Here is a 60,948-nt window from a genome sequence, read left to right as displayed (position 1 = left end):
GGAGGCACAGATTTATCATTATCCGATCAATGTGATTGTTTAAGTTGGATACAAATCTAGAACAAATGTCCAGAGCAACTGACCCAGACACGATGTCAACAAACACTTACCCAGTCGGCAGTATAAAAGTCCTCTAAAAACATCGACATTAATGTTGAGGTGAGCTGAATGTTGCGTGAACTTGATGACCGTGACCACTTTGCACACTGACGTCAGAGATGGCAGATGTTTTTTTCATCTATGAACAGAAATAATGATAAAAAAAAAAGTGTAATGCATTGTAAAGCGCATCACATTGTCTGTTTTGGACCGGAGCCGAACTGATATGCAATTCCTTGGCACTGCTTTAGGAAGTAAAAAACTAACCCTAACGGCACATCTTTTGCAATGATAGCTCTAAATGGGAACTAAATGGGAATTTAATCATTATATCACTCCAAGCATCTGTGTCTCCATTATGATAAATTAAAAATTGTTTTCATATTGGCAAATATCACAACATACACACTGGTACTGACATTTCTGAGTTGGCCAATAATGGCTGATAATATATCTATCTATCTATATATCTATTTTTCCCCACTTTCCTTGTTTTTTTCTTTTTTCGTTTTGAACATATATTTGCTGAAAATTGTTTTTTCCCCATTGTAAGCATTTTCACAGCTCTCTAGGTCCTCCATATGTTTTGACCAGTTTGACTTTGGAGCCCAGGTAATGTACTTGGAAACACATGGGAATGTTACCTAACGCATTTCCCCCCCCCCACCTCTTGTTTTGATCGCCTGGGAACATTACAAGCTGGTGTTACATGTCAGCAGTAGATGCTAGCTAGACAGAAACCTTTATTTCTGCTGGCCTAATATCGTTTGATCACTGTGCCAGAAACATGGCTTTGGCTGATACATCCTGGGGGCGCCAGACTGGACAGACGTTATGTAAGCTTTGGTATGACAAAAATGGATTCCTTTTAGTGTTTGAACATGGCAACTCAGTCAAAATATGAGTTGTGTAATAGTGATTCTACTCTTTGTTAGGCTGCTTGGAGTTGAAAATGTTACTTATATCCGTCTATAATCAATAGTTAGATTTTTGTAAATTAAAAGAAACTAAAAAAAGAATTTAAGACAGTCGGAAAAAAAAAATTTCATTTCACATTTTTATTGTTCATCATAATGAAACAGCATCACTGATACAAAAAACATCCCCTTTGTTTGGGTAAAATTACAAATCTGAATGTTCAGCCTGATCCACAGGAAGCAGAGTCATTGTGATCAGCAGAAACATTGAGCAAGTGCTTCTCCGCGGCTGAGGGTCATACAAAAATAAGGCAGGTGGTTTCTGCACAACTCCTTTTCTAAACACTGTCAAAATGAGCTGGGAACTGGTTTTTACACATCCACAGGACGACTTCTCATCTGGGCCAGCACGATATGCAAACAGCATTGCACAGCTCGGCTCAATCATGCAAAAGGTGAAGAGATGTGACGTTATCTAGAAGTGACAACAAGAATTCATCCAGACTGAATACCTGAGATACTACGTTGGGTCGAGGTGTTGGTGTTGAGCAGAATAAGCCACTGATGGCTGGAGGCTCACAGCCAAAAATAAAAAGTTACAGCCAAACATTCAACAAAAAATTTAGATAGCGTAGGCCAGATTTTCAACTTGAGAACAATCCATTATTGAACATTCATAACGAGCACTGAAGGGGCTGCGTGGACCCTTCGCTCACAAAGCTCACTGACTTTAATCAGGCCGTGGAAAGCTTCAGTTCAAGTAATGTCATGGAATTAAAACCTTGATGAAACTGGGTTTAAAAAAAAAAAAAAAAAAAAGTTTTTTCTATGACAGCAGTGATATAAATTATAAGCCACGGTGAGGTGTGAACTACAGCTGTGTACGATTGTCCTGGTAGAGCTTCAAAACTGGCAAGCATGGAAGGGTTCTTGTGCAGTTTTAAGACAGCAGCACATTAGCATAGGTGTAGAGCTACATGTTAGCACAGGGGTACAGTAACCCCTTAGCATAGGTAACTACAGCTTGGTATAGGTGCACAGCTACACGTTAGCATAAGTGGACAGCTACACGTTAGCACAGGGGTACAGTAACCCCTTAGCATAGGTAACTACAGCTTGGTATAGGTGTACAGCTACACGTTAGCATAAGTGGACAGCTACACGTTAGCACAGGGGTACAGTAACCTCTTAGCATAGGTAACTACAGCTTGGTATAGGTGTACAGCTACACGTTAGCATAAGTGGACAGCTACACGTTAGCACAGGGGTACAGTAACCCCTTAGCATAGGTAACTACAGCTTGGTATAGGTGTACAGCTACACGTTGGTTTAACTGTACAGTTATGCGTTAGCATAAGGGTTATGCCGTGCCATAAATAGCATTAGAGCCATGAGCTCTTTTAACAAATTATCAGGATCCTTCCTGTAGTGTGGTCATGAAATACTTAGGATGATCTCGTACTGCCTCTGTCAAGCGTTACAGCACTGTTTTTGAAAACACATTCGACATCAATACTGCTTACTTGTGGCTTTGATTTACGACCCAGCATCGGTCAGCATGAGCCAGTAAGCTACAGAAATGCGTTGCCTTGTTTCTGAGACTTTTGGGGAAAAAAAACAAAAAAAAAGTGTTTTGAAGTAGGCCGTTGATGAAAACATCCTGATATGACAGGTTAGACATAAAACCATGAAAATGGATATATAGAGACCAAAATTTCTACAAATATACAAGCTTCAAATAAAGGAAACAAACCTACTGTCATACAGCAAGAAAAAAAAAAAAAAGATCTAACACGTTATATATTTATATATTTACTAAAACGAACACTGGATTGCAGAGGACTTGTAAGCCAAGAACCCCCCCTAACAACCCAGTCACAGACAATGAGTGTCAGTGTACCATAAAATAAAGATTATTTACAGAGCATATACAATTGGCCAAAAAGACCACGTTTGTAATCCAAAAACACGAACATTATGCACTATTTCATTTGAAATATCTATTTGTTTCATGTACATAGATCCACAAAGGATCTATTAATGTTGTCAACTTTGGCTGGATATGTTCGTGACACGTAACAGCATCGGAGAAGAGGTGAGATGAGGTTAGGCTGGTGATGGCGTTTATTTTACCGAAGGCACCGGTATCAGAAGCCAGTTATAAAATGTGAATATACCAAAGGCACGATTTTAAAAGTAAAACCGTTGAAGTTCTTATCTGATAACTCATCGAGTGAAGACCGGACAGTTTCAATCCTGGTCTTGTCAACAAAACAGATTATGGGGCCAATGTTTTTAGCTCCAAAATCTACCTGAATTTGACTTGTCCATTTTCAACACAGACTTTTTTCAGGTTTTTAGTAGATTAAATAAAAAGCACAAATCATCACCTTGTTTGAAAAAACAAAAAAAAAGGGTCACGTCCTAGCTTAATTTGAAGCTAGCGCGGTTAGCTAAGCCTGTTGTTAAGACTGAGAGCGAGGGAAAACAGCATGCCTGGCTCGGTCTAAGTTAAAAGAGACCATCTAGCTCCTCTCAAGACTTGTAATTTAAACTTATTTCATTAATTGAATTTGAGAACAAAAAGGAAACACTGACTCTGTGAACAAACAACTGTGGTTTTCAGTGAATTAGCTAGCTCTTTTTCCTTGGCTTCCTGTCTTTTGGCCTGCTGGCTGTAACGTTAGCTTAATATGTCGCACCAAAACATAATGTATCGATCTTTTCATCAAACTCCCATGAAGACAGCACGTTTCGAAAAATATCAAACTATTTTTTTTTAAGCAAAATAGGGCCTGATAACATTCTGACTTTACATTTAAATCACATTTTGAGATACCGGGGGTTTCATGGCACGACTTTCACATTCCAGTACGGTCTTGGCACCTTGCCTACATATTTTATATCAGCTTCTTCACGTTTTATTCTATTGATTGCATTTAATTCACTTTTTTATTGACCAATTGTACTTTTCAGCGTTATTAAAAAAAAAACCCAAAACAAAACAAAACAACCTGTGGTTTTGTGTACCTTTCAGTCCAGCCCTTTTAATGCCTAATAAATTATTCCAGCAAGGTGTAGATACCGAGTGTTGGAAATGACCTTCAACCTCATGCAACTTGGAGAGCCGTATGAGGCCGAGTAAGATTATGTACATCATGCATTTTTTTTTGTTTTTTTCAGTAGACACACTAAATTATGTACATTGATGCCCGGCGTGTTCTGATCCCTCTGCGACAGTAATACTGAAAGCATCCCCTTGCTTCGTGCACACAGCCAGGGTAACAACAGCCGGCGAGGAAGCCCCAGCATGAACCGGACCCACTAAATCCGTATGTGCATGTAGACTTTGGCAACGCTTCTGATAGTTAATGTGTAGCAGAGCAGCAAAATAAAACAAACATAAGAATAAAAGTTCTACGTGATTGACGTTGTTTTAAGATGAAGCGACTGCTTGATTAATTTTGGGAATTTCCCGTAAACGGTTGCTTGAATGCACAGGCACAGGGGTTTATTTTGTCTACGTGTGTGTTGTGTGTGTATGTGTGTGTGTGTGCACTCTGAACACAAAGTGAAATGCCAGATGCTAGAAGGGCTCCTTGGTTCGAGGAGGAGGAAACGCTCAACCTCCAAATGTCTTCTTCAAGTGCAGAGGACCGAGGGACTCGTATCGTCTTTCCAGCCCTGCAAGTCACAGTCCACAGATCTGCTCCGGGTGTGTTTGTTCTGTCTCTCGGAGAGCTGGGAAGGACAACGACGATGACAATGATGGCGAGGATGACGATGGTGATCATTTCAGGCTGTCGTGGTGGCACGTCGAACAACGGTCTGCTTCCCCCTCTCCAGGTTTTCGATTGTGTCGTTCGTATTGTGTCACATCCGTAACTTTACAGCAACAAAAATAAGACAAAAAATGAAACAGAGCGAAAAACAAAAAAAAACCCCTCCCTCCAGATATTCTCTCTGGGAGGAAAGAATGAAGATTTCTTAACCTGGTGCAGCACCTGATGTCTATACGTTGCGGTTTTATGAGCAGTGTTTAAAATCTGATGAAGGGAAAGGGGACTGCTGACGAGTGTTGCTCCCCGTTTGTGGGACCAGACGATGAAAACCAGAAACAGAAGCGGTGCGGTGGTTTTGCCGCACCCTTCAAATGCAAAAAAAAACAACAACAAAGAAAAAACACAAGGCGAGAGGCGGGGGGGCTTAGTGACCCTCGCCGGAGCCTGAGGGGTTGTGGATCCAGTCGAGGACGATGAGTGACAAGCTGCCAATCATGAAGACGATTCCCACGACTAGGAAGATGGTCGCCTGAAGAGAGAGGGAGACAGAGGAGGGATTAAATGATGCTGAACGTGTGATGACACACAGCGGGGGGGGGGGGGTCTGAAGGTTCTCACCAGTCACGTTTCAGAGTGTTATTCCCCTCCCCTTCCCTCAATCCCCCTCACTGGGGGGACAGAGTGAGAAAAACGATACAGTGAGAACGAACACTTACCCCGATCTTCTGCGGGGAGCGGAACGGCACAGATTTGACCAGGCGGATGTAAAAGGCGGCAGGTAGGATGAAGATGAGCATGGTGGCTGCAGATGAACCTGTGATCGCAGCCAGGAAGACACAACGCTGAGTCACTTAATCGGACTTAATCACTTTCTTTGCACTTAGACGCTTCGGCGCGTGTTTATCAAGTGTTCCAGGATCAGTCGTGGAAATTGTGGCAGATTTAAGTAGTCGTAGATTTAAGACAGTTGCAGTTTTAAATATCTAAATGGTGCAATTTCCTACACTGACATTAAGCTGTACCATATTTGCATAGTATGTTAATATTGGTGGAGCTGCAACGATTAATTGATCACCTGATTAGCTGATCAAAAGGAAGTTAAGTCTATCTTTTCAAGCTAGAATATCAAACATTCAAAACCTACAAATCCATTGAACATCATAAAAATTACCCACAGATTAACTGAGATGGAAACCTTTTTTAAGCTGAGGCCCGTCAAAGCTGACACTTGAAAACTTGAGCTGAAACTTTGCTCAACTGTATGACATCACATTCAGTGGTTGTAACACCAATGCGGTGCAAACACTGTGCTGCATTTCGCAGCCTGCAGCATCTCAGATATCTAAGCCTGCTTTCAGCACCTATGAATAGATGCATTTTCACTCAGGATGCACAGTTTTTGCAGTGTTTTTCCTGTTGTGGTCGCAAAGGCCTTTCAAGCTCAAAATTCGTTCTGTCTTTTGCCAAAATAGTTTGTTTACATCTCATTTTTCACTAATGATCTTCTCCCCTCCCACAGATTGATTCACACATGCCTTTGCCGTTACGCCATCTCTGTCTCTCTCTTGGCAACTCCCAACAGTTAAAAAGTTCTCTGGAGATCTCCTAAATATTGGCCTGGATGAGAGTCATTTCCTGGATATGAGAAATCTGATGAAAGTAGGACGAAAACTGAATCACTCGGAAAAATGTTTTGGCCTCTTTAGGCGAATTTCCCACCCAAACTTGATAAACTGGGCGTCTATTTCACTTGCTGTCGGTAGGAAGCAGGACGCCATTACCCATTTCCCTTTTTGACCATCTAAGAGAGATGACTATTTTGACCTTTGAGATGTTGCTTGTGCAAGGCAGTGCAGCGGCTGAAAATCAGGCAGAGATGTCCCGCATGTGTGCACCTTCCAAGTATTCGTGTGAGTAAAAAACGTGAGCGTTTGGATCCGGCGGTCGCCAACCGCTCACGCGACCGCACAGCTGACCCGACACGTTAAGCTGCTGTACTTCCCAACGTCTTTACTTAATAAAATGACCCCTGAACTCAAGGTGTTAACCATTTTTCCGTGTGGTGGGCTCTTTATGTTCCACATCGAAACCCTTATGTAAGCCTTTCTGACATTTCAGTTTCATTTTCAATTAAAAATTGAACTGTTTCCTGCTTATCAAAGCGTTTTCGGGGGGGCCGGACTCACCGATGAAGCCGAAGATGTCTCTGATGGTGGGTACGAAGATGACCAGCATGTTGTTGAAGGCCAGGATGGCGGCGGCGATCAGCATGTGGCGGGTCCAGCTGAACTCTCGGCCGCTGAACAGCAGCGTGGTGATGGAGGAGCGGATCTGGGAGGGGGGGAAACGCAAGGCTTCATGTTTTTATTCATGTTATAACAACCTCTTACAACTTCACCGTCAGCCGACAGAGACCAGTTTTGTTTGAACGTAACAACGCATTACAGGCTGTAACAAATCAGGTGCCACTGGTGTTACTCCTCTGTGTACAATCTGTCTCCACAAAAGAGCCAAATCACTAACAACCACAGTCTGCACGTCTGCTGGCCTTTCCCCGAGGCTGATTACAATACTTGGCCACAGACTGAAGTGTGTCAAGGCCTACAAGGCTACTGTGTGTGTGTGTGTGTGTGTGTGTGTGTGAGAGAGAGAGGGAGAGGGAGAAACAGAAAAAAGAGCCAGTAGATCCCAGCTAAGACGCCCGGTGCTGCTGAGCCACAGGCAGCCTGGTTCAAGCCTCCAGTGGGTGAAAGGTCGCATGGATCAGGTGAAGCCCAAGGCACCGTCGGCTCGCAGGCCACACGGGGAAAGGTTGCAAGGGTGGTGGTGGGGGGGCGCTTAAGCGGCGCCCATTCAAAAAGGCAAGGGGGATTATCTCCCGCAGCGCAATGGAACCCTGGGATTGCATCAGCCAGTAGTGAGAGCAGGGCGGGCTCGCCTGCAGGGGGGGGAGGTGTGTTTAAACACAAAGCTATCACTTGCAGTTGACTTTTTTTTCTCCTCTCTGCCAGCTTCTCTTCCTTCCTCTCTAACTTGCTCGTCTGATATTCAAGCAAATGAGGCCACCCGTCGTCTTGACAACACATTTAATTACAGCTGCGGCTGACAGAGAATGTACGACGGACGAGCGGCTGCAGAGAAAGTCGCTTCTGAAAGTCGCTTTTTTTTTTCCCTCTCTCTCTCAAGAGCCACTGCTGGCACGACACCACAGGCCTCCTTCGGATCCTTTTATGTTTGACTTTAAGCACAAGATTTATATCCAGTTAGCATGGCACAGTGGAAAAAAGAAGAAGAAGAAGAGGAAGAAAAAAAAAAAATCACATTAACTGGATTTTCTGCGCTGTCAGACTGAACCAAGTGACCTCCATCAGGACGGTCAGCAGGCGGCGGGATGACGCCGGCGCTTCACTGCTCGCTGCCAAAAGAGTGTCACCGCTGGAGACAGAACTCATTTCTTATTCCAGATAATGACAAAAAAAATGTAACCGCATCTCTCGGTTAGGTTTTACAACCGATGTCCCCCCCCCCCCCCCGTCTCGCCCTCCTGCCAGCTGTTGCATAATTAGGCCGGCTTGGAAAACTAGAGCCCGGATGCGGCATTTCTCTCCAGGGCTCCAAAGTATTCAGCACCCGCCTGTTACCTGGGGTGAAGCCTTTGGAGTTCACCGTGTGATATTTGCACACTATTTACTCCCTAGTCTTTACCTGTCAGAGGCTTCACACACACACATGCACACAGAGGATATGTTGATTGGACTAGTTGTAGGCAGCCGGATTGGCCCGGTCACATCTGGGTTCAGCCGGTTAGCAACAAACCAGGAGCACAGCTACCTAAGTGACTTCAGCAAAAATGTTTTCCATCCTGGAAGCAGATGAACCGCGTACACTTCAGCCCATCGACTGCAAACAAGGCTTGTGTTTTCTCCGTTCAAGTCAGGTATTGTGCGCGAATGGTTCGGGACTGTGTTCACTGGAGAGAGGCCACAGCAGACACATCGGGCGAGAGCTGTTAAATGTGAGTGTTGCCCTGCCGAAACTGTCACTTCTACACAGGGCCACTGTTTTTGCTTTCACAGCCACGCGTTGCACAGATGCTGAACATGAACTGAAACTTCATGCGGCAAGGTAAAAGTCCCCTCTCAAGTAGAAATATCAACAGGAAAGCCATAACAGAGAGAGAGAGAGAGAGAGAGAGAGAGAGAGAGATACTCTCTGACCACAAACCGTAGAGCAAGGCACCATACGTTTCATGAAATGCGCTTCGCATACAAACTCTAGAGAAAGACTGTTTTTTAGAGGATTAGTATGAAACGTCTTTTGGGTTGCCAGGTTGTGAAAAATCTATCTCAGACCTTGAGGAAAAGAGCTGCAGTGCATCTGGACCAAAATGATTTAACAAAGTACTGATTTACATTTATGACTCGAGACTTAATGGATTGTTATGAACACATGTTACTGATGACTAACCAACAACTATTTCTGCAGACCTGTTAGGAAGTGACTCACGACCCTTAATTAATGGCTTTATAAAGACATGAAACTTCAGAAGTGATCATATATAAAATTAGACTCATGAATATGAATGAGGAGGAGAGACAACAAGCATAAACAGGATTGTACATAACCTGGCAACCCAAAGTTTTTTCTACCACTGGCTATAAGCTAGCTGTCATTTTGTTCTACTACAACGGACCTGTAACATGTGAGTAAAAGTTATATTAACCATTAATAGGAAGTGACAAGAAAAAATGTTTTATTGTCCAAATGTTATTCAAAGGGTTTAAGATAACTACGGACACTTTAGCTAACAAATACATATCACAAAAACACATAGCCTATTGCTGATAGCATGCAAGCTTATTGTTACATGCTAATTGCCAGCTAGCTTAAATGTTATTGTTTAAAATGGTGATGTAACTGGTGATGGTGATGCACTACTTTTCCTTTCTCACTTCAGTCACCTTCGTTCACATTTAGTCACTTTTCTCACTCTCTTCTTGGACAAAAAATAAGTAAATAAATAAAAAAAATAGTGTCCAAATGTCAGTCACAAGCTTGAATATACAGCACAAAAACAGTATACAGTGGGTTGAAAAATTGTCTCTTGCTAATTGCATGTGAGCTAATTGTTACAAGCTAAGAGCTAACTAGAGAAATACCATTGCATTACTGTGTTTTTGTTCTGTGTAAGCTAAAAAAAACAAAGACAGTCAACTACTTTTTTTTTCTAATTCAAAAGACAATGATGGAAAATGTTTCGAGGGATTAATTAACAGACCTACAAATATTCTTCACTTTGGTTGTTGAGGTGTAACAGAACCGGATTCAAAACTTGTTCAGTAAGGTGAAGCCATTTCTTGGCAAATGAGACTTCAGAGACAAAGCACTCAAGCCAGTTCCACATAAATAAAGGTGTGAATTAAAGACAGCGTGATGTTGAGACGTCAGGGTGGCGCCGGTGCCGTTCATGGGCTCGTTCGCGGACCTCTCCCATGGTTTGGACCTCCACCTGGAGCCTGGGAACTGGGGCATGTTTGACTCCACATAAACCCTTTCATTATATCCTGGATCCCGGCAAAGCCCTTTGTGATCTGGCCTCTGCTAACATCTATCACGTCTTCACGTGACTGCACACACTCATGCGCATACACACTTGCATGCCTAAACACATATCTCCGAATCCCACACACACCCACACACGCAGACACACATTCTCTCCTCCCTCGTTGTAGTGCTTCCCCGCCGGAGCCGAGGACAGTCGCAGACAAAGCTATTGTTAATCTCTCGCTGAAGGTCGGCCCTGTCCCCCCCCCCCCGCCCCCCACCCCCCGCAAAAATTAAGGTCAGGAGGATTCAAGGCGAGATCCTCAAATGTCAAACGGAAACTTGGCGCGGCTAAGTAGCTCTTTTAATCTGATGCCTTACATGCGTCCAAGTTCAAGTCAAACTGTCGGCCATGTTGGAGTACACGTTTGATTCACTGCGAGAACAGTGATCAGTTAATTGGACATTAACTGTGCTCAAATGCTCGTATCCCATCAGAAATTCATGCACACATCAGCTAAGTCGGCCTCTGACAGCAACTGGTGCTCGTCTGTGAAAAAAAACAAAAACAAAACGTCTTCACTGATTCACCGGCGTGTGAAGCAGGCGGTGACTCGCATCTTCGAGGAATCCGTGCAGGTACGCGCAGGATGAGACCGGTTTTCTGTACAACCTCATAAAAGGAATTCGCCTGACATTTCCTGCCACACGGGACCGCAGTGGAATCTGAACCCCTAACCCCGTCCGCGTTCCCGCCTTGCTCTTTTCACCGGGCCGCATTTCATCGCAGCTGCCCGCGGCGTCCCGTTTCAGTCCCGTGCTCCTCTGTGCCTATCAAATTTTGATCCCCTCTGTTGTCTCAGTTATCCTCGCTCTCGCTTTTCTCCGCGTGCGTCATGTGAATAACAAAGCGTTTGCCAGAAGAAAACCGAAACATGTGAAAGCAACACAACTGCATATTATTAGGACATGCTCTTTCTGTGAGAAGTGACAAACTGGTCAACTGTCAGAAAACTGATTGAATCACAAGCTTTTCCATCGATACAGTACACATGGTAGCACGTCCTGAGCAGCAGCTTGTTCGCAGTAAGGAGGATGATGGCGTAAGAGATGAGGAGATGTTCCACTGTAACAATATGTCTCTGACAGGCTGCCAGCTAGCAGTTATCTAACACACAAACAGTTCACTCTTCTTTGCTAGTGTGTGTTAGGAGTAATAACTGCTGCAAAGCAGGTGTTTTCACCTGCGTCTGCTTGTTTGTTGGTTTGTCAGCAGGATTACATAAAAACTACTGGGCCGATATCCACGGAGCTTGGATGGAAGATGGGTCTTGGCCCAGAATAGACCCCATTCATTTTAAAGATCCGGATAAAAGGGACAGATTTGTCTCAAGTTCTTTATCATTGTGATGCCCCCAATATGGCATTTTCTTAGAATTCGAAAAGGGAGGGGGTGAAAGAAAAAAAAGGCTATGACTTTGTCCGTTTGATTTACTGCAAAAGTATCGTCTGATAAAAAAAAAGTCCTGTATCTTGCCAATAAATCCTACACAATGGACCTTTAAAAGTGCACTATGTGGTTCTGGAAAAAAGAAATTTTAATCCATCTTTGTTTTTCCTCTGAGAAGAGCTTTATTATTCAGTCATCGAAAACAATCATTTCTGACTTTGCATCATTACCTCAAAACTACACAGTGCCTCTTTAAAGTGAAGTGAAGCCATGTTTACAGGGACATAAATCAGTGATTTCTTACTCTCTCTCACATTTTGCTAAAAATCCAATCTCCAGTTAATCCCAGATGGGATTCAGGTGTTTTCTCACGGCCACCATCATCCGGTCATGAGACAGCTTCTCACCGTCTCTGACGCAGATGCAGACTTCTGAGCATTTTCAATCGTTAAACCCGCTGTACGCAGGGATCACGTAATACTGCTGCAGCCGAGACTACGCCGGCTTCAAATGTTTCACTACGCCGGGCCGAACAATGCTGGCATAATGACGCCCCGCTGATACCACGATGGCACTCCAGAGCCGAGCCAGCCAGTGTAACAGTGTGTGTGTCCCACCTACTATCTCACTCTCTTTACACAGTCGATTCAGCTCTGTTTAAAGGCACAACAGTAACTCCTTGTCTGTACCTTTCATAAAGACCGGCCGAGTGGAGTAACGGCGCAACATTAGCGACTCGAACAGGCAGTGTGAGCCTTCCAACACAACACATTTCAAGGATCTGTGCACAACACAACCTGATAAAAGGTTTGTGTCTCTGTCTCCCTCCTCTGCCAGCCCACCCTACCCTACCCTACCCTGCCCTGCCCTACCCCCCCTTTAGTCTCGCTGGCTCCGCCTCTCTGTCTCCCCTGATGGCAGCGGTCAGGGTGAGGGTTTTTCCACTGTCCGCTCTGAGGCTGTAAACTTCCACTGCAGAGAGAGGGGGATCCTCTCTCACATTCCCCTCAGCAGAAAAAAAAAAAAAAAAACAGCAGTGGATGCCGAGAGGGAGGGGGGGCGGGTGCGTGTGTGTGTGTGTGTGTTTGGGTGTGGGTGTGTGTTAATCAGTGCAATATGGGGGAGAACATCCAGTTTGACAATGCAAGCGTCAGCTAAATGACTAAAATTATGACAGAATGTGATGTCACCTTTGACCCCTGATGGTGTGTGTATGTGTGAGACAGTGGATATATAAGAGCGCAGATAAGTGTGTACATTTATATTCTGTGACTATGCGTAAATGTGTGTGTGTGTGTGTGTGTGTGTGTGTGTGCTGTGTCAAGCTGCGTATTTCCTTGGCATGCAGTCACTGCTGCATCATTCTCTGTCAGCAACTTTCCCATGACCGGATAGCAACTGATCTGCTGCCCCCTTGTGGCCGCCGCCTGTACCCGCAGCCGCCTCAGAAATGATTCACAAATCAGCAGCTGCTGGTCTTTACATGACATAAACTTTGTGTAAGTTCATGTGTGCGCGTGTGTGTGTGTGTGTGCATGAACGCTAAAACGGGGCATGTAAGCTCCTCTGGCTGGCGGCCATTTTTGTTCCCCCTAGTGTCAGCCAAGGGCCAAGCTAAAATTAGCGCATGAACATATATGGACGGGGTGAGAAGGCAAGAGGAGTGTGCGTGTGTGTGAATGAATGTGACCGGGGCGACGCCACACGCGGGCCGACCTCTGACCCCATCTTGAGAGAAAAGGGAGAAACGGACATAAAAATAAGCCAAAGAGGGGCGTTCACTGCCAATAATCTAAAGTGCGTCTGAGTGCAACTGTGTGTGTTTGTTGCCATAATTAAAAGGTGTGGCCGTTTACGACCTCAGCCTGTGCGCGCTGGGATTTTTGCGATGACGACACGAGCGGGGTGCCAAAGCGAACAGTGTGTTCTTTTTTCGAACAAACTGCCAGGAAAAAAACAGCTGCGTCCAGAAAACGTCCCCCCCCCCTAAAAAAAAAAAGAAAAGGACTGACTCGGCAGCAAACACAAAACACGGTCTGTAAGCAGAATGACACAAAGTGGCAGTAATGTTGCACTGAGCGAAGTTTTACAAGGAGCTGGCTGCTGCTGCTGCTGCTGCTGCTGCTGCTGCTGGCCAGAGAGCACAGAGGCGGTGCGTGTTTGCCTGAAGAGCATGTTTGTGCGCTCTGACGTGAATCGAATTACGGCGGCGCTTAAATGAGGTTTAATTTAAAGGCGCTGGAAGAGATGACTCATGAAAAAAGACGGCGGTGCAGAAAGCCTCGGCATTAACCCCATCTGCTTGTCGTCAGGGAGGAACAACAAAACATGTTTGTTTTTTCGGTTTTATAAGAGACTTTGTACTTACAGGGAACAGCACGATGGGGACAGTCAGAGTGACGGCGGTGAGGACAGCCAAACGGACCAACAGCAGCATGGTGTCGAACTTGTAAACCTTGGTGAAGGTGTGGAGCAACTCTGCCTCCACGTTGTCTGTGTTGGAGGAGACACAAAGGAACATAATGTTAAAGATGTTTAACTCTGGAAAAGTGGCACAGCAGAGACGGGAAGGGTGGAATACTAGAGTCAGTACTGCAGTCAGTCTTATCTTCCAAGATCCTTCTTAAGACGATCCATGTTGGTAAGTGTTTTCCTGCGAGCTCAAAGCCCTGCCACTGTCCCCTCACAGCTAAAGTTGTCAAAACAGTCTAGATAAGGGGCCGACGCCAAAATCCTAGGCTGCTTAAGGTCTACGATGAGACGTGGCCACCGCCGCTTTAGCGCGACGCCGCTCTTACCGTAAAAGGTGAGGTAGCCGAACAGCGCCGACAGCATGTACATGATGAGCATGGTCAGGATGGACAGGTTGGAGACGTTCTGCATCTTTTTCCTGCTGCGACTGCAGAAACAACACACACAAGGGCACATTTCACTTAATCAGGGAGGGTTCCGCCACACATTCAGTACCTGCTCGGAACAATACAGACATGTTGAGATCCACCTCGGTGTTCTGAGATAGCTCTTTTTCTAGGACCAAGGTGTGTGAGTGGAAGCGTGAAAAACGAAACAATGAATTCAAGGTGTTTCTCGATTGGAATACATGCAAAAATATTTCAACGGAACAAGTGACTATTGTTTCAAGAGGGTCCCATGTATCCAACTAAAATGCTACTTTCTATGCAACTGTGTCTTGTATTGAATGGAAAAATCTGACAAAGTGACTTTACTTAAAATAATCGAGAAAGTAGACGACGTAGGTTCATACAACTGTCATTCAGTAGTCTACTAGACAGAATCGGTTTCCTGACTTTTTTAAAAGTCAACTGTGGAAATTTACGTCAGATTTAGGCTACCACACTTTGTAAGATTTGGAGTTTTCGCAGTAATTCCCGTTGCCACATTTTCACTGCATACCTGAGTGACGCATTTCTGTATTCTTTCCCCAGCTTTGTCACACCTTAAGAGCATTTTTTTGTCGCTATCAGGGAAACTGCGTCACGGGCCATTGTCACAGCACATTGGAAAACAAAAGAAAATACTTCTGCACGTCGTCAACAAAGAAATTGCCTTGTATTCATTGTTCAACGGCACTTCCTAATGCCACAAGAGACACACTGGATTGTCCCACACTCGTGCTACACTAGATATTGCCGAGATTGTAATATCATATGTTTCTAGTGTCCCTTTAAGTAATCCATATTTTGGGATGGCAGCACAAACTTGCAAAGATATCTCCAAACTTTAGCAGATAAAAGACCATCTGCGTGGGTTTCATGTTGGTGAGCCGAGGCGGTGATGGCGCTTCACTGCTTGACATAGGAGGAAGGAAGTGAACTTACTCTTTCAGCTCGCTGTAGATGGGCAGGACCTCAGGGTGGCAGACAAAGGCGAAGGCCAGGATGGGCACGGTGTATGCCGTCTGGGGAGGAAAGAACAGCAAAATTAAAGCCATAAGAATTTGGCTCTGTGTAGTACAAATCAACCATGGTGCCAGCATTCTTTGTAGTACTTTACTTGGCATCGCTATTATGTGATGGCACAAACTTTCTCAGCTTTAAATGGCCTTGTTACTTCAACTTGACAGACGCCCTAAACTTGTCAGGACATTGGCGCTGACATGTTTGTAGTTTTTGTTCTGAATCCAGCGCTGTCGTTTTTTTAGGTGGAACTGCTGGCAGGCGCTCTGACCGACCGACCTGCTCAGTCACAGACCGACGCTCATGTTGAACGTCCTGATCAGTCAGGACTTGAGGGCTGGCTCGGTGTCTCAGTGCCTTCAGGGATTCGGCAAACTTTCACTGCCAGCGTCACTCCCCAACTTCCTTACTCACTTGGACACTTTCCCTCGAGCCATAATCGCTTGAGTTGCAACTGACAAGTCCAAAATAAGTCAAAAAGAAGCAGGTAGACAGTGATCTAGTCGAAGCGGGCAAAATTACTGCTTCCGTCTTTCGACAACCTGGGTGAGTGGGTTGAAGTTAGCGCAAGCTAACCCTTTGTCGCAGTGTGGTTGTAGCGTTAAGTTCTTAGCTTGATTTATGAACACACTGGCCCAGGCCCAAATCCCTAAGCACACACACACACACACACCCAGGAATGCCAAAACACACCCTAAAAAAACCCACCTTTACCAAACATGTCTTAGCAAATACCTGACATTCAGTTTCTGTGGAATTTGTAGGTTGTACGCGGCATGTCTATGTGAAAACCAAACAGTCTTACATCGTATTTTTTGTGAATGTAGTCTGTTTACATCAATGAATACTGTGCCCCATCGTACCTGAGAGTTGAAGACGAAGTATTTCGGCGTGCACATCTCCTCGTCGTCGGGGTGAGGTGCGACGTGGATGCCGGTGGACTGATGGGCGTCGTGGCTGCCGAGGACCGCCGGGGAAACGTCGGCACGGGAGAAATCCATTTGCGCCGTCAGGTTTTGCGGGTGGTACAACCCCGACATGTCGGAGGCGTTCATGCTGAGGTTGGACGAGTGGTGGTAAAAGAAAGGGAGCGGGCAGGGCAGCTGGGTCTTCTTGTAGATCACCTGGAAAAGACATTATGGCGTCAAGAGCTGGTATTGTGACCGTTCTTCAGGTTTATTTAGGGATTTATTTTGCTAATCACGTGCTGATCCCACATTTCCTTCATAATGTACGGTTCTTTACAAGTAAACTACAGCTACAGGTTTCTAAACGGGGCACTCAGACAATGTGACACACCCTGTAACTGCCATGTGCTCAACTCTAAGGCCAAGCGAGGACGGGGCCAAATGTCATGCTAGCTCAGAAGTTCCCTTTCTACACATTAAGCCGACGTTCATTTGGAGACGCGTATCTGGCCACCAGCACGGTACGCTAAAGTCAGTGGAAAACATCTGGCTTTTTAGCCCCTTAATGCAATGAAGCTGATTTTTAGGGGCTGACTTACCACACCCAGGAAGAAGACCATGCAGGAAAGGGAGAAACCGCTGGTGTAGCCCAGGTAGCCTAAAGACAGAGAGTAAAAACATCAGTGATTTGAAAAAAAGAAACCCCAAACTTCGGCTGTGACAACAGTATCAGACACTGATTTAATGTTATGCTATATGCTATTCTTACTCTGCCCTTTTGCACCCCGTTCTGTTTTTTTTTTTTTTTTTAACATCGCCGTCAATTCGTTCTGGCGTCTATTCTCGGATGCATGTCACACTGTTGTGACCTATATCCCAAAATAGACGGACAAAAAATCTGATATGAGCGACCGCTGGGATGGGAAGCTGCCGTGCGAATAAAGCCTCTCGGGTCTGAGTGGGACGGCAACCACATCTCATGCCTGAGAACGCCACAATCATAGCTGAAGTTTTCACTCATCTAATGAAACTCGGAGCTACAGTATGGATCCTGTCTGCCTCTGTACGTCTAATTGTCTTAATTACATAATCAGGCGCAGTGGGCGGCCTTTTTTGGAGCCGAGCCAGTTGAGGGGGGCTCTGACTCTCGCATTCATAAATTACGCCTGAGCGGCGGAGCTGACTACAGGCTTAATAGCAGTGTCGCTTTACAGTAAGTCCTAATTGACAGAGCTGACTAAGAGGCTCGACGAGTGTTACATTACTTCGGGACAGCTGTGAGAGCACGGAAGCGAAAATGCCGAAACAAAACCGGCGCGGGTCACGCCTTCACCAGAAGTATTTGAATGACAGCTTTTAACATGCAGAGTCCTTACCCAGGTTTTTAAGGAGAGACAAAGGCAGGATGACTCCGATGGACACGAACACCACCAGGTAGTTCCCGTTCAGGTACCACTCGCTGCAGAGAGAGGTTAAGATGAGGTCAGAGACTGCGCTTCCACACGAAAACATTCATCTTCGAAAGCGCGAGCACTCACCCGGAGTTCTCTTCCAAAGCCAAGAAGGCTCGGATCACCTCGGGCAGCTCGTACTTCACGATGAAGAGGTAGCTGGACATGGCTGCAGGACGGGGAGGACATGCTTTAGATTCACTGAGGTTCCAAACATAGCTGCCACACGCGCACACACAGTTTTAGCAATTGTATTTAAGTGCAGAAAAAAAAGAAACATCAGAATTCTCTAATAAAGCTCTAAATGACTGCCTACCTCCAATGTTCTGCATTATTATCGATCCGAAAGCCGCCATTTTCCCCGGCCAGCCGAACGCCCTCTCTCCCAGCTTCTCATAGATGAGGGATCCTGCCACAACACGTCAAAGGAGAATGAGTCATGGACAACAAACCAGCCATCACAACATAAGCAGAGGCAACAACGACAGCAGCTGGGACACAATGTTAGACAAACAACTTTTCAAAGACTTCTGCGGCAGTCTGTGGCCGTGCAAATGTGACGCGGATAATCAATATTTTTTTTTTTGATGTTTTCCCGCCTTTCAACTAACATGAAATTAAACAGTGCACCTCGGCAGATGTCGACCAGTTAATGAAGTGCAGACCTTCCAGGCACACAATGTAGAATTTTTAATGTGCCGGCTGATACTGATATAATCTCTCTCGATCTGTATCTGCAGAGACTCTGCCCTGCCTGTAATTTTTGTTCTTGTCGGTAATGCGTTCAGGGTGGTTCTGGCCATTTGTGATTCCAGGGGAAGATAAATGTATTTGTTGAATCTTGTTCCCTGGTTGCCAAACACCAATAACTTGGATTGGCGAGCCAGCAGTTGGGATTAGTGAGTCATCATACCAAAGCGTCGGTTTCTGACAACCTGTTAATGACATTTAACCATCAGCTATCTTTCTCACTGCACATTTGAAAGGCGTGTTTACAAAAAGCAACTGACAAATCCTGCACAGTGCGCATCTAATTACACAGCCCCGAAGCCCTTTAGTAGTGCATCATGTAAGAATTGGCCAACTTAAATTCATACTTCCAACAAATGGAGACAGCATTTTACCAGAGTTCCTGCTTAATGCCGTCTTTTATACACAAATAATTGTCACTACTGTTAGCTTGTTAGCTTAATTAGCTATGCACCTAGCCAGACTACCAACTGAATGTTGTTTTACGCCACTGGAAAAACAATACACGTCGTCTTTACATCGTGTTAGTGAGTTTGATTTTTTTTTAAGTTAAATTCTTACATATTGCATCTTTAAGAAGAAGCATTATCTCCTTGTGACTTCTTGTCATAGCTAGTCGCCTCTACTTATTTCATATGAGTAACTTTTAGAGTCAAACTGTATGTATGTTTCTGTGTGATCAGCTCACGAACCCGACCTGATTCATCTTGCATTTAAGTGTCCATTTTTGTGCGCGGCGAACCTGAAGTTAACTTTAATACCAACCTCCTTCTTTGGCCGTCATGAGGAGCAGATGCACGGAGTATAAGGAGAGGATGGCCACGGCGACGAGGAGGATTCTGCGGGGAGAGAGAGAGAGAGAGAGAGAGGGTAAACAGAGGTTAGCCGGCACGCAAAATGAAAACATGTCACAGTTATTACCAGTGGGTGACAACAAGCTCTGCGCGAACAGTCGCGCTTTCCAAAGAATTTCACTTTGATGTGGCTACCTTGGCCAAGGATGTGGCAGGTGGGCGCTATTTCTGTTTCAAACATCAAGGTGGCTGTGACATACTGCAGCTGCTTAGACGTGTTGATTGTGTGTTCGAGGGGCTTGTCTCAGAGGAGGCCACATGACCTTTACACGGTTCTAACATGTGCAACATGTGCAACGTGTGCAACAGTGCAGCGTCACGTCAATGCATCCATCAGTTTTTCAATCAGGGCGACACTGGAAGGGGCTGAGACTTTGTACGGCTTCCAGCAATGTTTCCAACCAGCTCGGTCTGAGTTTTCAGGATAGAGGTGTTTTTTGTGCTGGTATGCTTTCGAGAAATCTACATGACACCTTTACGGACAGAAATTCCTTATCGTTCTCTCCCTGCAATCGTTTTCCAGTTGAGAATCCGATATTTCTGTGGTCCTTTTACAGTCTGACATCGTTGGGTCATGAGGTGGCCACGCAGCAGGGGCATGGAGGGGAGCCTGCATGGGTGGGATCGAGGGGTGTAGGGTGACGGCGGGGTGTCAGATGTTGATGTGAGTCACCCATGAATGCTGATAACGCACATGCACGGGACGAACAGAGCTTGGCGTGAGAACTGAGGACACGGGGTACAGGAGTTCAAACATTTCCATGTGGTAGAGCTGCTCTGTATTTCAGGTGGTAATGTGATCGTGATCAAGATCTTCACAGGGGCTCATTTAGTCTGAATGACCAGTCAACACTATGGTGATCCCCTGAACACACACTCCTCATCGCTACCACTGGTTGTCATTTGTGGTTTTGGGTGAAATGTCTCAAGAACTGCTGATTAAATTTGGTCCGCACACCAGGAAAACGCCTTCTTGCATCCATACGACCAAATTCTGGCAAAACGAGTGACATCAACATCAACAGCCACTGCTGTACTTTTTGTTTCAGGCTAACGATCTAACGTTAGCATGCGAATGCTCTCGATCCAAGATTGTGAACACGCTAAATGATGCCTTCTTAACAGCATCATATTAGCATAGTCATTTCCAGTGTTTTAGCATGCATTTAGCATTGAATCAACTGGGTCCACACCATCAGCGTGTTAGCATGCTGATGGAGCTGCTAGCACGGCTGCGGAATCTTTGAGCTGAAATTGCGATCATGGTGCCAATAAATCACCACAAACAGGCCGTCTTCTAAGGCTAATGGAAAATGAAACTGACAAATCATTTTGTGCATGCTTTCTATGTTTGCACATCACAACATTGTTCCTCACAGGTTCCTCCCAGTAACGTAAACCCAACCTACTTATTTGTCTGCAGGTGATGTTTACAGAACACCTCGTGCTTAACATCAAGACATTCCTGTTAGTCAAAACGGAGAGCGAGGGTGTAACTGAAACCAGTCTTTAGTCGGCTACAACTGAGCTACATCTCGATATACGAATACGAATTACGCGAACATCTCCTCTGTGGAATTGTGGAATTTGTGTAGTAACTCCCTGCCTGTCCTGTCAAGTCACTTTCTTGAAACACACCCATGCATGCACGCTGTCAGTTTCTGTGTTCTGCAGCAGGAGCACTTACGTGAAGAGCACAATGCCGGTGTTCGCCATGGCGTACGACAGGCCCAGAATGCCGCTGCCCATGATGGCGTTGCTCAGGTTGAAGACTGACATTCCAAAGGAGGCATGACCGGGATGCTGCTCGGAGAGAAAACAATGAATAAGGGGGAGATCTCTACGAGGAAAACAGATGACTAATACTGTAAAAACGTTTAAAAAAAAACTGCCTTCTGAAATATAATCAGTCTCAAATAGTTGACGGCACATTTAATTGACGGTAGTGTGATCGTTTTAAATGCTCGCAATGCACTGCAACAAGAATGGAAGGAGGAATTTGGCATTGTGCAGCAAACCGCACGCGGGTTTAACTGCATTCATAAATACTTTGCCATCCACAGGCTGTGATTCCAGGACGCACACACCCTCACCTTCCCCGACACTGTTAGATGCTAATTGTTAACAGCGTTCCCAGTAGTTATAGCGTTTTATTGACTGGACTCCTCTCCCTTAATTTCCGATTTGGCTCGTAACTGCCAGCATTTCCCAGAATATGACTGGTTCCCCCCCTCGACTGGGAAAGTGCAAAACAACATGTGGTGAATTTGCTACAGTGGCATGAGACTGACTGCACTGCAAGTACTTCTGATTTATCAACATACTATATAATACCTTCGTCTCCTAACCGTCATGTAGCAGGTCTGGGCTTTAAATAAGCCCGTTAACACCGTTAAGTGTCACATCCCCTCCACAAAACTAAACACTGAGGTCCACTTCCTGCTGCTGCATTAGATACAACCCCTGACTCTGAAAGAAGTTGGAGCTATGAGTTAATCATAAATTAAAACGGACAGCAATAATCTGCAATAAGTTAACTGTGTTAAACGACATCTGTCCTTTTTCACACAGTGTCCCAACAGTTATTTATATTCTGGATTGTAGAAATCGGCCTCTCCGGCTGCCCTGCAACAGTTTTTTATCCAACAATGGTGCAAAATGGCATTTCAAGAAAGGTGAGCTTGCAGAATATTAACACGACTTATATTACAACGGACAAAATGAGCACACACTTCTGACTGGCGGACGCGGACTACAATGGCGCTGTGACTCGATCAATTTCTTACGTATTCTTCGTGGTATTCCTCGTATTTCTTCTTCTTCATCATCCCATTTGACAGGAACTTCTGGCTTTCGGCGTCATCGTTGTCATCCAGAAATTGACTGCAAGTACAAACGAAAGAAGATCCAAATCAGCACACAAACACGATCAACAGTTTGCTTGAACATCACCTTTTAATGTAAAAATAATGGCGGTCCTGCAGAAGAAGATGTCTGGTTACGTGGTCAGTCGGCGCTGGATGTCTGAGGTCGGCTGGGTTTGCTGGGGGGCTAAATTTACCGGTCACTGTAACGTTGTCAATCAACACCTTTCTGAGCGGCCACCCTTAACCTATTACTGACCAACTGAAACACGTAAATGCAAGAGAACCTGCTAAGCTTTCGTCTGGCCAATTTACTGTTTACACCCTAACAAGGACTATGTTGCATTCACACAATTAATCTAATTAATTTAATTCAACAGGCTACTTGGATATGTCAGTTTAATGCAGGAATTTGGAGAATGTGTGTACATGCAACACCGTAACCCGGTTAGACTAAAACCCAGGTCTGTAATAAGATTTGTCCCCTAGACAGGCTTTGACTGCAGAAACTGAGCTGGATTAACTGGCTTTCTCTTATGTCATTCATCGAAACAGTGCCGCCAGTCTGCACAATGTTTGAGACTGAACGCTGCAACCGAAATGTTGGGATGGCGTGAACCGGCAGAAATACGCCGAGCTGGTTAAAGCCGCTAACAGAAAAAAACGCAACGTCACACGCCTGCTGGCATCTTGACCTCGCGGGTTACTAACCTGTCGATGGTGGCCTTCTCAGAGTCAATGGGCTCTGTGAAGCGGTCCTCCAGGCTAGTGGTGCTGTCATCGTCCCCCTCTGTGGCGACTTTCCTCAGCTCCATACGTTCCATGACTCCCGGCATGGTGGTGCACAGCAGAACGAAAAAGGCGGAGAAGTTTGGTTTTTCAGGACCTCGGGGCTCAGAGTTCTCAACTAGGAGATGTGCTTCTTCCTCGACTGTGGCTCGACTTCTTTTTTTTTTTTTTTTACCTAGAATATAAGATAAAAAAAGAGGAAACATTAGAGGAAAGTCTCAGTGAAGATGTCTGTTTAGATCAACAGCGGTTGTTGCGCCACCAAGTAAAGATTCACTAACACTCGAGTTCACCGCAGGAATGCCAATTGTCGGGCCGGCAGACGCATTCATTGTCTGGCCTTATCGGCCTCAACGGAGCCCTTTGGCCCTGATGAAGAACACTTGAGAGTCAAACGGGCCCCTCTACCGAGCAAATCAGTCCGCCATACTTCCTGGAACTGAGGGACAGTTTGTTATGTTACCTTGAAGGGAAAAGCTGTGAAATGATGCAACCTCGGTGCCTTACACAGCTTCACCGACAGTAGCAAGAATGAACTCCTGTATAGCTGAGTTACTTTTTCCATTTTGCTCCAGCTTGTGGTTTTAAAAAAATATATACTCTGTGAGCACGATTCAATATTTCAGGAAACACAATAGCTGGGGAACATACTACAAACCAACGGTGACGTCCACAGATTGCCGAGAGGAGTTTAAGTCAACAAACCTTGAAACCAGGTCAAGGATGCAGCGGGTTCATGAGGCCGCCTGACCGCCGCCCTCAACAGGCCTCCTTGTTCATGTATGAGCTGGTTTACTCAACATAGCCCACCACCAATAAAGAAAAAAGAAGCCAACAGCACGGCAGGGGAGGCCCACATTTTCCATCCGCGGCATTCATCATTAAATTATAAAAAGGACGAGATCAAGGACCTGTGTGATTATAAATGCTGCTAACAGCCAAATTATTTAGTGCTGGATGTCACTCACACAAAGAGCTCTTTCATGAGGGGGGGAAGGAAAAAAAATAAAAAGTGCTCGTCACTGACAAACAACGCAGAGAAAACACAAAACCATGGCGACAATTACACAACCACAGAAACAGCGGAATCACACACAACAAGGGAAATGCGAGAAAAGCACTCCTTTGTTTTAAAGAATTTACAGCAGCAATTAGTGGGGTTTCGATCACGAGAAATGTGGCCAGAGCACTTTTCTTTTAATGGTTTTTAGTACAAAGTCAAAGGAGTGGTTCCACATTTTGGGATATCTGCTTATTTATTGTCAGTAGAGACTAAAAAAACGATACCAATCTCATATCTGTCCATTCAGCATGAAGCGGGAGCCAGCAACAGTTAACTTAGTTTCGCATTAAGACTGAAAATAGCCCCCCTGGGCCTAACAAGGGTACAGTCTTCATGCAATGCTAAGCTAAGCTAAGAGGCTGCAGAAAAATGCACAAAAATGGGAGTGGCGTTGGATGGATCCCCCCCCCCCCACTCTAACAAGAATGTCCAATGATTCCTGTATAGTAGCCATGGGATCAAGCTTCCAACTGTGCTGTGATTCTTTCCCTGTTTTCAGATTACGCATATTAGCATCATAAGATCATCATAAGATGCTAATATGACATGATAGTGGTTGAGGCAAGACAGGGCGGGTTTTTAAAACAGCAGTAATTCATTTTAAGATAGGATAACAAGGTTGGAAAGTAGCACCTCTTAGTTTAAACCAACTTTTATTTACAGAGTGCTGAGGATGAATTCAAGAGTGAAAGAAGCTTCTCTGTAGTCTGGCCGCACGGCACTAAAACAGTGTTTACTCAGTTCCACATTTGTCCACAGGGGCCGCCAGAATCAACAAAAAACAATAGTTCCCGACAGCAGCTTTAAGCTTGGCGGTCTTGACGATGGTGACTGTCTGGCCGACATATGAACAGCAGAGAGACGTGTGTGACAGTTTGCAGCTGTTTTATTCCCGTTATCTCCGAAAGTTATTTATTTAACTGGAAGCATCCGACAGTCTGTGTGACCACAAAGGACAAAAAAAGAAACTCACTGAGGAAATGTTAAGCAACTGCTCTTACATCAGAAACAGGATCTTTGCATCACAATGTGTAAAGACTGACTGTTTACAGTCAACAAGCCACTATGCAGCCACGAGGTCGTCAACTGAAACAGTGTCAGAGGTGTTAAAACTCTCCACCTTGGCCCGACCTGGAAAACCTTCTTTGAAATACTGCTTTTAGTCATTGATAGGCCGTCGTCTCTCCCCCCCACCCCTGTGATCTCGCTCTTCGGAAGTAGGCTTCTTTAAAACCATATGCCTTTGAGCCAACAGAGATTAAGCGGCTATATTACCGTTAACAACCGTATCACACACGCCAGTACACCTAATCTCTCTGTGTCGCTCTCCGCTGTGTGGCGAGGGAAAGATTGGGGAATGGTGTTCATTTTTCATTGCCAAGGGGATTAACCTGTCTGACTTGGTTAACTTCACGCGATGCCGGGTTTAATGCCGCCGTTGTTGCAACCATAACATTATGGGGGCGCACGTTTGGCAGCGTGCCATGCGGCAGGCTCGGTATCAGACCGGCTGAGACAGGGCCGCGGCTCACACCTACAATTAACATAATGTGTGTAGATTCGTCTTGAGTGACCACTTAATCGTGGAGCTGGCTTCCCCTGCTTACATTCAGTCCTCCCAAAGAGAAGAAACCCATTTGCAAAACGGCCACTCGGGCTGAGGAGAAGACTTTCGGGTCCATTTGCATTCCACACAAAAACACAAAATGCCAACGAAACAGCTAAAAGTGAAGGTCACAAATGAAATTACAGAGACAAGAGATAAAAAGAAGTAAACTCTGTCTGTCCACGGACGGATGCATCCCTTGGACCCTGTGTCCTGGGATGCCTTTGCACATGTGTTTACAGCTGGTCATTTGAATGTGAATGAAGCCGGACCAGACACTGGCCAAATCACACTGCTTCAAGCTTCAGCAGCTTTTTAACCTTCACACAAATTCATTCATTCAACCCGAGCCTCAATCTGAGAAATCGTCGGCGGGGAAGAAATACGTATGAGTTGGTGAACTGTGCTGCAGATTTTAAAGCAGAGGCAAGCATGCAAATAGGTACAGTGGCTGGTGAAATTAGACAACAGGAAGAAGCAAGCAAAACTTATCAGTAATCACACTTCCTGCTGTCTGCAGAGAGAAAACTGAACTTCATTCTGAATCAAGAATCTCAACAAGTGTCGAGCCAAAAGATCACGAAAAAATGCTTCAATGAGAGGTGAAGGGGCTCAGATGCATCCGGCTTTACAGAACATCCTCCAGCTTCCATGCGGTCGGATCGAACGTTCATTGTGAAAACGAAATTTGGTGCACCGAAACAGAAAAGCTCCAACGGAGTGAGAAGAGGAAAAAAAAGGCTCAGAATTGCTCCCAGTCTCTCGGTTTTTACATCCTCCCAACTTCAACTGTGACTCAGAAAACATTCGTCCATGTCTCTCTCTCTGCTCTGAGAGCACTGCCTCATGCATCCTCCACCCAAACAAACTCTTGCATCAGCCACTACCATCCAGCAAAAATTCCTTCCTGCAAGGCACTGCACTGCAGAAACTCTGGTCTGCTTGACTCACAGTTAAAAAAAGAAAAAGAAAAAAGAAACACACTAAATACAAGAAGAACTGTGTGTTCCTCAAACTCGCCTTGCAGCAGCAACAAGAGATTAAAAAAAGACTTCTGCTTAAAAAACAGTAAAGAAAGTTCTGAGAGTAATTTCTCATTTCTTTGCTTGACTCCCCTCAGTGTCAGACCTGCCTTATTTACATGCATTGTTTACATTCTTTATGCAAAGCGGGCATACTCACTTCAGGGCTTCCTTACAGAGGGATTTGTTCCTTTGTTTTCTCTGAGAGCGACTGTGTGTTCTGAGACGGACGATAGAACCAGCGAGCGGGGTGAGGAGCTGCAGCTCTTTTGTAACTCAGGTGAGAAAGCAGCCTTTTAAAAGGGAGGAGGGAGGGCCTCCGTCGACCAATGAGGGCGGCCGGGGGTTCGCTCAGACCCCTCCTCCTTTGAGCACACCCTTGTTAGTTCCCGGTTACACAGAAACACAAACACACACACACACACACACACACACGTCTGCCTTGATGAAAATGAGCAGGAAGGCCAAATAATTTTGGATAGTCACAAAAAAAAAAAAGTATAATCTCTTTCATTAGAAAAAATATATAATGATAGTGAAATAGTTTAAATATAATAGATAGATAGATAGATAGATAGATAGATAGATAGATAGATAGATAGATGAGAGTGAATGGAAATGATGAAGAATTTAAATTGTATCGTCTGAACGTTCACCACGACCAGGCTGAACACTGACGTACACCAGAGAGCATCACTGCTGTTTATTACCCAGAAGCCCCTTCAAGATGTGATCACATGACCGACCACATGACCATCCAGTTTCATGCCAGCGCAAAATTACGCAGACCAAACTGACGAGAGGTGACACAGGTGGATCGATGAGCACACACACACATCGCTCGCCTTCTTTTGTACCAACAAACATACGCACGATTGTTTGCACATTCAGCCTACATGCATCAGCCCACGGGCCGCGAGGCGAACTGTCAGAGGTTTTTTTTTTTTTTTTTCCGGGTAGGCTGTGCCACCGGACGGCCAATCAGAGGACGGCGTGGGAGATGTCGCTGTGCCCAAGGTCATGTTCATGTCAGGGATGAGGCTTTATCGCCGTCCACTTTGTAGCTTTGTCCAAAATCGGAGGAACAGGCACGTGGCCTTGTGAGGAAAAAAACCTGTCTGTCTTTTTTTCCCCCCTCAAAATCAGCTGCTGGAACATTTATTGAACAGTGAGCCGCTTACAGTCTAAAACTGCTGGATTCAAACCGACTGACGTTATCCAGTCGGTTTTAAAGAGGTTTCAGTGAGTCTTTTCTCAGCTGACAGTGCAGCAACTTTGGAACAGAATGGAATAGAGTAGAATAACTTCACTGTCCAACTGGAGCAGGAACATTGTCTTTGGTCTAACCAGGATGAGGAGTGATTATTTTGCATGAAAGCCTTTTTTTTTCACGGATCAGCAACGTGGACCTAATGGACCAAGCAGGCATTCATCTACAGCTCACGACAAACAATTATTGTCACTGTCGATTAATGTGTTGATTAATTCCCTCGTTCTTAGATGAGGTGTTTGGTGTGCAACATTGTCCATCAGCGTTTTCCCCAAAGCCTCGTTTTGTCCAACAACCCAAAGACACAACACTTGGTTGACTGTGAAAGAGGAAAGACACCAGATTGTAATCACATTCAAGAAGCTGGAATTTTGGCTTATTTTTTTTCTTTCAAAAATTGCTTCAAATGACTGATTACTAAAACAATTAGAGATGAGCTTAATTAAAAAAAAAAAAAAAAAAAAAAGACGAAATTCAAATCAATTCAGAATATTGGTTGCATTTACTGTAATAGAGCTGTTACAAAGCTTTGGCTAAACAGTTGCAGCTGACTTTAAGCAAGACTTAAAGGGGCACTCCACAAGTTTCACACATGGGGATGCGTTTGTCGTGAGATGCGCCGTTTAGACCCCGAAAACTGTTGCTTAACGTCTCCTCTCGCCGTATGGGAATATTCGCAACATCTGACAAAACGACCTTGGTGATATCATCGGCAGAAAGTTTCGGATACAAAGTGGGGACATCGAACAAGCAGAGGAGGACTAAAAAGAGATAGAGCATTATGGAAATAGTAGGATTTGCGGGGAAATGTGGAATATCTCAACCTCTACTTCATCAAATTCGACCCGTGGGTTCATTTTTCACTGAATACCACAACTGGATTTCCCATTGGAGTGCAGATTACTTGACACATTTTGGTAAAACTGTACTGTCCTACAATAACTCATTCATATCTTTTACAGCGTAAAAGAAATCTTATGCGAATTCTCTCAGGACATCCAACATTTTCCCACTCTTTCGGTTTTCTTCTGACTCCTTCCAGTAAGTGTTGTTCATCCTGTCCCTTGTTTTCTGTTCCGTGCCAGTGTGCAGGAACCAAGCCTCTCTTGTACTAAATATTTTGGTAAATCTCCCTCAGAGTGTCCACCTTGCTTGCCAGGACATCTTGGTTCCCTTGACGCTTAGCTCAATTTTTCCACAGCATGTGTCCGTGTGGCGTGCCGCCTTCATTTTAGGTTCTGTTTTGACACAAGGTTTGGTATAGTGGTTGCTCAAACAAGCTTCGGAGGTGAGGCAACGCTGTTATTTCACCCAGCGGCTGGTCCTCGAGGTGGCTGGTTCACTGTCGAGTTAACACGAGGCCACGGAGGATGTTTCCGTCATGTGTCGCGGGGTTGTTAACCTCCTCTATCTGTCACGTGACGCCGCGGGGGTTACACATGCACTTCTTGTACCTCTGATTGTTTGTGTGGGTCCATCAGTCCCCGACACACACTTGCATCCAAAGCCAGAACAGCCTGTATTTTTTTTTTTTTTAATTTTGCTGTGCTACCGATCGTCTCAACAACTTTGTCAGCTGACATCTGAAAGGCCTCTAAATTAAGCCTAAACCTTGCAACCCCATGTGACTGGCTGCAAATACCACACAGAGTGTGCCGGCGAGTCATTGGCCAGATGACATCCAAAATCTGCATGAATGTAAAACTAAAGATAAGTAATCCTTGGACCATCTGAAAGGGGTAGGACACCATGAAAGGTGAAAACGGGCGTGAATTCTAAACAATGCTATAAATCTTTTGCACTCTTTGAAAGGAAGGCGACCTCTGGAAGAATGTCTCAGGTCAGAGGCGGCAGATATTTCTGTCTGCTGCGTGGAAAATCCATCAGCGCTTCGCACTTCCTTGCGAGTGGGCGACTGTTATATGAGGTGACAAACATCACATGGCACTTGAGTCATTATTATTTGTTGAAAAGTGTTCACTGCTTTATTTTCCTGCCATAAAAACCGTTTATATATACGTACGTTTAACACCGCACATCTGATAAAACAGTTTTAAAGGGGACCTGTTGAGCTTTTTAAGTATTTTCCTTTCCTTCAGTGTGTTATAGAGGCTCTTGTTCATGTAAAAAGGGCTTAAAAGTTGGTCCAGGGCTCATTTCTCAGAGAAAACACAGCTCCTGAAGCGCCTGATATGCCTCATCAGTAGTCCTGCCTTTAATTCCATGACATCACTCTCACACATTTGCATAATTTATGTCTGTATTCACGTTAACTGGAACAGAAAAAACAAAACAGAGCCAACCAGAGACATGATGAGCTGTGATGGCTCAGCCGTGTGTGAGCTGACCAATTAGAGCACTCTGGGTATTTGGAGGGGGGCTTAAAGAGACAGAGCATCTTACACAGAGGTGGGATACACTGCTGCTGCACTACACAGTGAGAGAAAACAGATGTGCATGTAAACCCACTCTTGTAGTAATCCAAAATAAAATGATGCACCTGTAAATGAGCCATGTCCTTGATTGTAACTTCTAACATTTTAACTTCATTTAAGGTCCGCTGAGGACAAACAAACTGTATTTGCAACTGGTGTTCATGAGTGAGTGTTCTCAGAGTTAATGGAAAGTTATCAAGGCACGCTTGCTTCACATTTCAGTTTCTCAAAAGATCGCATGTCACCGGAGCTGCAAATGCAACCGCAGTTTCTCTTACTGGAAGCCACAGAGTGAGTGTAATAAAAAGGTTTGGAAATACAAATGTGGCTGTCAATGGGGAACGGAGATCATCAGCCCGCTTCTCCGACCACTAGTGACTCAATTATTACAACCACCCAAAACTGTCAATCAGAAACTTAGTCGCCTAATTGGCTCCAGCTGCATAAGAATCCATGGCAAGCTCAGTGAAAACATGCCGCAAATCCCTGAGAGGAAGGTGGATCTTGCGTCCACTGGATGACTTGCTAAAAATCACTTTCTGTTTGATGTTCAGGATGTGGGCTGAACCCTAAATCCCCTCTCGCTCCTCTGGGGTCAAGTTAAAACAACATTTCAGCATTGTGGGACATACCCTCATTTTCTTTCTTTGCCAGAAGTTGAGATGATGGATGCCGCTCTCATATCACGTCATATAAGATGGCGTCTGATTGGCTTAGCTTAGCATAATGACTAGAAACAGGGGGAAGAGCTAGCATAACAAGCTAAGCTAAGCTAAGCTAATAATCTACCGGCTGTAGCTTCATGTTTAGCATGCACATATGAGAGTGGTATTCATTTTCTCACGCAGTTCTCGACAAAAATACCCAAGGTCAGTTTCCCAAAATGCAATATTTCTCTGCACTTGACGCTGCACTGCCTCGATGACAACTCTATGAGAAGAGTGGTAAAAGAAATCAGTCAAGTCAAGTCATCAGCCTTCAATCTACAATGAGGACAGCTGCAAGATGTGAAAAGCTGTCCGTTTGTGACCCTGTTGAGGCCGCGGCTCTCATGTAAGTGGTGAGAGCGTACCCGACCGATCATAGCTACGAATCAAGCATGTCATGTAGGGCAGATTTACAGCTGCGGAGGCTCCTCTTCTCAGTCATAATATGTAGCATTTCAGTCCCCGGGCGGCGAATGGTGGGGCTACCAAAACACAACCACATCATACAGAGCTGAGAGCCACACACATCTGTGTGTGAGCGGACCGCACAACGTCCTCCAGATGATCCAGTCTGCGCTTCCTCATGGGAGGAATTTATCATCTGTGACAAGTTGAGACGACTCCCTCTCTCCTCCCTCTGAACTTTTTTTTTTTTTTTCCCCTTCACATTTAACATGTGGACTATCAGGCCATGTCATGGTCCACTAGTAACATCTGGTTCCAAGAAATCATGTGGTCACTTCTGTGCTTAGGTTAGAGCTGCTTAACATTTCTTGCAGATTGCCATTGAAAAATCACTTTATTTTGGCCTGCCCTACATTTTACAGCACGTTTAACCTAGAATCCCCTCATCGCGGAATTTACTAAATCTGATCCAGCCCTCCTGATATTTTTAAAAGACGGCAGTGGTCATAAAGTACCAACCTGACAGCTCTGGTGTCCAGTTTTGGCATTCAGGTGCATATTTCTGTCTCTCCAGCTGTACACGTGGAGGGTATGCAAGCGTTTCAGCCAGAGCCATCATTTATCGCCTGACAGGTACTGCACGCCTGTTTCAAACCGTCACCTGACACGCCATTTTATGTTGCTATATTACATTCACAGTTGCAACCTACTCAAGTAAACACTGTAAAAGTCTCTGCAGCTCTGTGGCTGCACGTTTTCCCCCATTTTTCTTTACAACGACTTCCATCAGACTTCATGTGCTGTTCGTCCAGATGTATCTATAATTTGAGCGAAGGTCTGTGCGAGACATGTTTACAGCGCTTTGACAGCCATGCTTTGCAGCTCTGTGGTATTGTAGGGACAGCGGTAATTTGAGCGAAATGCTGGCATAAAAACATGAAAAACATGAAAATGCGAAATGTCCTGATGCCTAGCATATATGTTTACCGTGTTCCCCATGTCAGTTTAGCATGTTAGCATGCTAACACTTCCTAATTGGCAAAAAACTACAGGATTGGTTCTAGTGTCCACAAAGTCAGTCAGGTTTATAATCAGAACATAAATCATAAATCACTCTGCAGAGTTTCATGGCAATCCAATATATGTTGAACTATTCCACTCTGGAAGTACGTGTGTAATAGATTCATCTTACAATGTGTGAACAGTGCATTGACCAAGTTTAAAAGATAAAGGTCATGTTTTCCTAAACCTGACCAAACAGCGAACATGACATATTCATTTTTGCTACCGTGATGCAAAAGTCGCTTAACAATGGATCTGCTCTCAACATAATGGGAAGAATTTCTGTATCATCTGCACAAAAATTTTATTTTGGCATATTTGCTGAGAAGTAATACACGAGGAAACATGAGGCAAAGCAATAAGACCACAGTACTCCCCAGCAGAATTAACTGAGCAGGTTTAAGAAAACCTTGACTTCCTCTCACCTCTGTTGTCCGACAGTTCCAAGTGATTTCTTACTGTCACACTCTTGTATGTCTATAACTAAGTATCATCAATCATTGCAGGTGGTTTTAAAGACATTTAATGAAATGAGCACCAAAAATGAGCTTATCTTTGTTCCCTTTCACTCCAAGTACCTACGAGGAAAACTGCAGCTAACGGGTTAACTATGATGAAAAGTCTTGGAAAGTCACAAAAGTCACAAACAAAGAATACTGCGAACATATGAATCAGGGTTTCTAATTACAACTGACACTGTGTCCTTGTGTTATGATTGACGCTGAAACTTTGAAGTTCCAGGATAACCCGATAAGCAAATATAAAGTTCTAAACAGTCAAACTGCAGTGAAAAGACGAAAGGACAAAAGTGAATCCAGTGATGTAATGTGACATTAAAGGCCAGTTGACCCTTTAGCAAACACCATACTGGCCTTCTGTACACAAGCCTGGTGTGTCCTAACCCTGTTTGTGAACCCGTTCCGGCAGAACCATCTTATCAGTTTGTATCGATCTGGATGCTCGTGTTGGCAAACGATGGCGGCGTCTTCTTGCTCTGTAACAAATATGTAATTATTTTAAAGCTCAAGGTTTTGACATTGACGTCAGTAAGGGGAGGAAGAGGAGGAGGAGGAGGACACTCGAAGTCTACTGGCCCCGAGGCTTTTATTTAAGTTTATTCCAAGGGTACAGATTTAGATGAATTCAGTTTATGTTTGACTGCGCTGGAACCAAAAGACTAAGAGAGTCTGTGCTATTTTTCACCGCATGTGCATTACGGAAAAGAAAAAAAAAACACCACTAAGTGTAATTTGAGAGGGTACAGCCAGTGGTTTTTGTCCAAATATCTAAGCTTGTAAAGTCACCTGTACAAAGATATCATTGGCCATCAAGCATGTGGGACAGACTGCTCATTCAGCAGGATACCGCATTTACAGAATAATCTGCTATTTTTGTTGATTCTCTGGTTTGTCCCCATGCTGAACTGTGGCCAAATTAAACAGAGCATGACAAACAGGCTGTACAGAACATTGTACATTTTCGAGTTGAGCAGCGATGTACAAACAGCGCCATTCAAAGCAATAATCCGACTGCTTATTTACAGATGTCAGATGGCATGACTTTGCCACCACGCGAGCACGACATGGGCTGTAATCAGAAATTAAGCGATGAGAGGACACAGTTAACGACATTTTGAAGGTCTGTAAATTCAAAACACGTCTCAGCAACTAAACTTCCAGGAGTCCGGGCCCTGTCCACGATCTCTAGCAAAACGGGTCATTCAAAAGCCCTGTGCTCTGACACACTTCATTATCCTCCCTGATAACCATCATTCTCTGAGTATAACTCATTTTCTGTTGCACCAGTGACCATTAAACTGGCATAGTTACAGATTATTCAGAGGCAACGTACTGAAAGAGTGATAGCGAGGAACTAACCACCTAACCTCCCCAATCATCGTCCCTCCCTAGGATTACCCATCATTCAGATTTTATTACTTTTATACCTAACTGCTGATTTATATTGAATCCTGGATCAGTTTCCAAGCAGTTGCAGATGGCCATGTTCAACTCGAACATATTTTAGCTTTCTTGCGAGGATGTGAGACAAAGATACTGCCGTGACTGTGTGGTTAATATCCCTGAGTTTGTTGGGGAGGTTACTGGGGAAACGATTATGGGTGACACATCCAAATGCTTGGCACAACTAGTCTAATTATCACGGTATCATAATAACTGACGCACCTGCGGCACTTTGAAGGCTTTGGAGGCATTAGCAAAGCGGGCTAAGCAATAAAAATAGTGTTAGTGGTATTTACTCAATAAAGTCACGACCCTAGATCTTCAGGAATGATTAATACACCGTGGCAACCTCTCTAAGAAAAAGGATTAGCATCCTGTTAGCATGGAGAATGGCGGTTCCTGTTATGGGACAAGGATCCTATATAGGTTTCTTTGCCAAGTGAAAGGATTTCACCGAAAGCTGCGCCGAACAGTTGCGCAAGGTATCATGTGGGTGAGGAATAAGGTGGATAAAGCTACCTTCAGTAGCTAGCTAGCTTAGCTCAGTAGCAGGAATTAAAACAGCGAGAAAGGGCTAGCCTGGATCTGTCTGAAGCAAACAAAAGCTGCTGGCCCGCACCTCTAAAGCGGACTCATTAACGCATCATATCTCATTTGTTTGATCTGTCCAAAAAACTGAAGGGTAAAGCTGTTCCGCACTGTTTTCAAGACTTCATGCTAATCCAAGCTAACTTGCCACTGGTAGCAGTATGAGCATCGCGTTTAACTCTAGGCAAGAAAAACAAGTACAAGAGTCCAAATCTTTTAACTCTTTCTTTAAACCTGGCTGCAGGGATATCTTTTTTCATGTTAGGTAGACTTCGTGATTGAAACTCAACTCTGGCACTCTCAGGGGAGTTAACAAGCAAAACAGCTCAACATTTTTCCAGACCTATAACGCAAAAGGTCCTAATTTTACTGATATCTGAGGGTCACTTAGATTGTTTAGCTTCTCATATTCATGATATTCTTTAAAACAAACAACGTAAAAAATGGTAAACTCTCTTGTCAGTAGCAATCACAAGTTGTGTGTCTAGTGAACTAGCAGCCGTGTGTGCAAACACTCCTTCGAGTTCAGGATCCTCAGCGAGACACAGAACCCCCCCCACAGCCGACCCCTGACCTCCATGTGGAGGCCGAGAGAAAAAGGGAATTTCCCCGCGTGGTTGAGCAACTTGTCGCATTAAAGAAAGGCCTAACCCTAACCCTTAAAGATGCACATGGCTGCTTTGTTAACACCGAGAGAGTCGTCAGCTCACATTCCAAGTTGATGAATTATGCTACCAAGCAGGTAAAAATAGGCGGCTTTACATTGTACCGCCATCTCAGGTTTTAAATTGAACGTGTTGACAGTGTTTTGGAAAAGCGCCAACTGCTTCTCCACATTGTGGCGCAGCCTGACTGTGTCTTTGTGTTATTGATATCGCCTCCTTTGAAACCGACTCTACATCTGGCTCACTGGCTCATTCATGCTCCAAGTTATATAAGCCAGCGCCAGCAGAGCCTCAACCCCCCTTACAGCTGTCCAGAAGGGTCTGACCTACATGTGTCATTCAGGTCTCCCACCGGCCAGTGAGGAGCGAGGATCCACAGCCAGGCTCTGCCCCGCTGACAGGTGTTCCAACCTGGCAACCCCCTCGACTGCACAGCCTTGGAAAGTTACTGTGCCGGGCGTCTTCAACAAAATGTTTTAGATCCTTCACTGACTTTACACATGAAGGTCAGTTTACTCATAGTAAGGACTCATCAAAGTTGCATAATATCTCCCATAACTCTGGAAACTTTTCTAACGTTTAATAACTCCGATGATGTCATCGTGATATCATCAGGGATATCTTTGCTTAGAGAGTCCAAACTTTCGAACAAAGCTGTGCATTGTATACTGGGGGTGAAGAGTTTTTTAACTGGCTCTTGCAAGTTTCCAGACTTATGGAAGTGCAGCGCTGAATACCCCTCTTTAATTTCATGACTGAATAAACCAACTGACCTTAAAGGACAACGCAATTTCGTACTGCTTTGACTTTGTTTATATGTGGCGGACCCTGCCACCTTTCTAGCTTCAAACAGTGTTCCGCGGAAGTTATTTTCCCCCTGAGAACAGCTTGTTGATTCACGTGTGGAAAAAAAATAAACATGTCTGTGTTTGCATCACGACCTCATTGATGCGGTAAATATTAAAACACTGAATGTGTTCTCGTAAAAACTTCAAAGCGCCCTTTTAACATCACCACGAAACAACTTAGAACTTAAAAATCAATATGACAAAGACATCAGTGGAGCTTCATTCAGAACTGTAGACGTTACTTGATCAGTTATGTAAGCAAGGTGCACGGAGGGGTCTGAAACTTAAGCGTACATGCACAGTCACCATGTGGCAACCGGGTATTTTTAGCGGTCGGAGGAGCGACGACAGAAACCGAACTCACCACTTCAATGCGCCGAAACCACGATATTCCCCTGGCCCAATCTACTGTTTTGTTTTCAGTCGTGAGAGGTGGCTCATGACTGGGCCGGGATTAGGGGTGTGTTGGCTTCAAAGGATGAAGATAAGGCATCACTGCAGGAGAAAATGACAACAACCTGGGGGGGGGGCAAGACCTGTGAAAAGCATCAAGTCCCTCTCAGTGACTAAATGATGCAGTGATTGCCGAGCGCTCTTAGAGTCGGAGGAAAAGCAGATCCTGAGTTGAGACAAACAGCAAAAGGCAGAAGAAGAAGGAGACAAAAACACTGAGTGGAGAGCTTCAAATCAAGTTTTTTTTCCCCCTGTTCTTTTACAATATTTCCATCCAGATCCTGACCCCTGGCAGCGGCTCCAGCCTGTGACTGCAGTCATAACATATTTATTAGCCCTCAGTGAGACTCTGCAGGCCACATTCACAGTCCATACTGCTGTTACGCAAACCCAGGAGCCATATCAATCATGCCTTATACCATATTCCTCCTCTTCAAAATAAACGTTACCCCTTCAAAATAAACACTCGGTTCTCCCTTTTCTGCGCAAAACAGCCTGAGTGATGCAAAGTGCAGAAAAAGTGACAGACTTCTTTGTTTAGCGTGTTTTAGTGTGTGTGTGTGTGCGGGTGTGTGTGTGTTTTCCTCTTTCTCTCTCAGTGAACGCGGAAAGGCAGCGCAGCATGCAAAACACAACCTGTGAGGTGCAGCTGCAGCTCCACACGGTGACTTCAGTTTGGGGGGGAAAAAAGTCACATTTCGGCTGCCAGAGTCAGACGGCAAATGATCACAGTCGCACCGGAGATTAAGAGAGATTCGCCCTGGATAAATAAAGACGCGTGTTTGGCGCTTAACGCCGCTTCACACTGACTCCAGGCAACACCCTGCAGGAAGCGCTCCTCACACACACACACACACACACACACACACACACACACACACACGCCGCTACTGTTCTCCAAGAGCGCGAGTGTGTGAGTTTACACAGGGGGACAAACATAACTAATGAGGGAGTTAAGGGAATAAAAGAAGACGGCAACAAGTCTCTCTGTTTTTACCTCGTCTAATTATCAATTAAAAAAAAAACCTCATTAAAACACATGATGAGAATTTAAAAACCCCGTCCCTTTAATTGGGGACAAATACGCATCAAGTCGCACCACATGTTGGGTTTTAGCGGATCGGAAGCTCCCCGCAACATAAATTAAAAAAAAAAAAAAAAAAGTGCGGGATCGGATGCGTGGATAAAGAAAAGCCGTGTGTCGGGGGGTCTTACCTAACGCTCTCGGAGCGGCGGACAGCTGTACGCGGGCGGACGACGACGAGGAGGAGGCGGACTAGTGGAGAACGAGAGTTGGAGACCCTTCCCATTTAACGAGCGAGGCAGTCTGAGTGGAAATTTCCATCTGCCATGTGATGATGGCAACTCCTGAAGCGTCGTGTTACACCGCCGGGCGCTGCTGGGGGGTCCTCACCCATCCCTCCCTCCTCCCTCCTTCCCCTCCTCCCTCCTTCTCCGTGGAGCCAATTGACAACTGCCTCCAATTGAGTCTCTTATTGTTCCCATTTGTTCGCCGTGAATGTATTATCCGCGGATATAATAATCAGTGCGCATGTTTGCGCATGTTTGTGTGTGTGTGTGTGTGTGTGTGTGTGTGGGGGGGGGGGGGGCTGCTGCTGTTCAGGTCAGATTGAAGGGTTTATTGGATGATCGCGGCCGCTTCCAGCCCGGGATCCTTTGTTTACATCCCGCCCCGGCCACGTTGTGTGCAGGGCGAGGAGCAGCTCCCCCCCCACACACACATCCACCGCAATTATGTTTTAAAGGGGAAGCGGGGAGTTAAAAAAAAACACACAGGAGATGGAATTTAAATGACTGAAGTGTTAGACACGCGTCCTCTCACGCTACTGAAGCTGTGTTACAAGTGGGGTATAATCTACTTTTTTTTTTCTTTAAATGTATTAAATTTATCTGGCAACCACAGTTCATTATCAGATTACCATGTAAAAAAAAAAATAACTAATTACTAATAATAACAAAAATAATTCAAAAATAACAGAACACCTCACCCAAAAAACAGGGTGAAAGTGAATTCAGTGTGGAAGCCCGGGTGAGGTTTTGTTCTCTCGGAGCTTTCTCTTTAAACAGTTGAAGTAGATGGGGTCTTGTTTTAAAAAGGAAAAAAGAAATACAGAAAAATAAGAAATAAAGCGTAATCCAAGTCTCTGGAGGCCTGAGACAACAAATTGCAAATCTACAGTAAGGATATCGGCATGAGAAAAGGGTGAACGTCGTCCACATCTGCTATGCTAAGAGTCCTGCAACGCAACACTGTTTCTGCTGCTGCTCCCCACTTTCCATCGGCACGGAGGGCGAACAGAAGAGTGATTTTGTGTGTGATGGTCATTCACCATTTTTGGGTGAACTGCTCCTTTTAAGGATCACACTACAAGCACAGTCTTTAATCTCTTCAAACATAGCTTCACTTTGACCCGGAGCACTGAAAAAAAAAACGCTGCTGCAGTTAGTTTAATACATTAATTAGTCAGTTAAAACAAAGTGTCTGTAATTTGAATCATTTTAGTTGGGTTGCAGGCAAAAGACTCTTTAATTCCCTCCCGGCTGCTCCTCTGCTGTGAGGTTCTAATTAGCATGAACTGACAATGGCAAACGAGACATTTAAGACTTTGGATTATTGTTTTGTGACATTTATACATCAAAAAATTAAGTTGAATCAGTAATAATATCATGAGTAATCTAAGAATAGGGCTGTAATAAATGATACTATAATTATAAAGTGCACAAATTCCATTTTTCTTCTCAAGGAGTGCTTTTTCCATCCTACATTATTCCCTGTACTTCCGCACACCAGCCTGAGAAGCTACAAGTTTCGGTGCAAGAGCTGAACTTGCACTGGAGCGTTTCCACACTTCAGGTAATCATCCGTGTCATTAATAACCCGCCAGATGTCTAAACTGCAGTTTCCACCTTCTCTTTGTGCGCTGCGTTTCGCAGAGTTCACCCGTCCATCCGGCTTTTCTTCTGCGGCGCTCCCGTCTTTGTTCAAGTCGCTGGCTATTGGCTCTTTGCGAAACCGAAATTTTTCCTCTGTGTACTCCGGACAAACCTCACACGTGAAACACTTCCCTTCCTCTGTGCTGGACGATTCTGTCTCCCGAGGAAAGAACTACCAGACTCTGAACATCCAGCACGGTGTTATAAAAGACACTGCAGTCCATCAAACATGAAAAAGAACATACAAAGCCAAAAGAAAACTATTATTATCATAATTAAAATACATTTTTATACATTCAAATGACGTTTTTGTGTGTGTGTTTTTTTTAAGGTTTACAACTAACAGAACAAGAATTGAAATAAATCCTGTCCGCTCTGACTTTGTGTGTTGCTCATCGCTCAGGCTTTTTTTCCATCAGGCCACCTTAAATGTTTCTAACTGGATAAAAAAAAATCCACCACAGAAATCCAATTTTAAAAGACAGGCTTCTCTTCAACCCAACTAACAAAGTATTGTGTGGTTCTGATTAAAAAGGAAGCAAAATGAGATTACTTTTTTTTTTTTTTCCTTTCTTACTTCTTCACGATTAAGATGGAACGTTGGTTGCCACACCTTTCTGCTTCCTACTTGGAGCCTCACTTTGTGTCTGATGTCCTCTGCTGCTTCCTCCTGCTGCGTCAACGGGGGGGGAAAGAGGAAGTCGGCGTCGGCTCGACAACATCCGCCCACAAGCGCTCACCTCTTAACGTGACAGCGTCGCTTCCTGTAGGATGTCCAAACAGACTTGATGGCTCTCTCCCCTTTTCCTTACCTACATTATTCTTGGACGAACCTGCCGCTCACGTGCTCAACACCTCCATCTATTCCCCCCGTTATCACGTGTTTTCTGTTGTAAAGGGTTAAAAACTGGAGCCGTCTCATATTAAGTAGGGCGCGGCTATCTTAAGAGGCGATATTAATGCATAACAGTGATGCCAAAGCCAACAAGGTCGACGTGTTCCCGAGCAGATAATTCCATCGCTGGCTGCTCTTTTAGGGCTTTTCTTGGAATGAATATCAGTATCCTTGACAAGCTGACGCTGTTGAGCTCTCGAAGCGAGCAGAAATGTATGAAGTCATCTCGCCTTTCTTCCAAAACACATAAGACCGGAGTCCTTACAAGGGTGAAACTGCGTTACGACACCCGTCTGCAGCTCCAGCGGAGGAGTGCCTGGTCTCAGCGCCCCCCAAAAAAGCCAAATCTCTGCTGTTGCTCCTCACGCTGAACGGCAGTGTGTTTGTTTGCCGCAGGCAGGAAAACAGAGTCGTCACAGAATTGGCCTTTAAAGACGAATGTTCATAACCATCGATCAACATCGATCACTGACCAGTGTATCACCGATTTAGCTGTTTTAGCTGTAATATTTTTCTCACCCTGGATTCCAAATTGTAGCATTCTCTCGCGGATTGGATGAGGCGGCGTTGCCTGAGATTACGTGTCCGACTGTCCTTTATGATTAAACCAATTAGGGCGTCAATAAATCTGCGTCGCATAACCAGAAAATATTAACCAGGTGTGTTTTGGAGCAGCAGCTGCTGACCCCTCCGTGGAGAGGGGGGGCGTCTCCCCGCTGGTCCCACCGTCAAAACACAAGTCCGTCGCTGTCGGTAAATGTGCAGGAGAGGGGGAGTCAGCTGTGTACACTGAACATGCGACGTATGTTGTCCTCGTCTTTGTACGTTTCAGCCCAGATTTCCGTCATGATGCAGAATGAAGGAGCGACGGTAGTGGGTTGTGAAGAAATGATTCCCCGTCACGACACGAACAATCAGTAATTCCACAAGGTCCACAAGCATTGCGTGTGTTTTTCAAAACGGAATCGGCTGCAAGTTTGACGGCGACGAGGGGAATGAAGCCCAAATAAACAGTCAGGATTGATCCAGCTGTTTCATCTCCTCTTTAATTTGCATCTAATTAATCTTACAAGGGAAGCTTGAACTAGATTAGACCTCTGGAGTGGGCAAAAACAGAAAAGGAGAGAGAGAATACAGAATATTTAAACATTTAAGTCTTCGTCATCCACGCAAGGCTCCACTCCAGAGTCACCAGTGGTTAATTGGGAAGTCATTGAAAGAAACACTTCACATTCACTTCCTGGATAACTTAGCCCCTTTTCACACACACATTGTTAACCCAGGGTTAACCTAAGCCCAGGGGTTATACACACATTTACCAACCTTGAGACCTCAAAAATAGGAAGGATTTTGAAACCAAACAATCCTGAGATTCTAGGACGGTTTCCTGCACGCTGATGGCATTTAAAAATGAAAATAACATCAAAAGTATAAGAAAACAGCATTTTATATCAAATAATTTCAATGTGACTTTGCACAGATCTTTCCTGTGAAACTTCACGTGAGAGATGTTAGTTCTTATCTTCGCTTCTCCGCCCAACTCTTGCTCACGAGGTGTGACAGTACGGCGGACTACACCCTGTACAGTGCCAGGAGCAGGCTATGATAACATGCCGGGGGGGGTGGAAGATTGTCACCAATCGGGAGAAATACAGGGGAGCTGTGAGCCCAGGAGGAAACCGAGAGAGGGCAATGAAAACAGCCCTCCTGGGATAATCTGAAGGGTTGGCAAGTGCGGCTGTAAATATGAGTATGTGGCTAATGTTTACATTTCAGACACATTACGTTCTGTTGACCTCAGCCTGTAGAACGCTGGCACCCTTTACCCCAGTTTTTAGTCAGTTTTCAGGGGCTAACCTTGCTCTGGGGCAGGACCAGCAAGCCCTTATCTTAAGTCAGTGTCGGCTCAATGAGGAATGTGCCACTGTGAAAACTGTCTTAGCCCGGGGTAACAGCTCCCTAATTTAGAATCGGGCTGAGAAGGTTGCGAGATTGATTTGCAGCCCTGGGCTAAGTACAGTGTAGAGGAGCCCTGCTGGGTCCCTGAAGTCTCACACCTGAAGACCGAAGAATACTTTTCATTTCAATGAGACAACTGTGAATTCCATGTTTTATAGCCAGGGAACGTAAGCTCATGCTGACGATAAAACTTAAAGTCGGTTGAAAAAGTCTGTCTCTGGCTTACTTTTTCCATGTTTCCACAGATTTGAGTCGAGTCCAGTCGGGTTGAGTTAATCGACATTAAACATGCGCCAGATGGCTACAAGGCTAAAAGACTGCGGCTAACGCTTCACGTCCCAGGTTAAAAATCCTAACCGCTTGACGATCCGTGTGGGAGAAACTGACCATCCCATGTATTCTTCTTTGTCAAAACATCACCAACATTACCCACAATGCAACATGGCTGGATGACAGTTGGTCGGATGTTCAGCCATGTTGTGCTAAAAGTGGCTAATGCAGCCTCAACTGCTAGCGTCACCTCGATCTGGTAAAATCGCTTCCATTTTGACCCCACATATACAAAAACTATCGATTATCAAACTGTCAGTGTTTTGACTCTGCTGATGTAGACCCCGGTGACATCACTTGAGGATGTTGATCAGCTCCGTCTGCAGCCACAAAAAAAACCACAACCTTTATAACTGTGTAAAATCTGTGAAATTCCTCTTAAATGTTTGTATTTGTCAAGTTTTTTTTGAGCATATAAGGTTATATGGAAATGTAGAATAAGCTATGACTTTGGCAAATGAACACTAGCTAATGCAAGTTTGGCCGCAGTGTAAGAACGGAGCCAGGATTAGCCTAAATGGATTTGGTAGCATCCCTATGATCAGCCTCCGCAACACACCCGTGTTGGATAGTGTGGGAGCTGTCTCATGTTCCGAATCACATCAGACAAACTCGGTAAAGCGTCTCACATGAGAGTAGGCCTCGTTCAGCTGACAGTGATTAGATACTCCCAAACTGTGAGTAACAAGGTTTCGTTTCAGTCGGTCGCTCGCCGCGAGGAGAGTCGATCGCTCGTCGCGCCTCGTCTCGTCAACCCGTCTCCGTTTACACCGCTGGTCTTGGCAGCTCCTCAGAGTCGGGGCAGCCGATAGTCCTGCTCGCGCCCAGGTGGAGCCCACGCAGCAGAATATCTGAACGATACGTGGGCTCCCCCGTGACCCCGGACTCTGGTGTTCCCCTCCTGTTCGGTGGTCCCGCATAGAGCACATACAGGTAGCTTGCAGGCTGAGCTCATGATGCAGGGTGACCTAGTTAGCTGAAATAGAAGAAATACGTTTGACCTGTGAGAGGTGAGACGGTTGGAGCGAGGACGACACGGCAACAAACAATGTGCTGCTCGTCCTCATTGATGTCATTTTCAGAGGGCACAGACGATGATTTGCAAATACACATAGTAAAGTTTAATTGAATTATGTACATTTTGAGATTAATTGATGGGGATGATGGGGCTCGGCCATTTTGCTTTTAAAGAACAGCTGCACACGTACTGTATAATGTTCTGATTTGTCTGTGTGTATCAAAATAGAGGAAATGCTGGAACAATGAAAGCTCTTTGCTTTTATATTACAGGCAATAAATGTACTTCGTGGTTTGCATTCATGGGTCTTATTAACCTATTTTCCCACAGCAGCAGGTAGCCATTAGCTTAAGAGCTCTAATAAATTGATTGTATCCTAGCTACATGCCCTGCGTCAAATGTGAAACAGATGGAGGTAGGAGCTAATATTCGGGATTGGGAGGGTGAAGCAATTTAATTTAGGATTACCCAATACCAAACATATGTAATGAAAAATGTCAGACAATAAGTGTCAAGAAAGAGGATTAGCATGTTGTCACCACAGAATATGGTGGTTCTGATGGAAGTTGTGCCTTTAATTCGTGAAAGGTATGTGGGCGTGGAATAAGAAGAAGGATAAAAAAGGAAGACTCAAGGATGTAGAACAGTCACAGAATATGTCTTAGAAATTAGGAAGATAACGATGATGACTGAAAAAACAACAACAAAGCAGCTTGCTTGAGTTGTGTGAATGCACCCTCGGAGCTCTTGAACCTCACCTTACTGTTTCTGTACTGCAGGGCTACTCGGAGGTTGGCTTAGATGTGATAGATGAGGGGCAGCAAAATCCTCCGGTTTGACCGACAACATGCCTGACGATCATGTGCGGCAGCTGGAACGGACACGGCCGGACATGTGATGTGGAGCCATTCTTGAATGCTGACGAATCAACATCTGGGAGAATTACTCACGCAAAGTCAGGAAGCTTGACTTTGAATTCTGACAACAAGACACAGGTTGTAAAACACCAAACACTGGACTATTAACCTTCTTATTCACTGGATTATTAACGCTTCTTTTTAGAAATGAAAAAACTTACTAGTACAAACTAGGAAGAATGGGAAAAAGAAGTACTTCGTACATGGAGGGTACATTGTGAGTACAATTGTTATAATACTGAAACAAAAGACCCACAATAAATGTTTCTCTTTTCACTGTAGTAGTAGAGAACTGTTTGCTGAAGTGACCTGTAGGTAATAGGGTAGTGGCCTGAGAGGTCCTCACGTGCATGAACGTGAGCTTCGTTCAGGATCAGTCACGATGCTTTAGCCCCTTAACCTCTCCTCATAAAGATAATGGAATCAGTGAAGTCGTGTCAGGTCTTTACTGACACAACATCTGACCTACATGACGACACTTCCTCCTGTGTGATAGTGGATTATATTTCCCCTTTAACCTAAGCTCCACAAAGCTTCAGGTTTTTTTGTTGTTTTTTTTTTACCTCGGATGTGAAGTCTCGTCATCTTGGACTTCATGTAGTCCTTGGTTCACAAACTGGATTCAAACTTGAGTTACACACAACTTCCAACATGAGCATGTCGACAGTTAAAAGTCTGATTTGTAGGAAATGGGCAGAATTTGAAGGCAGCTCTAAAACTACAAATACTGGACTGGCTGGTTAGCATGCTAACTTCAGTAACTACCTCTGCAACACAATACACGTAATGTTGTGATGTCAAAAACTGCTCTTTATTCACATTCTGCTGAAAAGTTTGGTTCATTTTTAAACATTTTCATATGGTGCACTTACATATCGCCCGTTCAGTCAGTATCAAACTAAAATGTTGACAGTGACTGCTCAGTTGCTGTTTGTGTTTCCTGAGATGGCTGAGTGTTTAATTTGCACAGTGGTGACAGCAGCAGCCCTCTGCCCTCTCCTGTCAAACACTGTTGAACTTGATCGCCCGGACTTGAGGTTAATACTGACAAATAGAGCTTACATAAACCTCGGACTGGAGCGTACCCGTCACTGGGAGGATGACTCCCATTGAGCAAACCAGTCAAACAAAGGCTCTCGTTACGTAACGAGCACAGCAGTGACACAAACGTCTTCGGCGAAGGTCCCTTCTTGTTTAAACGATTACTGGGAAAAGTAAGTCGAAAAGTTTCACTGCACATGAACCGGGTCAGAATCCACCTTTGTGCCTGTCCTGTTTCCCGGATAATAAAAACATCTGTGTTTTGATGCGGTTTGATGGACAAGCGCCACGGGAGGGCGAATGCTCAGAGCTGTTCTTTGTGTTTCCAACATCCAACATCTGTCTGCTTGATGTGGAGAATAAATAAGTCCTCATCTGTGAGAGGGAGGGAGCACAGACCCTGATGGAGACCCTTCACCCCGCTCACAAATGGATGTTTGTCCAGATGGGTATTATTTGGACCACGGGAGCAAAGACGGTCTAAGAATAGCCTCTAACACTAATAACTGAACGAGAGAAGCTCGGATTGACCTCAAATTAAAAATAACGAGGAAACCTTCAAAAAGGAGGATTGATTTAACCAACATGGAGTCAAGAGAGTCATGGGCCCCAGTTCCAAGCAAGAACACTTTGACTAATACATTCATAAAATCTACTTAAATAAAACTCAATAATATGCTGACTGAATAAAAGCTCTCCATTGTACACATTTATCAGTCATTTATGTTCAGTGAAAAACGATAAGGTAGATTCACTGGGGTGGGTTCATCAGGCAAAAACATTCAGTCTATCAAAACCTCAACGTCAAAGTACATGTGAAAGTGCAGGCGACTGCTGATTCCTCAAGAGCAGACATTTTGTTTGTACCGATTTGTGTTTTCGGAGAAATGTGACCTACTGAGTTACTTTTAAAATCATGTTTGCGTACAATTTGGATTCATATCTAAACCTTCCGTTGGCATGGAGGTGGAGATAATTTAGACCTTACTTTCACTGAAGTGTTCTCTAAATATAAACAGCGCTTTACTTCTGATTGAGTTAAAATTCTCAGCTGTTTGCCGTGTAACTTCCCCTCATAGCGACTGAAGCGCGTTCACTGTTTGGTTGTCACAGAACTCGCCTCGGGTGAGGGAAAAACTTGTGGCCTCAGGTTAGATGTTGAAAGGTGAACCCTAAACCCGAGTTTAAGTTTGGTCCCGAACAGTATCCAGGCAGAAATGACATACTACAATTCCTGGAAATCCATTTAAATGCAAGGCAGGGGTGATGGAAAAGCACCCAGGGTTAAGAGACGTCCCTCCAACTGGGTCGACGGGCCAGCTGAGCGGGCAACCCTCTTGATTACACACTTATTAAAGAGCTGCTACTGGTGTCAGTTTCACGACGGACACCTTCTGATTCAAATCTGGGACGCAGATGCGGTTTCTACAGTCTCACGGTGCATTGTTGATGTATATGCTGTTAAAATCAGGAGGTGGTTTTATGTTATAATAAGTTGAATGTAAGAAAATATGAGTACTCCTGCCCTTACACAGTATGTATAAAGTTCAGGAACCTGAGCGGAAGCCTCACATCAACACCACAGACAGCATCAGATCAGCTGGTTGTACATTTTTTTTTTAACAATTGCTGCAAAATCAAGTGCTGCAAAATCAGGTCAAACAGGTTCAGACTGCATTTCTTTTTCCCGTCTACAGACCGCTCGAAGCGCTTTACAACACTTGTCACATTCACACGCTGATGGCACAGGCTGCCGTGCACGGTGCCAACTTTTAGGGTTCAATATCTTGCTCAAGGACACTTTGACATGCAGCTGGAGGAGCTGGGGATTTTAACCAATGAGCTTCCGGTTACTAGGTGACAGCGCTCTGCTTCCCCGAGGTACAGTCGCCCCAAACTAAATGTATATGTTATTTTTAATGTTCACTGTTTGCTTTTTCTTTTTTTCAGTTGCTAAAGCAGCAGCCGCACATCCAGGACGCCACCGTAACTTCATTAATGACGCGTGAACCGCCCCGTGTGCCGCCCCACATGGACGTGAATCCTGCGGCCTGGTTATCAGGAACAATCGCCCACATCTCTCGGCGTGCACGAGTGTCGCTGCCCCGTCACGCTGTGGAACCAGAGGCGAGGAAACCGGTTCCTTCTTATCTCGAAGGGGACGGGCTCGGGCTGAGGAGCGTTTGCAAACACTACGCACAGCTCTGTGTGACCCTTCGCCGCAGATCAGCCTCTTATGGGTTAGTTTAGAGGACGACAGGGCGCAGTTTATTCTCTAATCTTTGTCTTCTTCTTAGTTTGAAGTGCAAAATGTTTCCACAATGTGACCATGAAAGCTATTTCACATGCATTCTGCCAGAGTGATTGCCGATGGGAGGGGAGCGGTGCCGTCGTGTAAACCATTGGAGGATGTTGTTGCACATTGTCAGGTCTTTTTGTCCCGCTCACGGCGTCTAGCCGCGACAAGCGGTTGGCATTCCTGTCGGTGAATCCTCTGATCCCTCCCGTGTGCCCCTCACGCCCGGGCGACAAAACAATGCTGAAAGGCCTCGGCATAATTTCCCGATTCTTCCGCTCCTCTGCTCCACCTATTAATTTTCGGGACGCCTGTTACGCAAGGTATTATGCAATGTGTTTTTCATGGCCCCCTGCTCGCTAATGGGTCCTGGCGGGTGGGGGGGAGGACGGGAGGGTTTTTTTTGGTGGCTGAAGCTGCTGTTGACATTCACATGCGCATGAAAGGAGCCACCCGCTCGTCCCCTGCTGTCGGGGTCGGGCCACCACGGCCCCCAAAACAAGTCCAACGGTCGGCCGGGTTGGAGGGGACCACCGCCACGATGCGCACGTGTCCCTGGAGAAGTTTGGGGAAAACAAGGCGGACGCTGTCAGTTGCCGCACAGCTTGAGTCATCCCGGTCGTCAATATTATCGGCTCTTTTGGAAGCAGAGCAGACAAAAGACACGTTCACAGGCCATCTGGCGCGACATATTTTCAGATCCGGAGTCGCACTTTCTCCTTCTGTTTTCTGTCTCTCCCTTCTGCCCGTTGTTGAAGATGAAAAGACGACTGCTCGAACGCAAAACACCGACATGCGCGCCAGGGGGAAAACGAGCGGACACGTGTGTTTGTTGCATTCAGGAAATCTCTGGCTCGATGCCGTAGTTGTAAAGTCGTCCGGCCCTCTGGTGCCCTCACCTCGAGTCATAATCTTTATTCATCGTCAACGTTAATTGAATCGCTTAACGGTTGCTAAACACCACCGGTGCCACATCATCTCCCCAACTTTCATGATGGCAAATATCTCAGCTTACAGTTACACAAGTATTTGCTCATCAGTTAGGCACAAAACATCTACTCGATGCCAGAAAGGGGGAAAAAAAAGGAAGGACACGTGTATTCGTCTCCCCTACTCTTGCTGCCAGCTCTAGTTGGTGCATGGTCATCCTAAAGTTGCCAGTGTTTTCTCGTAGCTCTAGTGTTTCTAATAGTTTTTTACTGACTCTTGAGGGAAATAACTAGTTTTGTGTCCATCCTTTGAGCTGGGAGCTGTTCTCTGGTCAGGTCGTGAACGCCGTGCTTTCTCTGAGCTTTCCCGCCAAGCAGCCGCCCGCTGTGGAAACAGGGTTATGGTAGCAGTGACGGCTAAACATCACGAGAAGTTGCGAGTACTGAGAACCGATGAGCTGAAAGCCGAAAGGACACACGGCCATTTTTATCTTTGCTCATATAGAAGGTTATATATAGGTTAAGGTGATTAGATATTTCTTCCTACAGGCTATATTTCAACTTAACAGAACTACAAACTGTAAAATCTGTAAATTAATACCGGCCTGATATTGGTATTTCCCCTCTTTTTGCCTCCAATAACCCGCACGCTATCGGCCCTTTCTAACTTTCTGTACCTAAGAATAGCCATCTGCAAGACTGTGACCATTAGAGGTCCCCATCTGCAATACAACATCTTAATATAACCATTCCTTTACACCAATATATATCTGGCCGAACTCAAAACGTGCAATATGAGTCTTCAACACAGGGCCCAACACGCAGGCCTCTCATTTTTCAAACCCAGAAATAGCCATCAGCTATCTTTGTCCCCGCATGACCGACAAAGGTAGCCTGTAGTCACCTTCACCGATCACATGCGCTAATCGCATTTGTCCCTTAGTGTCTCCTGCCCCCCCCGGAGATGTCTTGCCCAGGGAAAGTGGGATCAGAGCGGACTGGACAGCGGAGGCGGGTGTGGCCTCGCCCGGCGCCACTTCTTCTGTGCAACCGCCATTGTCAGTCGTGGTGAAAATGACATATGCATCAAAAGCAAGACACAGAACCGCATCGAATGCCTGGCGGGAGAGGGAGCGTGAAGGGCCACTCACGCTCTAGATACGCTAGAGAGAACACAGCCCGCATGATCTGTCCGTCACACACCTCTCGGCGAGGAGAAACTCAGCGGAGGGCTGTCAAAGCGCATGAGATTGGAAATTGACACTGTACACGTCCAACTGATGCGGAGTCATTTTTTTCAGTATTCGCCCCTTCTGTATTTACTTCGCTTGCGCTCTCACCCAGTCCCGAGGGGAAATATAAGTCGCGTTAGCTGCTTAATGAGCTACATTCAGCAGCTAGTTATTCACTTTTTTGATAACTAGCTGCTGTCATGCAAGGCAGGTCGCATAGGGCGGAAAGAAAAGGAACTGTTAAAGGTGCGATACGTAGTTTCAGGAAGAAACTTTAATCAGAAGAGAAAGATCGTCATTCACTGATTTCTGAGGTTGATCCGTTTTCATGGACAAACAAACTGGCCTCAAAGGACAACACCACTTCGTACTGTGGAGTCATTTCCGGCTTGAGCGCATGCTGCAATCAAAGCAAAAGGGGAGACGCACCAAAAAGTTCCTCTGAAATTCGTGCACATCTTTGAAAATTCAGCTCTTTGGAAACAAACGCACAGCAGTAGTTATCTGGTGGTCTCACAAATCACAAATAGCCTCAGGGTGCGTCCCAGTCTGTACAGCACCCTTCTTCCTTAGACCCTCGGGAAGAGCGACAGCGAAGGGACCCCTGTCACCACGATGGACGACACATGTATTGGATTTTCCTGTGTACAGACCGACAAAGTCCCGGCATGCAAGTTTCGATGAAACATTTTTTTTGTAATTGCAGATGCGTGCGAAACAACAAAACTGTTTTTAACAGAAGCGTGTGTGTTTATGACAGATCCATTTGCTCACAGCTAAAGATACGCTGAGAAAGACGGTCTTCGGGGCCTTTTTGCTGCGGCGCTTTTGCATTTCTTTCAGCATCACCTCCCCCCGTCCTGCTTTTATTTTTCTGCTGCGTCGCCACTCATGATGAGACGCTGTCCCTCGTGAGAGTGACCGCACAAGCAGGGATTTGTCCGTCGGAGCGTCATGCGCCATTTGTTTTCACAAATTGAGTTGCGCTAATTTTACACACTGAGCCGCAGCTCATGAGGACGAGACGCCGCCATATGAGCGAGTGGGCGGGTGGCGGACCGAGGCGCTGTACTTTTCCACCGGCCAGCTGAACAAATGGAGAGGGCCTCTGGAAGTTTCTAAGCGGCCTTGCCTTATCAAGGGGAATCTTTTTTTTTTTTTTTTTTTCCTCCACCCCTCCTCCTTCTCCTTGGGCTTTTTGTCCAGACCTTTGAAGGGGGGAGGGCCAAAAGAAGTCCCTGAGTGAGAATGTTATTGTTTCCGGCGGTGCAGATGACACGCTTCTAAGCGTCTGAGGGAGGGTCTGCCGAGTGTGAGGCCGTCGCTTTGTCTGAGCGCCCGGCACCTGTATGGGCCCCCGGCAGCTTCCTGTCAACTTTATATTTCTGGATTTGAACCCCTGACCTTATAAACCGACAACAACTTAAGGCTCAAAACTATTGGGGAGGGGGAGAATCTGTGGCTTTAAAAGCAGCTTTTTCTGCATGTTAGACAACAGCATGGGGTTATGCAACAACACAAAGTGGATGCTGGTGACACAACCGAGGCTGCTTTAGCCCGGAGTTTAACTCAAGGACGGGCCCCTTGTACTCCACCTGGAATGTGAACTCTCTAACCTCCATTAAACCTACACCTTTCCCCAGTGGCTGCTGGGTAAAGGCTGAACCAGGGAAATATGTGTGTGTGTGCTGAGGGTAGGGCTTGGGGGGGGGGGTGTGTGTCTTTACATGTATGCAGTGATGATAGCACGACATATGACGTGCACAGCTCTTTTCACCCCTCCCGGCAGTTGTCACTGCGAGCACACGTGTGTCAACATGGCGGCGAAAAAAACGATCCCGGAGCGGCGAGGGCCACACACACACACACACACACACACGTCTCGAAAAACACACACACCTACACATACAGGACGCCCAGCTACACAAACACGAAACAAACACGGCCACAGTGACTGTGCAAACGTATAACGCGTGCGTGTAACGGCTGAGCATTTATAGAACACATGAATGAGCTGCACGTCACAAAAGACTAAGATGTTCATTCTTCAAGTTCTGCGGAGAAATCACAAATGAGCAGATTTTTTTTTCACTAAGCCACGCACAAATGGCTCCCCCAAGTGTCTCCCTCCTCACGCAGCTGAGCAGAGCCGCATGTTGTGATTCTCTGACTGAAAATGATATCACAAGAGGACCGGGTTTGATCGCGCTGCTGTTCCTCCCGCTGTGTTTCTCTGTCCTTTACAGGAACTTCATAAAACGCTCAGTGACATTTTTGCGTGTTCCGCTTTCTGAATAAAGCCCGGTTTCCCTCTTACCATCTTCGCGCTCAGACTGTCCTGAGACTGACTGCACACAGTGAAAGGTTACATCAATAAATGACGCAGCCGGTTGAATAATTAAAACAGAGCGTAAATAAATAATGCACGAAGCATAACTCTAATGACACAGGTGGAGTGGCGCGAGTGTTTTTCCCCCGAATAAAGTACAATTTGACTCAATTCATGCTTTTAAAATGTTCTATTGTTCTTATGTCTTCTATGTGCAGGGAGGGGATTTTATCTAGTGTGTGTGTGTGTGTGTGTGTGTGTGTGTGTGTGTGTTTTACATGGGAACTGAAGACACTGGAAGCTAGTCACAGCCAAGTTTCTTTATAAAACTACACTCACCATTAAAGTTAAGGTTAAGCCCCGCCCCCCCAGCACAGTTTCTGCATGCGACGCCACTGTTGGAAATACAAAACCAAGTTCTGTAACTAACTGCAGAAACTCATGAAGTCATAACAATGTTGTGCGTGGAAGTGAACGCGTACGTAACGCTGCGATCCTTCCCCTCTCACTGAAGCTGCACAGCGCAGAAACAAGTGACACCAGAGACACCATCCACCCTGTTACAGCTGTTATTTTAAGGTGGAAAAAAAAAGTTACGTAACGCTGCTTTAAGCGGCCTCACGCTGCACTGTGAGCCACCGCGACATCGCCCATGTAATCTACTGTGACAGCGGCTAATCAATCTTAGCTGGAAGCTCCAAGTCAGGTGAGCGGTCGGATTCACCACGCACGTTTATTTGACATAAAAGAAACAGTGGCTTTACAATAATGCGGGTCAACACTGCAGACTCGTCACTGTCCCAGAGGAGGCCGCCGACCGTAGCTTCGTCTGCAGGCTGGTGGTCCAAGGTGTAGTCGTTCAGGTGGAGAGCAACATGTCACCCCAGGTGGGGGACCGGTGTTGGTTGTCCAGGCGCTGGTTGTGACTTCTCTACACCTCTCCTGCTTCCTGCTGTCTGACAGGAAGTGGTGATTGCAGGGTATTCTGGGTTTTCATCAAGTTCAAGACTAAGAGGCGGGTGACTGCGATGACTTGTGTGCAGGCGTTCCTTTAAAATGCTCGCCTCTGAATCGCCTCGGTCACCATGTCAGACGCCGTCGCCAAAGCCGCGCTCGAGTGGCGCTTGCGCGATGATAATCAGATCTGAGTGGTTGGGCCGCCGCCGCCGCTCCGCTCCGCTCTTGAGTTTTATCTCTCGGGCGCCGCAGTGTGCCATTGTACTGAGCCTTTGTGCTGTCAGATGAATATTCATGTCGTCTGTCTAAGTGTCAGACAGTTCTTCTCATCAACCAATCACCTACATATTCTTAGTAATGCTGAAAAAAAAAAAAAAAAGGTAAACAAGCGCCAAGTACAAGGACGCAGTGAATCAGTAAACACTTTTTTGCCCAGGGTCAGCTCGGCTTGGTAAACACACAGTGTTTATATTAGAGCATTATTGATTACGGACATGTGACGCCATGCGGAACTGGCTGGAACAATGTTGTGTGCTACAAAATAGCAGTATCGCAAGCACACCTACAGGCCCCTCCACTAGTTTTTTTTTTGTTGTTGTTTTTTGGGGAAATGCTTCAGATTACTGCCTGCCACGTGCGACGCGATGACCCTGGAGCCATGGCGTCATCTTTCGTACCGACACAAACAAACGGCTGAACTATGACTGCAACGTGAATTCTGAAATTCTAAATCCAAAGTCCTCGCAAATGTACCCGGATCGGATTGCTCAGCAGGTCGTGCGCACCCAGCGACTATAGAATGAATATCCAGTAGTTAAGTGCCCTCATTCCACAACATCACATCTTGTTCCATCGTATGTACGCACACGCTGTACCTGTACACCTGTACAAAAGGTGACGTGACTGTAGAGTGGTTACATGTATGTTGTGGGGGGGGGGAGAAATCCAAGATTGTCAATGCTTAACATTAAACATGACGTGTAAAAAAAAAAAATCACTGTGACAGAGTGAGTGACCCGTGTCTTCCTGCCCCATGCTCATACAGTAGGAGAAAGGAAATGTTCTGGGAAAGACGCTAAAATGACAACAGCGCTTTCAGCAGCATTAAGTAACATATGAGTGACACATCACGTGGTTAAAATACTTCACTGCAAGTCAAACTCCTGCCTTTAACGCCTCAATTTAGTAAAAGTATGAATCATCCACATGGATAACTTAAAGTAGCAAAAGTAAAAGTACTCACTGTGCAGTGAAACGGCTCCTGTGATTATTTCACGACTATATACAATGTTTTTTGGATGAATACTTGCTGCATTAATGTGCATGTTGCTTTTTGTTTCTGTGTATGTTCAAGGTTGACAGCTGCATACTGTGCGCTGCTCAGTTTCGTCTGCTGTCACCGTCCTGAAACACAGCTCTGTTTTCAGCTTCATGACAATGTGCTTCAAGCAAATCAGAAAAAAAGAGTTTCAAATAGTCTGTTTTGCATGAGATGTAGGTCAACCCAGAGAGTAACCAGGGACTAAAACAGTTAAATGCAGCGGAGTAAAAAGTCTAATATTACCTTCTCAGATGTAGAGCTGTAGTGTAAAGCTGCATAAAATGGAAAGACTCATTTTTTTTTTTTGCTTTGGCCTAATACTTGAGTAAATGTACTTAGTTACATTCCATCACTGTGGACATTTAAAAGGAAGATGTCTGTTATCGATTAAGATACGTCTGCACCAGAGCACAGCAGCGACGTGAGCAGTGAGTGAGTAGAAGTACCGCATGATTCCACCTGAGAGCGCCGTTTCTCTACAGTAACCGTCGTGGCAGAGCCGGGTTGTACATGTAGATGCTTACTTGTCCTGTCTTGGGAGCTTTTCCCTCTCAGGCCAAACCAAGGTGACTGTTAATCCCCACTATATAACATCTCTTGAGACCAGGATGTAGCTGCGTGTGGAGTGCTTCCGGTCTTTTAAGTGTTTCACTCCAATTACAGAATCCAGTGAGATTGTAAAAAAAAAGAAAAAAGGATGCGTTCACAGAAAACAAAGCTTGTTTTTTTTTTATTTTTATTTTAGCTGCTGAATGGACGTAATTGTTTTAAATGAGATAAATGGCCCCCGAGATAAAATATGACCGTTCTGTTCGTTTTGTTTTGTTTCCGGACTGGAGGATTAGAGCTGTCTGTTTTTCAGCTGGGGGAAAAATACTGTACAAACAGAGAGTAAATGCTGACTCGGTTAGCTGCCATCACAAAGACCCGAATCTGTCCGATCTATAACACGTGGAGCAGCGGCGGGAGGGTGGTCCAGTGAGCAGTGCTAATGGAAACACAAGTCATTTTCATCTCCAGTTCTTCCAGCTGCTTCTCTTACGCTTCATTAGCCGGACTGATCAGAGGACCTCCTTTGATTATTAGATTACCATCGCCGCATTATAAGGGCGATGTGGAAATGGGAGAATGTGAGATGAACGGAAAAAACGGAAAAAACAACCTAGAGGATTAGGGAGTTGGATTTTATTTTCTCACTGTCTCCTGTTTCTGCGCAGACAGACCACTCCAGAGAGAACCTGTCGATCAAACACCGGGCCGGGCCTCTTTCCTCTGTCTGTTCAGCGGTTATTCTAATCTATCCAATCATTCATTCTACTTATTAAAACCAAGCAGATCCATGACGAGTAAATGACACTAAAAATGCCGAATTGCATACTTGGGATCATCTGTGCTCTGGCTTTTTTGATCCACTTTGATTCTGTGTGGTCATGCAGTTCCATTTAAACAATATCGGATCCCGAAATGCAGAACGCTGTTGGTGTTAGCTACATGTTTGCTAACAAGACGAGGAATAAGAAGAGTCTGCGGTGATGCTAGCAGCTCTGTGAGGCTGCACTTGCCACAATGCTGATTTAGGCGCAATACTGACTTTAGTATGTCCACATGCTGATAATGACAGTGATGATGTCAGTGATGTCACGACGATGAACGTCACCCATGTTCGCCGTCTGGGTTTAGCATGTTAGCACGCTGACATTTGCTAACGATCAGCAAACGCAAAGTGACTGGTTCAAGTCTTTAGTGATGGTTGGTTCAGATGATGTGTATGGAATTCATTTTATGTGTTATACTGTTCATAGGCTATGTGCAAATGATTATATGCTTACAGCTCTGTGTATGTGCAAAATCTTAAAAAGTGAGAAACGTTACGCTGATCGATACTGCTGTTGAGCGATGCAGCCAGTCTTCCCCACAATACGTCACGTACTGCAGATTACTTGTCATTTTTAGATAAAGGAATGCGCTGCTTTACTTATTCCGCTCCCTTTAGAGAGTCATTTGTTACACTACTTGTGACATCACATTTGTGTGTTGCTCCAGACGTCGCCTGAGCCGCGTTGTCAGGCAACTGCCGGGCAACAACAAAACGTCGCACCTTGGTTGTGCCCACGTTATCAGCTACTCTTCCAGTAAGAAGGGTGCGCGCACGAGCTTCTCAACTGCATTTAATGGGCCGAACACGCTAAAACAAACACACTCCAGTCGCCCGTGCGCCAGTCCGGTTCATTTGACGTGTTTGTCGCTGAAGCAGAGGTGACCTCATTAGGAGGACTCTCTCAGACCGTTCCTCCTCGCCGTCAGGACAAGGCTGCCCAGGTTAAAGAGCCCCTAAACAGATTCACTGGACAGTATCGCTGTGTTGAATGTCACATCATGGGAGGGCAGGGGATCACTCTGCAAGTGTCCATGATAGGAGATGTTTGACGCTTTCTGTATATATTATGGAGATAACTGATGTAATGACAGGTCACGGCATGTTGTCTGATTAGTAATTTCAATGTGGTTTCTGGATTTAGGAACAATAACGGGTTGTGTTACTGCATAAGCAATGTGATTAATGGTTAATCAATGAACTGATCCATTGCTTTAAGCTGTTAGCCGATATTTTGGGCAGTGGTCCAACATCAGAGATGACAGCAGGGCCATCAGAACGCGCTGATATCCGCGACCAGGCGTCCCTCGAGACGGTCTCGCGACGGGTCCCGCCTCCGCTGTCAGCGTCGGAGGTGGGCGTCGGGTTGAATTTTGAACAGGCTGGTTTTAGGTTACGCTCAAATGAAGCCAGCCCTTGAACCTAAAAAGGGTCAAAGGTCACATGAAAAGCAATTTCGCTAGTGGTTGCCATGCCACTGCGGCTTCTGTGGTTATTCATTGTCAGGGTGTCGATGAGTGAAACATGCAGGCCTGCAGCTCGGCACTTTTAATCATCACCCAGTGAAATTATTGTACTAAATCATTTCACTGCCGCTAATATATATATGTATATAAAAAAAAAACCAACAACTCAGCGCTGCACTGAAAATGCTATTCTTTATCATTCACAGTGAAAATGTGGGTTTGGACACTCGGATACTACAAAGCGGGTTTTTTAGCGTCACAAGGGTCCTGCAATGTGCTACATGCATTATTTAAACCCACACATTATCTTACCCACACTCACTCACTCACTCACTCACTCACTAAGAGGAGGTGGTAGGCAGCTTTTGAACCGAGGAGAAATGTGTGCAGGTCGTAACTCCAGCGTTTCTAGTGCAAAACAGGAATGTGTTTGGTGTGTGAACACAGACATAACAAAGCAGGTCTATAGGCACCGCCGCCGTGAGCGCCGAGATCTGAAACATGCAAGGGCGGTTACATCATCCACGGTGGTGCATGACAGATTTAGCTGGCCAACAGGTGGGGAAAAAGAACGCTGTTTAAAATGTTTGATTTTGTTTTTGTTTTTTTTCTGATCTGATGTCGAAAGCATTCATTTAAACCCCAGTCGTAGACCCTTCTAATGCTCAGCTCACGTCTCTGTGCTACTTTGACACGAGGTTCCCATTAACACCTAGTATTTAAAAAGAATCTGCGTCCGGACGAAAAAACAATCTGCTCTCGCCTTTACATTCACACCTGGTATTTGTAATGCATTCTCATTAGCCTCACTGAGGTCGGATCTCTGTCCTGCGCGAGCTGCCTGCAAATCAGCACCAGACTCCCTTAACAAACCATGAAGTTTTAAGGCTTGTTGTGTTGTGTTTGAGTATAAATCTTTTTGAAACTATGACTGCATGGAATTTCTGATTATTTGCCCCCTATAGTAAATCCGGCATATGTAATACATTAAGTTATTCCTTTCTTCATATGAAAACATTGTGTCAGATTATACTGTGTTGTTGTACAAACGGCCTGTAGGCTAATCTGTGACTAGATAAAAATATAGTTGTTTTCACGTGGTTCTGTTAAATAACACAAGTTTTCCCATTTTGATGGCACAGAATTCTCAGTTTTCTCAGTAACTGCAGCTGTTTCTTTTAGCTCAAACTTGAACAACCTCTTTTTTTATTCAGCTGAAAACAAATATCTGTATCGATGACGCACAAATTGCGTTTAGCTCTACCTCTCGATGGGCGGGGTGAGCTCCTGCGCCTGCTCCAAGGAGTTTAAGTATCTCGGGGTCTGATGGGAAAATGGAGAGTGTAACGAACAGACAGATCGGTATGACATGCAGGCGTCGAGACAGGTCCAGCACTCGCTGTATTACACACCTCACCTGACCTGCGTTATCCCAGGGGGAGCTGGGAAAATCATTACCAGGGAAAGGGTTGTACGGAATACCCCGTTTAGCCTGCTGCCACACAGCAAACCGACCCTGGACGAGCGGAAGACGATGGATGGATGGGATCGAAGTGAATTTGTTAGTTAGTGTAAGAGCATCTAACAAATTCATTTCGATCTGAGCTTTTTGTTTGAAAGTGTTAGTGACCTGTTTTTAAAAATTCACACTACACTCCCAAAGTGTCAGTATTTCTCTCTTACCAACAGGAGCACAAGTCAGCTGACTCTACAGTGTCAGATGGGTTTGGGAGTCGAACTCAAAAATCAACTATCCTTCCTACAGGAGCTTTAAAGAATAACAGTGGGCAAACTCAGCAGTTTTGTTACTGTCGGCAGACGCCATGAAAAAGCCAAAGTGTGTGTATTAATGTGCAGTCAAGCGTATTTCCAGCAGCATTACCGGCGCTAACCTGCGGCCTTAATGATGTGCTTTTAACAGTGCAATGGAGCTCTGTGGCACAGAGGAGTAAGACGTAGGAGCGGGTAGCACAGGTACAGTGTTTTGTTGTCGGCCTAGGGGATTTAATTACCGCTCAGCCTTATGGCTGTACCACAACATTCGCTGAGTGGCTTTGGTTGCCAACATCAACAAAAGGATGCGGGCCTTACCTGAACCTCGTTAAAGAATATCTTGGTCTCTCATTAAAAAAAAAAAAAAAATCAAAATGCTGAAAACGCTATCTTGAGCAAACACTCAAACTGCGGCCAGACTTGACATGTGTAATGGAAAGCCTTTGCTCGCGAGCAGGTAACGTGGAGTTCGAGAGACATAAGCTTTCCCGCCGGGCTGGGGGGAGTTGAATGAAAAGCGCTGCGCCACAGGATAATGGGAGGCGCAGGATTAGATTTCTGCCATTAAAACAACTCTTGCAGCTCCTCAGCGCTCTCGCAGCTTCCGGTGTTTGGAGGGTCATCGTTAACAGCACAACGCGCACGAGCAGATGAAGCGCCGCGTGGATGGGAGCCGCCGCCTACAAGGAAAGTGTGCAAGCGCGACCTGGTGTCTGTTTTCAGCTTCAAATTGTGATCCGGGTTT

The 60,948-nt window shown here is 45.2% G+C and overlaps 1 protein-coding gene across 2 annotated transcripts; it reads right to left on the bottom strand.

Annotated features, from left to right (window-relative positions):
* Positions 1–1,138: 1,138 nt before the first annotated feature.
* On the bottom strand, positions 1,139–38,796 carry slc38a4 (solute carrier family 38 member 4). Of its 2 annotated transcripts, none has more exons than XM_037121162.1 (16): positions 38,626–38,796; positions 23,248–23,500; positions 22,459–22,555; positions 21,360–21,475; positions 19,584–19,657; positions 18,385–18,477; positions 18,156–18,237; positions 17,994–18,076; positions 17,217–17,275; positions 16,573–16,833; positions 15,632–15,711; positions 14,591–14,691; positions 14,161–14,285; positions 6,985–7,129; positions 5,515–5,612; positions 1,139–5,327 (listed from the first exon to the last, which is right to left on the bottom strand). In XM_037121162.1, exons 2-16 carry the CDS (start codon positions 23,370–23,372, stop codon positions 5,223–5,225), a joined length of 1,644 nt encoding a protein of 547 aa, XP_036977057.1. In that variant the 5' UTR covers positions 23,373–23,500; positions 38,626–38,796; the 3' UTR covers positions 1,139–5,222. The 2 variants fall into 2 exon arrangements, with proteins under 2 accessions (XP_036977057.1, XP_036977056.1); XM_037121161.1 differs by lacking the exon at positions 38,626–38,796 and adding an exon at positions 27,177–27,278.
* Between the last annotated feature and the right edge of the window lie 22,152 nt (positions 38,797–60,948).

Source organism: Acanthopagrus latus, chromosome 14, assembly GCF_904848185.1.
Source record: "Acanthopagrus latus isolate v.2019 chromosome 14, fAcaLat1.1, whole genome shotgun sequence".
In the NCBI taxonomy this organism is placed as follows: domain Eukaryota; kingdom Metazoa; phylum Chordata; class Actinopteri; order Spariformes; family Sparidae; genus Acanthopagrus; species Acanthopagrus latus.
Note: the sequence above shows the minus strand (reverse complement) of the source record. Positions and strands in the feature narration are given on the sequence as shown.

Coding starts and splice junctions, on each gene's coding strand:
- slc38a4 (XM_037121162.1), bottom strand. CDS start 23,372: ATGCCGGGAGTCATGGAACGTATGGAGCTGAGGAAAGTCGCCACAGAG. Junction 22,556..23,247: donor GAGAAGGCCACCATCGACAG/GTTAGTAACCCG, acceptor TTGTACTTGCAG/TCAATTTCTGGATGACAACG. Junction 14,286..14,590: donor CGGCTACCTCACCTTTTACG/GTAAGAGCGGCG, acceptor CCTCCAACACAG/ACAACGTGGAGGCAGAGTTG.